Here is a 70,622-nt window from a genome sequence, read left to right on the forward strand (position 1 = left end):
ATGACACCAATTTGAGATGGAGTCAAACCCTTCTTTGCAAACTTGCAAATGTTCTCCTCAACCTAAAAGATCAAATCAAGATCAATGAATATTGTCAAAAAAATAGTAAACTTTTCATATGGACAGAATAATCTAAAGTAGGGTACTTTTTTCAACTCCACATTGCATCAATGTAAACCTATGTTACTCGGATTTGAGAGTGTCAATATAGGTATGTGATATGCTTACTTTTTTAAAAACTTTCCATATATTTGGAGGATCGTACCTTCACATTCATGGCCAAATACGTGTTGAACAAGAGTACTTTCAAGGAAAATAAAGAATCGAATTAACATAATGTAAACCCGGGAAAGAGAGCATTTAGAATGTTAAATGGAAAACTACAAGCAATAGCCTTAGCCTGAGGAAATATCAATTAGTTACTACAAAAACCTCCCATCACTTCAGTGGTCAAATTTATGATCGAAAGTCTAGACAACTTGAGGTTTATTCACAAAATGAACAAGCAGTAACGCCTGAAACTACCAACAAATAAGATCCAAAGACCATTATGATTCCACATTTGAGAAATGTGAAAAACAAAAAATCAAAAAAACAACTAAAAGCGACCTTACTCTAATTCTTCACTTTCCTTGAAGTTCTGCGTCTAATAATACCAATGCCCAACATAGCTTCGGCCATAGATTTTGAATATAGCCATTTCAAAACCACATCCGTATCTAATACCACAGCTAAATCCGAGTAACAAAAGGACTAAATGCACTATCAAACTTAAATAGTAACCATCGGGGAATTGCATCACATCTTACGATATTCTCAATCATGACCAATACTTAATCAATGAAATATCCATTAATCAAAAAATAATAAGGTACGTTTCAACCACTAATCTAAACCAAACAGGTCCTAAAAATCGTATATAAAATTGAAGGCACGATAAAAACCCAAGTGACTCACATCTTGAGAAGAGATCTTCAACCAACTAGGAGGAGTTCTCTTGTAAGGCAAAGCGGATGCGGAAATACCCTTACTGCAAAAGAAAAATTCAAATCAGTGACAAAGCAGATAGAAGAGATTCGACCAACGTAATCATAGGTTTGTTTTCAGAGGATAATGAAATCAAATGTGAGAGGAAAATACAAACCCTCGGCTGTGCATACGACCCATGGTGGCAGAGTTTCGAGCTCGGCTGATTGATTGCTTCTGATAGTGTAATTTGCAATGAGCAAAGAAACCCTAGGATCAAAATTAAGGATGGGGGCTAGGGTTCTTATTCTCCTCTGGTCCTTTGCTAGTGATTTATTGGGCCCTTTTTTCCCCGTTGGTGGTCTAGTTTTCTAGCATTGTTTTTTGTATATATTGGGTCAGGCCTTGCCAGTGAATTTGACAAGGCCGAATTTAGATGCGGTTAAGAAACATTTGGTTTGAAAATAACGGAATAATAGCATGAATAGTTCCTAAACTATAGGGTATATTTGAATATGGTACCTGTACTGTTTTTTTTTTAATAATCTCGTTATAGGTTCTAATCATATATGCTCTTTTTTGACATGATGCCTAGCCCATAGCCCCTCCCCAACTCATAAATTAGAGGATAATGTGCTTTAGCGCTCTCAAATTCACGTCCTCCTACATTGACAACAATGTACATACTAATCGAGCTAAAACTCAACCGACTGATACTTGTACTTTAAAAATGTTGATTGAGTTTGATTCTGTCAGTATGGGCTCCTTTGGATCATTGTTCACTCCAATGTGGTGAGATTGTAAAGGTAAAAAAAATTCAACTGAAACGTAGAACCACTAGTGGATTTCTCACCTCATTGTAATCTAAAATATTAGTGAGAGTTAAAAACTCCAATTCTTATTTTATTATTTATCTTATTTAATGCACATAACATAATTTTAACATATCATTATTTAATATAACTTTTTTTTATAAAAAATAAAATGTTTATAATTTTTATTTATAATTTAGCATAAATATAATTTATATTTATATTTTATTATTTGATTTAAATATAATTTGTAGCGACGTAAAAATTTTGGTTTGGGGTCGCTAATTGTGGCAATTAGTGAAAAAGTTTGAAAACTGAAGTTTGATTTTAAAATAAAGAGGGAGTCGCCACCGATCCTTTTCCTAGGTGTGATCGGACACCTATTAGATTCATTGTTTTTTAAAACAAAAGGAGGGCTGGATTTAGGTCTACGTTAAAAGCCAGAGGAAAATTAGGGTTCGGGAGTCGGTTACGCGCGAGGAAGGTATTAGCACCCTCGCGACGCCCAAAAATTGGTATCTCATAAACATGTGTTGTCTTGATTTTCAAAAATGCGAATTCAATGTAAAGTTTAGTTATGATCTGAAAAAAACGAGAAATTTTAGTTTATCCCGGTTTTTGAGAAGGGTATGCCGTTTTAACACGAGTCAATTGACGTTCACCCAACATAGCGATGAACTCGATGACTTAATGTTAAATCGGTATATTGCCTTGATTATTGAAATTGATTTAAATCATGAATAAGAATATTTTTGAAATAATGCAAAGTAAAATAATATGAAATAAAAATCAATAAGTGAAAGAGCTAGGAATATATTGAAACAAATAATCGAGGTGACAATAATATTAGAAAAGATGAAGGTATAATGTAATAATGGAATTGAACACGAAATGAAAATAATGAATGTATACACGTAATAATAATATTAAGAATGCGTGCGTACGATGACATATGTATATATAGCAATATTAAAAATCCATACAACACGCATAGAACATGTACAGTATATGCATACCTTAGAAATGATAAAAATAATAATAAAACTATTTTGTACACTACACAAATACATACACACATATATATATAAACAATAGTATATACAATATAATATTAGAAATATGTGTACAATAGTGTAAAAGAAAAATATAACTAATAATATTAAAATATATACAATGATAATATATATAAAAGATATATGTATATATAATTATATATTATAATATTAAAATATAATAATACAACATAAAAAAACATGACACAAATAAAGTATAGTATTAAGAACACATATATATAATACATGAAGAATATACATAATACTAAAATATTTAGGTAATATATGCGTATATTGAAAACTAGTAATAATATTACCGAGGTATATACAAATATATCAAGTATATATACGTATTATAAATATATAAATATATAACAAAGCATAAACTAATAAAAATAATAAGAATAATAATAATGATAACATTGGAATATAAAAGAAACAAACATAACATTAATAAAATATTAAAATAAAGTGAAATAAAAATATTAAATATGAAAATATATATAGGTATACACGTACATAATAAAAATATATACTAATACATAATAATAATAATGGTAATACTAATAATACTAATAATATAAAAATAACAAGGATATTTAATAAAGATATAAAAATCAACAAAAAAAGGACTAAAATTGAATTAAAAACAAAGTTGTGGGGCCAATTTGAAATGAAAACAAAGAAAAGGGACTTAATTGTACGCGCGTGAAACGTTGGGGGACCGAAACAACAATTATTCATTTCCATTAAAACGCAGCACATTGGCGGGGACTAAATCGAAAAGCGTGAGAAATTATAGGGCCAAATTGAAAACCATAAAAACTTAATTGTGAAGCATCAGAAAAGCGGAATGACTGCGCGCATAAATATCCCATTCAAACGAAAACACGCGGATCCTCTAGCGGGTCGGGTCAGGTCGGATGGGTCGGGCATGGCCAAAACGACGTCGTTTTGGGGGCTTAAGTGTAGCCCCCAAAACGACGTCGTTTTGGAAAGCTATATAAGGCCTAAAATAACCCAAAAAATCATTTGGGGAGAGGGAAAGAAAAAAAAGAAGAGAGAGGGAAGAGAGAAGGGAGAGAGAAGAGACGGGAATCCGGCCAGGGGCCGGTCACCGGACGGCCACCGGAGGTTCGCCGGCGCCGGCGCCGGCCACCGCGTGCGGTTGCCGGAAAAGGTAAAAAATATTTTTTTTTATTTTTTTTCTATTTTTTTATGCTTAATAGTTTTTATGTTTTGATATTTTTTAGTATTTTTATGTAAAAAAACAAACTCAAAACAGTAAAGAAAAAAAAGAAAAAAAAAGTCACCTTAGGTTTTAGATTTGATTCTCCGATTTGGTGTTAGAGCCCCTGATTGTATAATGGTTCTTGTATTTAATCTGTTAATATTGAAAGAAAATCTTTGTTTTCATAGCAAAAATCCCCTTTTACAAATGTTTATTTCTTAGCTTTATAGCCGACTACAAAACTAGAAAAATATTGTTTATCTTTTGTCCCATTCTGTTTGGTCTGCTTCTGTCTTTGCAGGGTATGGAGGAGCTAGTGGTGGAGGAGGAGCATGCGGCGGCAGATGGTGTCAGACGCGTGGGGGTATGGGGCTGCTATAGTGGAGCAGTGTATGGGGCTAAGTACAAGTGGGGAAGGTTGCGGCTGAGTAGGCTAAGGTTTCTGAAACCCTAAGTCTGGAGTTTGGGCTTCTGGGCCTGGGTCAAGTGTTGGGTTTTGGGTAGTTGGGCTAAGGTTTGGGCTTGTTTTGTTTAATGGGCTTATTGGGTTAGGGGTTTTTGGATTAGGGTAGGTTAGTTATTGGGTTTTGGGGGTGGCCCAAAATTGGCCTGTACATAATTTATAAAATATTTTGATATTCTATTATATACACATTTTAATTTAATATATTTAACAATCATTTTCTATTATTGGTGGTTTTAATCTCATCGTTATAGTAATTAATCTCACTGCCACTACTATTTTTTAATTTTATCGAAACTAAACCTACGTCTATCAAAAGGGAACTAATTAAATTTCGTAGTTGATTATTATCATGTTTACAAAGAAGAGTTCCATCTCAGAAGATACTGATGCTTACTTTGATTGAAGAAGTTCCGTCAGTTGCAATTCATTTTGCATTCAGTGACAATGCGCAACTTACCTTATTTGTCAACAAATTTCGACTTATGTATGTTGGATATGCACTCATTGAAGATTTTGACTGAGATTATAATTGATGAACTTATTCAACCAAGTAAAGTATTTTTCAAAGAGTCCTACTATGATCTATTTAGCATAGTTGAAGAGGTATTGATTTTGAATAAGTTAAAAAGTAAAAGAACATCTCTTTTTATTTTTAATTTTAAATTAAAATTCGATGAATATTTATCATCTAACACCGCAGTGAAGATGTATTAATGTTAAAGAGTTAAAGAAAGAAAAATTGTTCATTTGAGGAACTTATTTAAGTAAATTTCTTTTATCATATTTGTAACCACGCTTTCAATGGGGGGAAATAATTAGTAAGAGTGTTGAATTTTTATAATAGGAGTGAGGATGCAATGACCAATGAGTCTGAGTAATGTTGAGCTTAAATTATCTTTTATATTGTTGAAATTATACTGATTTATTCTTTTGGGTAAAATTTCATAGATGTGAATTTGATTCAAATTATGTACCAAGTTGTAATATTTTTCATATATTTACATTAAGATTTAATCTCTATTTTCATTTTAAGGAATTTAGTTCATATATTTTTCAGATTTAAAAATACAAATTGAATTGTTAATAACGATAAATTTATTCTATTAAATTCATGTTTATTAAAATAGTTTTTTTGTTTTATAGTGGCCAACCAAGTGTTTTTTAAAATTTCAAAATATTCTACTAATGAATTTAAAAAAAAATAGAATTTAATAAGGTTAATAATTCAACTTAAATTTTAAAAATTGTAAAGCGTTACAAATAAAAATTGATGGACTAAATTCTAAATGTGTAAACTGTAAAGTGTTACAAATAAAAATTGATGTACTAAATTCTAAATGTGTAAAAAGTATATAGACTTAAAAGAAAAAATTTTCCAAATCTAAATTTCTTTTAAAAATTAAACCGCAACCCGGCACGGCCATGAACGTGGTATTTGTGTTCAATATTGCCAGGTCTTAATTATCATTCGTATTTGATAATCCCAGGCAGCCCCCACCTTTTCTCCATTTCCATTTTCAATACATTCCACTGTAATTGCTATCTTCGATCATTTAAAAAGGCAACACAAGGAACTGACAATACCTTCCCTCGTTAATGGATCCGATTCTCGCAGCCGCGGCACTTTCAGTCGTTCTCGGGGCTGTGATCGCGTTTGTTTTTTTCAAAAGCTACATTCTGAAGCAAAGATCCAATGTCCAGGCCATTTCGGAGCCCGAGCTTCATCCGGATCCCAAAAAGACGTCAAAGCCTCAGCATGTTCCTAAAAAGTATCATTCGAAGCCTCATTCTCATGCCTCTGACAAGGTGATCTCTCCCCCTCTTTTTTTTTTTTCTTATTGCTCTCTTTGATTTTGCGTTACAAATTTCGAAACTGATCTAATTTATGAAACTTGAAGTTTTATTTATTGATTTTACTTCCATTTATATAAATGTAATCCGAAGAAAAAAGAAACTGAATTTCTTAAGCGATTGGCGGTTAGCACCTTGAGTAAGATCACTAAATTCCAGAGTTAGTTTTGATTTACCTCGAAATTTTGCTATTTTTTGTGATATTGCTAGGGTTTAGTCAGGTATTTTAGTATCTATCTATCTATGAAACAGAAACTGAACGAAGAAATGTTTTTCTAATTGTAATGTAGGATCAAAGCAAGCGTCATCATCCATTGGATTTGAATACTCTTAAAGGTCATGCGGATTCAGTTACAGGGATGTGTTTCTCATCTGATGGTCGTAATTTGGCAACTGGTAACGGTTTTGACCTCTTTTGTTTTGTTTTTCCCCTCTCTCTTTAATAGTAACAAGTTTTGTGTATTTATATTCATGTGATATTTCATTCTTAAATTGGTTTATCATCTCTGCACAGCTTGCGCTGATGGAGTGGTTAGGGTATTTAAGTTGGATGATGCTTCAAGTAAAAGTTTCAAGTAAGGATACGGTGACAATGCAGGCTACTGTGTGTGTATATATATATATATTTAACTTGCCGCTTTATCTTATCTTGTGTGGCTGGTGTGCAGGTTTTTAAGAATCAATGTGCCTCTTGGAGGTCATGCAGTAGCTGTGGCATTTGCTGATGATTCTTCTTCTATAGTTGTTGCATCTCAGACTCTGACGGGGTGTTCCTTGTATATGTATGGAGAGGAAAACCCAAAAAAAGGTAGTACTGACTCCAACCAGCAGTCAAAGCTTCCTCTTCCACAAGTTAAGTGGGAACATCATAAAATCCATGACAAACAAGCAATCCTGACCTTAACTGGAGCTACTGCAAGTTATGGAACTGGAGATGGGAGTACCATTATTGCCTCTTGTTCGGAAGGTTTGTGGTGGCGCTCTATCCATATCATTTAATACATTATTAAATAAACTATGAGAAAAGGTAAAACTGTTAATTTGGATGTAAACATGAGTAACTCTTTGTTATTTCATAGGTACTGATATCTTACTTTGGCATGGGAGAACCGGAAAAGTTTTAGGGCATGTTGACACTAATCAGTTAAAAAATACCATGGCTACAATATCACCAAATGGCCGTTTCCTTGCTGCTGCAGCATTCACAGCTGATGTAAAGGTGGAGATATCTAGATTCCCATTACTTGTGATACAATATCAAGACTATGATCAATATTCGGAAATTCTAAAGTTCATCAATTTAATACTCGAAAATTGAAATTGTATATCAACAAAATTTTGCAGAACTCTTGAACTAAGATTGTGTCATGATGAGCATGATGAGATTTACTTTTTCAGATATGGGAGATTGTATATGCCAAGGACGGTTCAGTCAAGGAGGTTTTGAATGTTATGCAGCTTAAAGGGCACAAGGCATGTAATTCCACCCATAGTCCTAAAGATAATGTGCTATCTTCCAATACGTCCATATTGTTCAATTACATCTTTTCTCTCATGTCACAAGTTGCTAGCATCTCTGTTAAGAGGTTTTCAGAAAAATTATGACTAGAGAACGAATACCAGAGGGTTTGACCTTTATGAAGTCTTTTGTTTAGGGTACTTTTTGATGAAAATTTCTGCTCCTAGTTTGAAATATTTTATTGAAATAGAGACCAATTTAAACTTGATGAACTTTTATTGACTCATGCATCTCTTATCTGTTTCTTCTTCACGGCATATTCAGAAGTAATTGCTTTATGACCTTCCTTCAAATTGCTGCTTGTTTCTAACCTTTTTCATTTTTTGTGTTTCTTTTTCTTAATGTCCAGAGTGCAGTGACTTGGTTATGCTTTTCTCCAAACTCAGAGCAAATTATTACAACATCCAAGGATGGTTCAATAAGAGTTTGGAACATCAATGGTCTGTCCGCACCTCTTTGTCTTTCTCCTACTTATTTCACACACGTGCACATACTGGTTTTGACGATGAGAAAATCAATGTTGATGAAGGTTGTTTTCTTTTCCACCTCTAAACTCTTTCAGTCTTTCCTTCCAAACCTAACACTATAAAAGGATCAGTCAGGGTTGGGCGGTGGAAGGAGAAATCGGTACTAATAACCTCCATAAATTTAAAAGACACGATTGGTGTTTGGAAGAAGAGAAAACTTTTCTTTTGTTTTGAAGTTAACTTACAGATTGTTATGCTAAGATAGACTTAGTTTGGTAACAATTTCTATTTCTTGTAGTGGAGTTATTACTTTGTCCCTGCTGACTGTTGTAAATGCTTTGTTGAAGTTCGATACCATCTTTCTGAGGATCCAAAAACTCTGAAGGTGTTTCCAATACCACTTCATGATTCAAGTGGTTCTGCTCTGCACTATGATCGTCTCAGCTTATCCCCTGATGGAAAGATACTGGCAGCAACCCGTGGTCCAACATTGCAGTGGCTATGTTTGGAAACAGGAAAGGTGTTGGATACTGCTGAGAAAGCCCATGATGGTAAATCCTGAGCTGTAAATTTTTATTTTGTTTTATTGCTTTTGCCTATATCCATACCATTTGATCAAATCTATAGAATGATGCTATGCCCCAAGCATTCAGGTTTTCAGGTTCAAATTATTAAACATCATGCATAGTTTAGGTACTCTGTGCTAATGCACTGACAGTGATTATGACCACAACTAAATATCCCCCTCCCAACCCCGATTATATTTCGTTGTAAAGCCTTTGGACCTTATCTTTTTTCCATGTATGATTGATTGATATGGATTATAAAGTTCTATTTGCATTGACTCGAATTGTATGCTGCAGGTGATATCACATGGATTACATGGTCTCCAAAGACTATGCCACTAGGTAAAACATATTTTGGACTTGTGTCAGTTATCTGTAGTTGCTTGTATATTCTTGCAATCACCATTTTTTTTTTTAATTTCAAATTTTAGGAAATGAACAAGTGGTGATTCTGGCCACGGCAAGTGTCGACAAGAAAGTGAAGTTGTGGGCAGCACCGTCAGTAACTTCGTAGTAGTAATCAAATCTTTACATTGCCTGTCAAGGATTTTCATGAGGCCAGGCACAATGCCATTTAGATATGCTAAACAGTAGTGTCAACAACTTGATGTGAGAGAGAGAACATGGCAGGCTGGAATCACGTTAAACCCCAGAAATATGAAATCTTTCATATGTTTTTTGCTTAAATAGTCTTGTGTTAATGAAATTTTGCTTACTTTAGACAATGACACAAGTGTGAATTTGTTTGGTTATTCCTTTTCTTTTTCCCCCTGAATAGTCTGAACTATGGATTTCCTTGGTTAGAAACAGGATCATACCTAAAGTATTGCCAGCCAATCGGTTCATGTTTATGAATTATAAGCAATTCATTTTCAATTTAACGTTTTTGCATTGGGGATTATAAGGCGTTTAAAGGTGAGTTAAAGCCCGTCCACTCGCCAGCGGTAACAAGCAAAACTGCTGTTGTTTTAGAGGGAAGAAAAAATAGAACGCCCACCGTGGGGCTCGAACCCACGACCACAAGGTTAAGAGCCTTGCGCTCTACCGACTGAGCTAGACGGGCTTGTTGAAACTTCATTCACCATAAAGTTTGTTAAGCGTTTAACAAGCTTTAATTACTTTTTCATTTCTTCTCCTCGAAAGATGTTTATTTATTTGTAACAAAATGCTGACTTCCGCCCGTAAACCACCTTACTAAATCCTTACCTGATACCTTTTATTATACGAACTGAATTGTATCAAATTAATGGTCGTAAAATTAAATAGATTAATTAGTATTTCTACTATTAAATTTTTTTAATAGAATTAAGTGTTTAAAAAAATGACATCAAAATTATTTTATTTTTCCAATTAAACTTTAAAAAAAATTATTTATAAAATTTTAATAAATATTAATTTTGTTAAACACTAAATGAATTTTTCTTAAATAATAAATAGTAACCTCGTTAAATTAATAATAAATAAATTAAATTAGTCCATTTAATAGTATAAAAACTGAATTAATAATATTTTTATAATAAAGGGACCTATAAAGGTACTTCCACCCTTTATATTGTTTTTGGGCCTGTATGGGCCTAAACCCTAACCCATAATACTGATAATATAAAATGCCTGCATTTCTTCTTGGCAAAGCTAGAGTTGTTTTAAATCTGTGAGTAAAGGAGATTAAATTTCTTTAATTTTTTTCTCTTTGTTGACCTAAATCTCTTTTATTTGCTTCTTTCACCATGACCAAGCAGCAGGCTAACTGGTCTCCTTACGACAACAATGGAGGGTACCTTCTTCTTTTCTATAGCAACCAATAAAATATGTTTTTTTTTCTTCTTTTTCGATTGCGTTGTTTATTGAACATTATTGTTGTGTTTTTTTCATGGAAAATTGCAGATCTTGCGTTGCGATCGCTGGAGCTGATTACTGTGTTATCGCCGCCGATACTCGAATGTCAACCGGTTACAATATACTGACCCGAGATTACTCCAAAATATGTAAACTGTATGTTTCTTTAGTCAGTCCCTTTGTTTTTTTAGGTTAACTTGAAATGATTGGAACTGGTAGGAATTTGGAGTAGAAAGTAATAGTTTTTCGGTTGTTTTTAGTTGCAGAAGAAAGAAGAATGAATTTTTTTTTTTGCTGCAATTAACATGTTTATTAAGTTTTAGTCTTGTAAAACTTCCTGGCTAACGTTAAGTATGAGGGATTTGGCAATTGACACTTTATGGAGAGCTTAAGGATTTGGTGAAATTTGCTAAGGTAGATTTTAGAACCAGTGTAAATTGGACTGTAAAGCACGTACAAGTGTTACATTTATGATTATTTCTCAAATCCATGAATTTGTTGGATGTCTATTTAGTAATGAATTTGAAATTCCTAAATAATTTTTATGAATTTGACACATTTGTGTTTTTATACTTATTCAAATATGTATGATATTGAATCTCTACTAATTTATTCTTAATTTATGCATTTCATTGTTATAATTTATATAGCAAATGAAATCCAAATTCAAAAGTACAAATTAATGTTCCCAAATATACCATAAAGAAATTGTTGGTAATATTTAAAGTAGTTTTGACTCTAATGGTTGAAAGGGTCTTGGCACTTGATTCTCTTTCTGGTTAACATAACGGAACAGGAATTGGTGAGTTTTCCGGCTCTTATGTTTGATGGTTGTTTGAGTCATATCATTAGTGTTATGGAACTCTAGAGGAGAGCATTATCAAGTTTTCCATAACCAAATAGTTGAGAAGGTAAAGGAAAAATATATGGCATAGTTTTATTGTTCTCCTCCGTTAGATCAAGATCTTTGGTATTCATTTGGAAGACAGACAGTTAATCCATAGATAATGGGACTTTTGGTGCATCTTAATGTTTTAAAGCAAGTGTTAATGGAGATGGGAAGAGGTGGGAATAATTGACTGTAATGCTTGATTTTATTTATGTTTTCGGTTTTTTTCTTTCCGGGGTTTCTTATTATTGTCTCTTTGACATTGCAGTGCAGATAAATGTGTCATGGCATCCTCAGGATTTCAAGCTGACGTGAGGGCTTTACAAAAGCAACTGGCAGCTAGGCACTTGGTAAGGTTTCACCTTTCAAAGATATGATGTGGTACTTGTTTTGAGCAGAAATGTTGACTTTACGTGAACTTTTAACTTTTAACTGTACTACAATCATTTCAAATGAAAAAGGCATGTAATTTTGATGTAGCATAGACATTTGAAAACCAAATTATGATTATAGTACTTGTAAACTTATGCTGCATCTAATATAATGTATATATAATTTTAATGGCGCTCCCCAAAATACAGATTTATCAGCATCAGCACAACAAGCAAATGAGCTGCCCTGCAATGGCTCAATTGCTTTCCAACACACTTTATTACAAGCGTTTCTTTCCTTACTATTCTTTTAATGTTTTGGGTGGCCTTGATAACGAAGGTACTCTGCTTTGAGCCTCAGTTTTCTACTTTTAACTTTTAAGCCTTTCTTTTTATCTGAATATGAATTAATATTCTTTATCTTAAACCATTAGGAAAGGGTTGTGTCTTCACATATGATGCTGTTGGTTCCTATGAGAAGGTTGGATACAGTTCTCAAGGTTCTGGTTCAACGCTCATCATGCCGTTCTTGGATAACCAACTGAAGTCTCCCAGTCCTCTTCTATTGCCTGCCCAGGTATGCTCCCAATTTTAATTACTTCATGTGATGTTTCATTTATACTTTACATCTTTTTCATCTCAAACCCACGGCCTTGCAGGATGCTGTTACTCCACTTGTGGAAGCTGAAGCTATTGATTTGGTAAAAACTGTTTTTGCATCTGCATCCGAGAGAGATATATACACTGTAAGTTCTAATTCATTTAGTTTCTATAAGCGGTAAACTTAGGAAGGCTATTCTAGTGTGGTGTTGCTCCAACTCTTAATTTTCTTGAAGTATCCGTTTCTAACACTTTTTTTGCCTTGGGTATGGGATGTGACCTTCCAAACACATGGAAAAAGATAGAAATATTGAACATCCAATGTGGGATACATACTTGCATCTGACACTCATACCTGAGTCCAAATAACGAGTTGAGGCCACAGTATTGATTACTACTGTCTCAAAAGCCAAACCAAGTCTGCTTTTAATTTATTCTGTTCCCTTCTATTGCTTCCTTTCGTGTGCTTAGAAGATTTCAGTTAGATCCCTCTTAAGAATACCTTTTGTTGATTTTTGATAAAGGTGCATTAAATTTTGGCTTTTTTTTTGTCATATGATTTGGGCTTAAAGAATGTTTGATTTATAGAGAATCACAAAAGCATTCCATTCTTATTTCATTTTTCTTGAAGTACCCATGTCTAATACAGTTTTTACCTTGGGGCTATGGGGGTATGATCTCAAAGGGCCCTTCAAATATATGTAAAAAGTAGAAAAACTAACATATTCATGTGGAATACATACCCGTACTCAATACTTGCACTCGAAGTTGAGTAAACATGACATGATCCTCCAAAGATCCTTTTGATACATGAAAAGGAAAAAAAAACTTAGACAATACCCATTTTCAACACTCATACCTGAATTCAAGTAACATCTCCCTTTTTTGTTGTTCTAGTCTTGGCTTTTTCTAGATATCATAATGATCTGGGGCATGAAATTTCATTCTCATATTTTCTACATTCTAGTTACTCAGTAATAACAACTTTCTCTCCTCTAGCACTTCTTTTTAAAAAGTTTTTCATGGATGTTTGACAGGGAGACAAACTCGAACTTGTTATCATAAATGCAGCTGGTATCCGCCGGGAATACATGGAACTTAGGAAAGATTGATTAATCTCCATTCTCCAAAATGGGTTACCACCTCTTATAGCTGTGTGAGTACTTGAAATTGATGGAATGACTCTTACAATGTGTCTGATGCTTTTACTGCAACTATTTCCTTGCATTTGGATACTTTAAAATATGCATTGCAGTTGAATTTTATCTTCCGTCTGTTAGACGAAAATAGTCTTTCATGGATGGTATGTTGCATGACTAGTCTTTGGTGTTCTAATTTAACTCCAAAATTATTTCCACTTTTGATTCATCCATCCTATCAGTCTTTTTTGACATATAAAAAAGATGAATTAATCCTTTATTAATTACTTATTTTATTTATTTTTGTTATAAAAGGCTAATAAAAATTTAAGTAGTTATAAAATTGTTTTTAATTATTAAATTAAGTTATAAATGATATCATAGTCTGATATAACATGTATTTAAGTTTATTTCTTAAAAAAAAGGCCATAAATGATAATTATATCTTCTTTTTGCCTCTCTTTTTCTTTTTTAATTATTTTTTTGTAAATACATATTAAATAACTTAATTTTAATTAAATTATATATATTAAGTTTGAGATGAATTAAAGTTTCCTTTTATTTAATTAATATTAATAAAAAAACTAAATAAATTTAATAGATATAATTGAATTAAATATGCGTTTAGAATACTTAATACTACTTGAAGTCAAATATAATTTAATTTTATAACACCTTAATATAATTTTAAAATCAAAGACAAAGGCATAAATTTTGTTAGAGGGAGCAAAGATGTACTAAAAAAATATAATTTTTAAAATGATTAAAATTTATAAGTTTCCCGTCGATCAAGAGTTGGCGTCCTAAAGCTAAAGATTTAAATTTTGAAGAGAGCCTCATTTGATTTTGAATACGGGAGTTCTCCCCTGTTTAATTCATTACTTTAATAGAGGAAAATAAAACGAAAAAATACAGGATAAATAATAACAAATATATTTATGAACATTTAATTTGACAAGTAAAGTTGATTGAAATATAATACGAGGTATCCATGAGAAGTCTTTTTTCCAATTATCATATGCTAGATTCTATACGCAATTTGAATTTGAATCTAGTTTTTGGTGATTTAATTTTAATATATACTATTTTATTAGTAAAAAATTCAAATATAAATTATTAAAATATAATTTAAGATAAATAAAAATGATTATTTTGATAATTTATTTTTTTATTTATTTACTTTAAATTAAATGGGTTGTGGAGTGGACGACAAACATGGTCTCCAAGAGAGTAAAGGCAAAAAGATTATATTTTTTATTTAAAATTTAAAAAGTTTTCCGTTTTAAGGGGTATTAGATAGAGAGACAGTTGAGTACCGAAAATGTGAGATAGATAGGGAGGGAGTGAAGAAAAACACGAACCTACTGCTCCCATCATCTCATCTCCACCCCATGAATCCCCGCAAAACCGAACCCGATCTCTTTCACCACCACCACCCTGATCTCTCCCCACTTCCTCCCCACCACCCTCACATCATCCTTCCTTCTCAATCTCAGCCCTCCATTTCTTCCCCCCAAGTCCTACTCTTCCGTCCTTCTTCCCCCGCCCATTCCTCCTCCGACAACGACGACGTCCCCGCCGATTCCCGTCAAATCTCTTCTCAGCCCCTCGGCTACCACAACATTAGCCCTGAGCATCACATTTCCTCTCAGTTCTACACTTTCAACGCCGACTCCCATTCCCTCATGATCCGCTGCATCCGCGAGCATCGCTTGGCCACTCCCGCTGAGATCCGAGCTGCTACGCCGCGTTCCGTCCTCAAATCGTGGCGGGCCGTGTGGAAGGACCGCAACGAGGACACCGCTTACCTCACCGCTTGGAAGCGGATCCAAGACAAGCTCACCGCGCACGTGGATCACGATTCCGGTAATGAATTCATTTGCTTCAAGAACAATTCTAGTCAATTCGTTTCACATATTAATCAATGGCAAGAAATCGTTATGAGTTTCCACAGCGACGCTGATTTGAAACACTTAGGTCTGAAGGAAACAATTGAGAGGATTAAACAAGTGTGGACTGTAGGTGCTAAGTTCTATGGAATTCCAGAGAGTTACATTAGGGTTTGTGTTGCAGCTTGCCCCGTTTGCAATGCATCCTCCGGGTCTGCTTCCAGGAGTAGTAAACGAAGACGATTTGAGTACACCGAGTCCTTTGACGTGCCTGCAAAGGAGGTGCCTCATAGATTGCAGCAATTGGCTGCGAAGTACAAGGTTGTGCTCTGTATTAGACAGAAATATATTAGGTATAAGCCTTTTATGGCCGAGGTGAAAGATTATGCTTGTCATCGAGCAGGGGAGCCTACAGGAAAGAAGTCAAGAATCTTGAAGAGGGAACCTTATGCCTCTAAGAGGTGCGGTTGTGGATTTAGGATTAGGGCAATAGTGCCAATTGCCAATTACAATGAGAAGGATAAGACTTTTGTCTATCAAGAGGAAGGGATGGCAGTGTTTAAGTTGTATGCAGTGCATTCTGGACATGAGCCTGGGCCACTGGATGGGAATGCAAGGATTATGCATCGTGTTGTCGGACATAAGGGAGGGTTTTTCATGGATCAAGATATTGTTTATGGAGTGAGTGAGGATTTGGATAGTGAGGGTTTTGGATTGATGGGGAAGGAAGATGAAGAGTTGCATCTTGCTATTTTGCGGCAGGTGCAGGAGTTGAGAGCGGAAATTGGGTTGTTAGAGGGGAGGATTGACAAGATTCCCCATCAGTTGTTAGGTTCAGTATCTAGGGAGCTGTTTGATGTTTTGAATAAAGTTAGAAGTTTGGGTGAAGAGGGTCCAAAGTCGATGGAGTTGCTTTCTGACAAGCCTCATTCAGATGACCTGTTGGTAGGGGAGAATGATTTAGCTCACTGGAGTGATCACCATGATCAGATATACGTTGATGGCAAGGATGCAGAATTGATTGAAGACGATGAAGACAGTTTTGGAAGGACGCTTGGTGATGTTGTTCCTTGGGACCAAATGCGGACAGATTGTAGGAGTCCAAAGGATCTGATAAGCGAGCCTTGTAAGACAGATAAGTGGTTGAAATGTGCCGATTTCGACGAGAAGAGCATTCTTGTCTGTGAAGATACTAAACTAACCAAGCCCATGAGACACGATGATGGCATAGTGACAGATGTAGGTCTTGTTGGCCTTCAGGTTGATAGTTTCTACCAAGAAAACCCTAAATGGTATGAATCTCCTTGTGAACTAGATTCAAACACGGATTGTGGTGACAGTGGATTTAGACATGGAGAGATTGTGTCGAATCTTGAAGAGCCAGGTTAACCCACTCTAACATGATCATCAATTTATATTGTCCCTTCGTCCCGTATCCCAGCCAGCACTGGATTGTACATTTATGTATACCGAAATTTGGAGCTTATGACATGCTTTTAGGTGTCTTCTGTTGTGTGTGGTTTCTGTAAAGTATGTAGCCATTTAGGGCTTTACTGCACATACCTATATATATTACTTTTTGTTAACCATGTTGTGAACATCCATGATTTTTAGCTGGGTTCCTCCTAAAAATGGACCCTAGTGACTGAACTGTTGTCATCACCCTCTCTTTTAGATTCTTGTCTATATCATGTTCAAACCTTTTCATCTTCTCCATATTATGACATGAATGTTTCTTTCTATCCTCTTCCATATCATCTGTATCTTTGCTTGAAAGCTCATTAGTCATTACCAATTTATATTGGTTCGTATCACCGACGCTGGTGGTTACTATCATCCCCTTGTGTTATTGTGATTCACACCATTGATTATCTGTGAATGCTTCAGGTTTATCATGCACTCTATAGGAATCTTTGCAGAATGGGTCGAGATTTGATTTAATCAAGGAATCTTGTGTTTTGCTTACCACTCTTGATTTATTTCTTTTTACCTTGCTATACTGAGTAGTTTTCTCTTCTACAAATAATAATATGCTTACTATATCAAAGTTGATCATATAGAATTTAGGATTTTTTTGTGTTGTTGTTAACTACAAAGTGACTGTCAGAACTATGACCTTGTAAATAAGAAGATAATGCACTTCAACGCATTCGAATTTACGTTCTCCTGTCAATCGATTTTTATTTTTAAGCTTTTGCATGATTTCAAACATTAAAAAAAAAATGCCTTTATTTAACATTCACTTCATACAAGTATCCTTAATTAAAAATAAATAAAAATTCTCGTACAAGTATCTGACACTCATGAAGTATCATCTCCATCCTCACAAAAGGTATTATGTGGTTCAACTTCTTTCAAAGCTTTTCCGTACACGAGAGAAGAATGAATACTTCTACAAAAATAAAAAAATCACGGCAACATGGCTCAAGAGGCAGTAAAAGAACTTTTCACTTCCTCTCAATTTCGAAATTGAACAAATTAAATTAGAGTAATTTAATTTTATTAATTTTAAAAATAAACAACTAAGAATAATTAATCACAATCTTAATGTTTTTCATCAATTGTACATAATTTTAATTGATAAAATAATAAACTTAGTCTTAAAGTTTACAAGCTTTATCAATTTTATCTTAAATTAATAAATTTATTCTGTAACACTTGTGTAAATATAGAAGCTGAATTTCTTGAACTTTAAAAAATTAAGACCAAAGTATATGTACATTGAAGGCTAAATTTGTTATTATACTAATTAAAATTGTGTACAAGCGATAGAAGACATTAATGCGGTGATTAATTAGCCTTAATTGCTCACTTTAAAAATTGATATGGACTTAATTACTTCAATTTTTTTGAGAGAGATCAATATGCTCAATCTTAAAATTTAGAGAGACTAGAGTGGTTTTTTTTACCATCAAGATGCCAAAGGATTCCAACAATGAGATAATGAAAAAAGACCTGCAAGAAACTATATTGTAAAAGGGAAAACGCTAATGACATGGTTTTTTCATAAATCTAAAAGTATGCAACAAAGTAACATTTATGCATAGTGCCTAGAAGTTTGCATAAAAAAGACCTTCCGATTCTAGTCGAAACCGGAGCAAAAGCAATGAAGAATCTGATCGTATCATCGCAAATTGCAACCGAATCAAGTGCAGAATCTGTTCCACACCAATCATCAGAAAAAAAGGCAACAAAATACCAGAATATGCATCGCTAGATGTACCTCTTGGAGCAGAGTAGATACCATACATACTACTGCATTTCCATAATTAGAACCACATTACAAAATCAGTTATCGCGGAATTGAAGTTCAAGCACATTTCTTTTACAAAACTAGAGATTCGAGCATACAGTCCAATTAAACAATATACCATCTAAAGAACAAAATGAAGATTATTTGCTCTCATCAGATCAAAGAAAAGGTAATATGCAAAATGCATTGAAAGAAAAGCAAATAAAATGCAGGGATCACTATGATCTAAGAAGGTTGGGTCATCCATGCCAACATAAAGCCATTAAAGAACTCGACCACATTTAAGTAGCAAATGCAAGTTTGCTTTAAACATATTTGCTTTAATCAAAGACACAACTTGGAGGGGAATAATACAAAGTTCCTAGCACTATAAGCAACAATTATGTAGATACACATTTGGTGTAGTATTTTTTCTTGTGTCAAATTAAAGTCATTTCTACATGGACTCACACACGAATCGTAAAAAAGAAGAAAAATTCACAACCTCGATATGTGCTTAAGTTTCAGAAGATGGCTAAAAAAGCTGCCTTACAGCAGTCACTCCCTCGAGCTCAGTAAAAAGTCCAGCAGCAGAGTTAGTATACAGTACGTGTTTACACAATAGGGACTTTCTTGAGGATCAAGACAGCTACTAAAACGGGAACTTTGATCTTTCAGGTTCTGGGGTTAATGACAAAACAGTTTATCTACAATCCGGGACCTTCAAGGGTTGCACCCGAAGATTCAAACCGAAATAACCTTTGCTCCGAAGATTGATTATAACTTAGTTCTCTACATGGTGCAATATTTGAGCAACTAGTCTTTACATTTTGACCCACCTAGATAGACCTGTGACTGAATCACAGTCCTTCCGATTTTGAACCCTGGAACCACTGTGAACCCCACTTTCACCTTAGTTTCCCCGGGCAAGTTATCTCTCTTGCTGACATCCTCCATGTATACCATCGAAAAATCGAGTCCTCTTTCAACTTGAAATATATCCACCACGGGTTCAAATGAAAAGGCCAGCTTATGAAGTGTCCATATGGAACTAGCCATGCAAACAAATGACTCATAGAATTCGCTCAATGACCGCCACGAATTCAGCACTGCTTCATTTCTATCCAAATTGCTGAAAATCGATGACTCCATGGTGGGATGAATAAGGTCTTGATACTTCTTCTCACAAAACCTTGAGAATTCACAGCTTTGGTTCCTACTTAGTAACTCAATGGGGTTGCTGAATATGTGTTCGAGCAATTGCTTCAATGAACAAGTACCCTTATTCCCATTACATAGAGCTTCGTTTTTTATCAAACTGAAACCTTCAGAATCGAAACCTCGAAACATCCCCAAACAAACATATGATAGAAAAGCAAATCTAGTGTGCCCTTTCTTAGCATAATCAATATCAGGATAAATCGAATTAGCAACCAAATCAAGATCCCACCCAGCTTTTCTCATCAAACCAATCAAAATCTTACTGAACTTATGAGTTGCTCTGCAAGCATCATGCAAAACGGAATGAAATACCCTAACAGTTAAAAGAACATCACAAGCTGAATTGAGGTTACCAGATAATATCTTGGACAATTTGGTGTTACCCCATTGAATCTCAGTTAATTTCTTCCTCAAAACCGAGACTTCATTGTCTTTTTCATCAATCTCTTCTTGCAATCGGTTCGAAACCGTTTCCAAACTCCTCAACTTGCTTTGATTCTCTTGCACTTGAGCTTCCAAGCAAGGCCCGAGAGACGACCCGACTTGGAAACTCGGATTCTTCCGCAATTCCCTGTAAAAACGCTTCAAATCGGACAATCTTTGGAGATGAGAAACCAAAGCTCTATCAGCTGCTTTCACGCTTTCCTCCACGAAGGGCACCTGCGAGGTTTGTAACTGAATATAGGAAGCTTCAAAGGAAGAAACAGCAGCAAAAACAGAAGAAACCAAGCATTCAGCGATCTGGGTATCGATAGTTCCACGTTTGGAACCGTTATTCATAGAGGAAGAAGAATTGGGCGGTGGGTCAGGCTTGATGACGACGACTTTTTGGTCGGTGATGAAGTCTTCAGCGGAGTCGAGGAGGGAGAATCCATCGGAGTCTGAAAGGTGGCTGCCGTTGTTGTGATTGTCTTCATCGGCGAAGAACTCGAAAGTTTTGGTCTTGAAAGCCAAAGCGAATTTTTGAAACATTTCAGAGATTTGAGGGGGTTTAATGGGTGTTATTGGAGCTTCATAGCCGTTCATTTCTGTAATACAAATGGCAATGAAAAAGGGAAAGGTTTCTTTTTTAACTTGGTTTTTTCCCTTTGCTCTGCCTCTGGGTTTGTTGATGGAAAGTGGGCAAATGCTTCTTTGCTTTTGGATTTTTGTGCTTTGGATGCCTTCAAAGTAAGGTATGTATGAACTCCAAGCTCTACACAAATCTCATTGTTTTCACAACTGGTATCCTCATTTTTTAATAAAAAAAATCTTATAATTTTAAATTTTTTATAAATTTTGTTTATAATTTTAGTAATTTTTTACTAATTTTAAAATTTTAAAATAACTTAATTAATTTTTTTTAACTTGTTGCTAAGGTCATTTTGATTCTTTAGCCTTCATAGTTTAAAAATTTTCTAATTTACTTTTAATAAAAAAATAGGGGTTAAATTAAATAAATTTATAAAAGTTGAAGATTAAATTTATTATTATACTTTATATATAAATACTAAATTTTACTCAATGTTTTTAATAAAAAAACTAAAATGTAAATCAAAATATAACACTTACTTTTAACTAAGAGAACTTTTTTTTTTGGTAGAAATGAAATAGGTGAAGCCTAAATACAATAAAAGCTAATTACTACTTAATTCCAAAAGAATACTTGAACGATATATTCTTCTAAGAAAATCTTGTTCTAAGACGGTGGTTCTTCAAATATCACTAAATGATCAATATCATTATTAATTATCTTAGTTAAGCGATCCGCTACTTTATTATTTGTTCTATGGATACTCCTGAAATTTACTCTATAATCTTTGAGACATAAATCATTAATCATCTGAACTTCAACAACATTACTAATTGTTGTAAGTCTGATTTGAATAATCTCCATAAGCAAAGCATTGTCACTCTCCGATTCAACTTATCTAATCCCTTTGTCCCAAGCTAGTCTCATACCCATCAACATTATGTAATGTAAGAGTTGAAACAATATTTTTATAGTTTTTAAAAGAATTAAAATAAAATTTGATATTTTTTTAGTATCAAATTATAATTTTATCATGTATAATATTAAAATTTAAGTTAAAGGGGCTAAAACATAATTTTCCCCCTACATATTTTTTGGTTTTCACCTCGTACGAATCTAAATTGATTGGACCTTGAAACTAATGAATTAGAATTGATTCGAATGTGAAATTATTTACACTTTTAAAAAAAATGAGTTAAAAATAATCTGAACCTGAATGATTTATTAATTTAAAAATATATAAAAATATTGAAGGTTAAAAAATAATATTAATACTGTCAAATAAATAAAATTTTTCAACATAATAAATTATAAATAAATATATTTTTAAATAGGACTATAATATAAATAGATAGATTCAATTGCACTAATAAGTGTTAGATGCAATAGTATAAGTTATATTGTAATTTTATAAAAAAACAAAATTCGAATTTGAAGATATATTGTTGAAAGTGACAACTATGAATCTTGAACATAAATTATAAAACGGACATAAAGAAAAATTCAAAAGAAATTGGAAGTAAAATATCTATACTAAATTTTGTGTAAATAAAAAATATTTAATTTTTTTGTCAAAGGGTAAATTATAAAATATCTATACTAAAGTTAATTATTTGCATTAATATTAATTTTTTAATTATTAAATAAATAGCTGATTGAGTCTTAGCTTGATTATCATGAGTACTGTTGCCAATGCAGTAGGACATGAGTTCGAATTCGCTGAAGCGTATTATCTTCCTATTTATGAGTTGGGGAGGGGATATGGGTAATTTTAAGCATTGTGTCGAAAAGAACAAATATGATCAGCACCTATTATTTATTACTAAAGATATAACTATCCATTTGAGTTATTTTGTCTTTGTAAAAAGACATAAAAACTCTTGTAAATAGGAGTCAACTTTTATTTATAAAGCACACTCAAAAAATATATAAAAATAAAGTCTTTATATTCTCCCACCATTTATTATATTTCTAGATTGTTCTATAAATAATTACTATAGAATTTTTTTATAGAAATTTATATTCTTGTTATGCTTTGCACACCAAAATATATATAGGGACAAATAGAACTTTAAAAGAAAGTGACATTGATACACGAATTGAAAGTTTTATTAATTTTTTTATAAATTTATTGTTGTTCCTACACACCATCTTTAGTTTTTTTTTTAATAATCTCATTATAAATTTTAATTATATTTGTTCTTTTTGATATAATGCCTAGAACTACCAATAATACCTCCTTAACCCATAAATAGAAAGATAATACGTTTCAATTAGAGGTGATCATGGGCCGGGCCGGGTTCGGGCCGGGCCAAGATAAAATTTTAGGCCCATCTACTAGGCCCCGGCCCGGCCCGGCCCGGCCCGAAATATCGGCCTAAAATTTTGTCTAAGCCCGGCCCATATTAATTTTTTTTCTTATTTTATTAAATAAAAAAATTAAAAATATAATAAATCAAATATATTTAAAAACATAAAAACAAATATTAAAACAAATAAAAATAATACTAAAACAATTCTTAAAACAATACACAAATTAACAATATAATAAAAAATAGTTATATTAAAAATTTAAAATAATTTAAAAAATAAAAAAAAATATATATTAATATATAATTCGGGCCGGGCCGGGCCCGGACCAAAAAACTCTTACCCGAGGCCCGGCCCGTTTTCTAAACGGGCCTTGTTTTTTTGCCCAAGCCCATTTTTCGGGCCTATATTTTTACCCAAACCCTCCCATTTTTCGAGCGGGCCTTCGGGCCGAGCCGGACCGCCCGGCCCATGATCAGCTCTAGTTTCAATGCACTCGAACCCATATTTTCTTATATTAACAATAATATTCATGCCAATAAAATAAATTCAAAATCATATTTAGTTTTATATTGAAAATTATTAGTTAAAATTTTGATTGAAAAGAAAATTCTTGGAATTATAAGAAAAAATCCATGGAGTATGCTTTATGCCAAAATAACTTACCATGCTTTAATTTCTTTTCAACGTGTTACAAGTCTATGATTCTGATTTTGCTTTTTGGAATTTTCTTAATAGAATACTTTTTGGTCATTTTTTTAAGAACTTGAAATTAAGATGTTACTTTTTATATATATATTTACAATTTTTAAGCTTCCACTTAAGAGGAAAATCGATTTCTCTTAAGCTTCTATAAAAATTAGAATACTTGGGCAAAAACTTTCAGGTAGACTTATTATCTGTTAGATTATCTGTTCTATTAGATCTGAAGGTCTGTTTGAAAAGTGAAAGAATTTGAATAAAAATATATATCAAAGGGTCTGTTTGTTTATATGTAAAAGATTTTACGAAAAATATTTCATAGAAAATAGTTTGCTTAACAAAAAATGACTTAAAGTTAAAGGTAAAATAAGCCTTTTTTTCTGTAAAACGACTTACCCTTTTGAAAAGCGTAAGTCATTTTTTCGGAAAAGAACTCATCTATAGATATTTTTATTTTTATTTTTAAAAACATTTAAAATATTATATTTTTTAATAGTATTAAACATACATATTTAATTATTTATATTTAGTCATATAATAAATTATTAATATAATTTATTAAATAATAAATTATTTAATATTTCAATTTTATTTTAATAATAAATTTTAAATAATATTATTCACATATTATTGGAAATATTTAATATTAATATTTTAATAATAAATATTTATTACAATTATAAATATATTAATAATAAATATTTTGTAGTATAAATGTTAAAATATGTCATAAGTCTATGTACACTTCACAAATTTGTAATTTAACCTTTGTATTTTTATTTTCAAGAATTTAATCTCATTGCGTTTTAAATCTAAAAATCAAGTCCAATTGTCGACATCGTTAATTTTTTTTGTCAATTTTGTTGATGTTTCATTTTTAAATAAAAAATACTTAGTAGTCATGTAATTAAAAAATGACGTTGTAATGAATCTAAATTTAACATAATATTTTTAATATATGCAAAAACAATGTAAAATTTAAAATTATAGATAAAAATAAATTCAATTAAACAATAAAAAAAAGAAAATCTCAAATGTATATTTGTTTAATTGAAAACAACTTTTATAAAATATTTTTAAGAAATCTAGCAAACAACAAAAAATATTTTACACAGATTCATCCAAACACCATAAAATATTAGCTTTTTCAGAAAAGTAAATAATTTTTCAGAAATCATTTTCCGGAAGTCATTTTCAGTGAAACAAACGGAGCTTAAGAAATGAATTTGGACAATAAATAAAGGTTGTTTTCTAAACAAGTTGGGCCTCGAGTAGGATTTTTTGACTTGGGCCCAACTTGAATTGGCCTAAACTTTCTTTCTTTTTTCTCCTACTGTTTTGCTGTTATTTCGTTATTTTATTGTTACTGTATCTCCTTACTAAGTTACATCTCTTTTAGTTACATCTCTTTTAGTGTTATTTAAGTATAAATCTTTTTAATGTATTTTCAATTTGTTGAGAAATATTGTTTTTAATGTTTTTAGTGTATTTGATGTATTATAAATTTTTAATTTATTTTTATATAAAAATAATTAAAAAATTTAATACCGACAGGCTGGGACGAGCTTAAGATTAAAATTTTTAATCTAAATCGGATTTGGACAGAATTTTAAGCTTACTTTTAGACCGGACAAAACCCGAACTTAAAAAATGGACCTAAATCTTTTGCATCGGCCCGATTCATAATCAATTCTACTCTCGTACAGCTACTACAAAATGTTTTTCGAGACACGAATCTTTGGGTTTATCATCGTCAATACAATCTTCTTTCTAAGCTAGTTTAATCACAAAAGTTAAACAATAAAAAATAATAGAGATAATCAATGAAATTAACTAATAGCATAAGATCTGGAGCGAATAGGAAGAAATTCTGTAAATATAAAAGGTTAAATTTATTAAAATATTTAAAATTAAAATTAAATTAATAGAATAAGTGAAAAATGATTTAACGAAGGATGACCAAGATGAAAACAAATGAAATTTTGTGTAGTTTAACTGCTAAAATAGAAACACACTAATATTTAAGTGATTGATTGTACAATTTACCCCAAAATTTATACAACTTAAATAACAATTTACACCTATGTTAACATATCTTTATCATAACAAGTTAGAAAACGAAACCAATTGAACAAAATTTGGTTAAAGTATCTAGGAGCTTTTTTTATTATAGGTATGGACAAAATTGGTTTTGTATTATTAAATAGATTAATTTAGTTTTTTTATTATTAAAAATTTAATTAAATATAAATTGTAATAAAATTAATATTTATTGTATAAAAATATATTGAAAATTGTTATTTTACAATTGTAATTTAATTTTGAACAATATTTTATTTACAGAAGTATAAAAACTTTAAAAATATTAATTATGTTCTATTCAGGTTTGATCTTATTTAATTTTTTTTAATAATAGAATACTTAAATTGATCCATTTAATAGTAGAACTAATTTAATCTCGTCCTTGACTTCTCAACTACATTCACATATTTTCATATGTTTATATAAAATAAAGGGTAAATTCCACTAAAGGTCACTTTAAAATAAGATTTATCCTATTTTGGTCACTTTAATTTTTTTCTCAATTCAATCACTTTAAAGAGTAAACAAAATGCCATGTGTCGTCATTCAATTGACTAATGTGCCACATCAACAATCCGTTTGTGGATTAATAGAATTTTTAACGACACTAACTAGTTTAATTAATTATCTTAATTAGAGTGACTAAATTGAGAGAAAAATTTAGAATGATCAAAATAGAACAAGTCTTATTTTATAGTGACCTTAGGTGAAATTTACCCTGAAGTAAAATAACGTGGAGTGGAATTTATTTCCCTCTCCAAGAATTTAAAATAAGATAAAAATATTGGAATTATAAAATATGGTTGGAGCTGGGACGTAGCCGGGACGCTACTCCCCCGCCGATATGAAATACTAAATTTGTAATGCCTTAATTACCCTCCTCGAATCACAAATATTGCACCTTCACCATTCTACATGTTAGCGTCCACTTTATTGCAGTTAGGCCGTTACTGAGCAAGGGTATTTCAGTACATTGGCTTTCAAACTTGAAATTTGATGAAAAAGAAAAACAGATTAAAAACGCTATCGAAATCTGAAATCCTTTAAATCTTAAAAATAAAAATAAAAAAATCAGCTCAGTTTTCGGCTCTTGGCAGTTACCAGTTTCAGTTTACGTTCATTGTGAATCGTTAATGCAATTAGAGCAAGAGCAACCGTGTTGTGTAGGCTCAGTGAGTCAACCGCTCGACTCGGTTTCTCACTCGGATAATTCACACAGCTGAAAGGGAGATAAAAAATGGAACCTAGCATTTTCGTTATCCGTTTCCTAGATCTGAGTTGGTGAGATTTGACGCGTTGTATTCGACTCGGGAATGGCTTCTGCGGAAGCCGATTCCCGCATTAGCCTATTGGTAGTCCCGGCGCTAGAGAAGATAATAAAAAACGCTTCGTGGCGGAAGCACTCGAAACTGTCTCATGAATGCAAATCGATTCTCAAGACACTCACTTCTCCTTCGCCTCCGCCTCCGCCTTCGTCTCCGTCTCCGTCGGATTCGGAGCCGGAAAACTCGATCCCTGGACCAATCAATGATGGCGGCCAAGTAGAGTATTCACTCGCTGAATCGGAGTCTATTCTCAGTCCTCTGATCAATGCTTGTGCAACCTCTTTCAACAAGATCGTCGATCCCGCCGTTGATTGCATTCAGAAGATAATTGCACACGGGTACCTGCGAGGCGAAGCGGACCCCACAGGAGGCCCCGAGGCTCAGCTGTTATCCAAATTGATTGAATCCGTGTGTAAATGCCATGCTGTAGGTGATGAATCCATTGAATTGCTGGTATTGAAAACGCTTTTAACCGCGGTAACTTCCATCTCATTGCGAATTCACGGTGACTGTTTGTTGCAAACTGTGAGGACTTGTTATGATATATACTTAGGGACCAAAAATGCGGTTAATCAAACGACTGCGAAAGCTACTTTGATTCAAATGTTAGTTGTTGTCTTTAGGAGAATGGAGGCTGATTCTTCAACGGTTCCGGTTCAGCCAATTGTAGTGGCTGAATTGATGGGACCAATTGAGAAATCGGATGCTGATGGATCAATGATTCACTTTGTTCAAGGGTTTATAACTAAAATCATGCAGGACATTGATGGAGTGTTTAATCCAGCGACACCAAGTAAGGTTTCTTTAGGAGGCCATGATGGCGCATTTGACACTACTACTGTTGAAACCACTAATCCTACTGATTTGCTGGATTCTACTGATAAGGATATGTTGGATGCAAAATATTGGGAGATTAGTATGTATAAGACAGCACTGGAAGGGAGGAAAGGAGAGTTGGCGGATGAGGAAGCAGAGAGAGACGATGATTTGGAGGTTCAGATTGGGAATAAGTTAAGGCGGGATGCGTTTTTGGTGTTCAGAGCACTTTGCAAGTTGTCGATGAAGACACCACCTAAAGAGGCTTTGGCGGATCCCCAGTTGTTGAGAGGGAAGATTGTGGCACTGGAATTGTTGAAGATTTTTTTGGAGAATGCTGGAGCTGCTTTTAGAACAAGTGAAAGGTATCTTTCTGTTCCATCTTTGCACATATGTCTCTGCTTTTATTGATTGTTCTAATTTGCATTCCGAGAAGTTTCTTTTTAGGGATTTAGTTCTGCATTTTCTTAACTATTAAGTTCTAAGTGTTGAAGTTTCTTGATATGTCCTAATATAGTTTGCTGAATATGTTTAGTATGTGCTGGAGGATAAATATGTGCTGAATATGGGTTATAGTCACAAACAATACTAAGGTTTAGGCACTTGGGTAATGAGTCTCGAAGCATTGCCAAAACCATTGTAATTAGATTTTGAGAAATCTGAGGTGGCTTTTCCTTATGAGGTGATAAAAGTAAACCTTGGTAGTATAGAATTTTTCTGGATATTTTAAACCATATTGTGTTGTAATCTTCTGGTTGTGTACCCTTTGAACATTTAACAAATTGTTCTGGGTGTTTTAGTGATGTGCCTTTTTATTGACCAATTTAGTTCTAGCCCCTGGTTAATTTGGAAACCGGCGGTGTTTTTACTTGTTTATTTAATAGCACTGTTGCTTCAATTAATATTCTAGCACCAGCTTTAGTTCTTGATTTGTCTAAGAGATTTTATTCTATGTTTATAGTGAGATTTTTAAAAAAAAATTTAAAGATATATTTCATGTTTTAACATGGTTATTACTATTTATTAGTACATATAATATCTTTTTCCTTGATTAAAGTTGACTGTATTTTATTCCTTTTCCACATTTCATTTTTGTTTGCTCATAGTACCTATACTGAATTTGAATTTTCCTACTGGTGAAAATGCTTCTGATGGTACAGGTTTTTAGGAGCCATTAAGCAGTACTTGTGTCTGTCACTGTTGAAGAACAGTGCTTCAACTCTTATAATCGTTTTCCAGCTTTCTTGCTCCATTTTCATTAGTCTGGTGTCGAGGTTTCGAGCTGGCTTGAAAGCCGAGATCGGAGTATTTTTTCCTATGATTGTTCTGAGGGTCTTGGAAAATGTTGCTCAACCTAATTTTCAGCAAAAGATGATAGTTCTCCGTTTTCTGGATAAACTTTGTGTTGATTCACAAATCTTAGTAGATATCTTTATTAACTATGATTGTGATGTCAATTCGTCAAACATATTTGAGAGGTATTCTCCTACCTTTGTAATTTTATCGAACTTGAGAAAATATTTTTGTTAGACTTTAATCACTTTTGTATTTTCCCCATTATTTTCATTATGGTTCTTTCCAGAATGGTCAATGGACTCCTGAAAACAGCTCAAGGTGTTCCTCCTGGTACAGCGACAACACTATTGCCTCCCCAGCAAGCAACCATGAAATTTGAAGCTATGAAATGTCTAGTGGCTATTTTGAAATCAATGGGAGGCTGGATGAACAAACAGTTGCGCATTCCAGATCCTTATTCTACCAAGAGATTTGAAGCAGCTGAGAACAGTCTTGAACCTGGAACTGTCTCCTTGGAAAATGGGAATGGGGATGAGCCTGTTGAAGGGTCAGATTCTCAATCTGAAGCCATTAACGAGTCTTCTGAAATTTTAACAATTGAGCAGCGTCGAGCTTACAAGCTTGAACTTCTGGTATGTCTCCAAATGATGTCTAGTAAACTGATCTGAGGGTATTCATTTTAGTTAATCATGATTCATGAAATCTAACATAAAATTCCTGGCAGGAAGGTATATCTCTTTTTAATCGGAAGCCTGAAAAAGGAATTGAATTTCTAATCAAAGCAAGAAAGGTTGGTAACTCCCCGGAGGAGATAGCGGCTTTTCTTAAAAATACATCTGGTCTGAAGAAAACGTTGATTGGTGATTATCTCGGAGAAAGGGAAGATTTGCCACTGAAAGTGATGCATGCCTATGTTGACTCCTTTGACTTTCAAGGCATGGAGTTTGATGAGGCAATCCGAGCCTTTTTGCCAGGTTTTAGGTTGCCTGGTGAGGCACAAAAGATTGATCGAATCATGGAAAAGTTTGCTGAGCGTTATTGCAAATGTAACCCTAAGGCTTTCATCAGTGCTGATACTGCATATGTCCTCGCTTACTCTGTCATAATGCTCAATACTGATGCTCATAACCCTATGGTTAAGAACAAGGTGCATATACATTACCTGATCTTGTTTCCATTTAGTGCTTGAAAATTGATGTTCTCCCTTTTCCTAAATTGAAACGTGCAGATGTCAGCTGATGATTTCATAAGAAACAATCGTGGCATAGATGATGGAAAAGATTTGCCAGAAGAATACTTAAGCTCATTATTTGAACGGATATCAAGAAATGAGATCAAAATGAAAGATGATGATTTGTCTATGCAACAGAAACAGTCAATGAATTCCAACAGAATTTTAGGTCTGGACAATATCTTGAATATTGTGATACGCAAGAGTGATGAAGACGAGCATATGGAGACCAGTGATGATTTTATCAGGCACATGCAAGAACAATTTAAAGAAAAAGCTCGCAAATCTGAGTATGATCAACTGCCATTTGAGCTTTTATGTTGATGCTTTACTGTAGAGAGATTCCTGTTTGCCTCTATATAGCTGAACCATCTCACTAGGTCTTTCCTCTTTAAAATCTTATGCCTTTATATTTGTTAGAATAAGGTGAAATCCTGGGTACTTTTATCAATTTTTTACATGGCTCACGCTTAATTAATCTGTTAAGATGCTGTAAATATTATATACTATTTTAGATATTTTAACTTTACCTTGTGGTATTTTTAACAGGACGTCCCCCCACCTCCCATCTTTATGTGCACATGTTCCTTGAAATGTGGCATTTAACATTTGAAAAAGAAACTCTGTTGTTGATTGCCATTTGATTTCCATTGTACTGGCAATTTGTAGGTCAGTTTATTATGCAGCCACAGATGTGGTGATTCTGAGATTCATGGTTGAGGCAAGCTGGGCTCCTATGTTGGCTGCGTTCAGTGTGCCTCTTGACCAAAGTGATGATGAAGCAGTAACAGCATTGTGTATTGAAGGCTTCCGCTGTGCAATACATGTCACTGCTGTGATGTCCATGAAGACTCATAGAGATGCATTTCTGACTTCATTAGCTAAGTTTACTTCACTCCACTCTCCAGCAGATATAAGGCAGAAAAATATAGATGCAATCAAGGTTAGCATTTTGGCTTTTTCTGCAGTGAATATTTTGTCAGTAACCCTTCTCTATTTTTATTCTGAAAATTACTATAAAGTGCTTAATTTTTGTGATATTTTTCTCTTTGTCTTCTCTTTTCAAATGCTTGTAATCTTGCAAACTCTGTAATGCTGTATGGTCACATCAGTTATAAAGTGCTTAATTTTTGTGATATTTTTCTCTCTGTCTTCTCTTTTCAAATGCTTGTAATCTTGCAAACTCTGTAATGCTGTATGGTCAGATCAGTTAGAATGCTTTATTTCATTTTAGCCATTGCTGATATTCTGTTATGCGCCTTGGCGTAGGATCTAGTCACAGGTCTAGACGAGAAAGAATTCTTGCTTCGACCTATGGTTACTCAAAAGGCAGATTCGTCCTTGACTGAACCCCCTCTCAAAATAACGTTTCTTTTGATAGAATAATTGCTTACCTCTTGATTTCATATTGACAGCCTTTTATAGACTGTTAATGACAAAGGAAAGAGTCCTAATTGACATAAAATAGAATTCCTAACTTAGAGTTTATGAAGGAAATAAAAACCTAATATAATAGATAAGTAAAACTAAAACTCTTAGTAAAACCTGATATATAATAAATAAATAAAACTAAAAACTCCTATTGCAATTAAAGTGTCCATATCATTACTCCCCTTCTCGGAATTGAGCTTGTCCTCAAGCTCAAATTCAAAATAAACTTCAAAACTTATCCAAAATCATCTATCTCATCATCATCTTGCTTGCCTTCAACATCTGGTATTTCTATCCAAAATAACCTTTTACATTTGTGTCCCATGGAATAAGACTCGTCACAATTATAACACAGCCCTTTAGCCATTCTTTCTGTCATTTCTATCCGTGTCAATCTCTTAATAAATGGTGCAGAATAACCTATTTTGCCGTTGTTCCCTGTTGGTTCTATTGTTTGTCCCCCTCCCTTTGCAATGTTCTGAGTTGTTGGAATGATTGAATTGCTGTCAGTGTTTTGGGAAGTTGACCAATTTAGATTGGTTTGAGATAACATCTTGGAAGAGACTTTTTGTTTACGTTCCAAAGCTCGAGCCATATTCATTGCAACTCCAAGGTTTCCCGGTTGTTGCATCTCAATATCAATTCTAAGTTCCTCTACCAATCCAGCAGTAAAAAGGTTTACTTGTTGTCGAGGTTTAAGATCAGTAGTCCTAGCGAGTAGTGATTGAAATTGGCGTTGATATTCTTCTACCGTCCCAGTTTGTCTCAAGTTTGCAAGTTCCCCCAAGGGGTTATTACTCATAGGTGGCCCAAACCTGATATGACAACACTCTCTGAAGCGTTCCCAATCCAGATTTGCCTCCTCTTCTTTGATTTGATCAAACCATAATTGTGCCTCTCCTAAAAGATGGAATGAAGCTAGGCCGACTTTGTCTTCTTCGTTGGTCCGTTGATTGCCAAAAAAAATTTCGCATCTTTTTAACCATCCTAAAGGATCTCCAACCCCATCATAAGTGGGAAATTCCATCTTAGAGTATCGTGGCACCATGCCCCCATCGTGTTGCGAATCTGAATTTCTTTTCTTGCCTCCACTGCTGCCTTGTTCTTCATTATTTTTTTCTGAATCCCCTTTCGTTATCTTTTGGACCGAAAGAGATAACATCGCCACCTGCTCCTCTAACGCTTGTTGCCTTGTAGCCATTTGTTCCATGAATGCCTCCAACTTGGCTGTCAAAGTTTTTTCGTCACCCATGACAGCTGGCTCCGATACCAAGTTGTTATGCGCCTTGACGTAGGATCTAGTCACAGGTCTAGACGAGAAAGAATTCTTGCTTCGACCTATGGTTACTCAAAAGGCAAATTCGTCCTTGACTGAACCCCCTCTCAAAATAACGTTTCTTTTGATAGAATAATTGCTTACCTCTTGATTTCATATTGACAGCCTTTTATAGACCTTTAATGACAAAGGAAAGAGTCCTAATTGACATAAAATAGAATTCCTAAAACTCTTAGTAAAACCTGATATCAGGGATTTAAATAGCGGTCCGTTACCGAAATAGCGGCCGTTATATAGCGGTAACGGCACCGTCCGAAACCGTTACTGCCGAAACCCGCTATACCCGCAATACACAATAAGTAATGTAAAATTCACGACCGCGATACCCGCAGTGACCGCAATAGCGTCCGTTATGTCCGCGACCGCGACAAACGCGACGCGACCGAAAACGCGACCGCGACCGCAATTTAAATCCCTGCCTGATATATAATAAATAAATAAAACTAAAAACTCCTATTGCAATTAAAGTGTCCATATCATATTCATTGTAATCTTTGGTTTTGAGATGACAATGTATGGTTGACTTACTCAACCTCACCTCAAAAGGAATGTCATTACGGAAAAATTTTCCATACTTTTACTAAAATTGTTTCCCATGTATTTTTGAAGTTATTCTTTAAGTAGAAGCTTTAATAAGTGGCCTTGGGGAACTCATTAGTGAGACCCATTATTTGAACTCTCTGAAAATTTCCATTTGCTTGTGGACCTAACATAGAATTTTCCTTTTACATTGTTAATAGGCAATAGCTACAATTGCAGATGAAGATGGAAATTATTTACAAGAGGCTTGGGAGCATATTTTGACATGTGTGTCACGGTTTGAACATTTGCATCTATTGGGAGAGGGTGCTCCTCCGGATGCCACTTTCTTTTCCTTTTCTCAGAATGAATCAGAAAAATCTAAGCAAGCTAAGTCATCTGGCCTTCCTGTTATAAGGAAGAAGGGTTCAGGAAGAATTCATTATGCTGCTGCTGCTGTGATGAGGGGCTCATATGATAGTGCTGGTATTGGAGGTAATACTGGGGCAATCACATCTGAACAGATGAACAATTTAGTCTCTAATCTCGACATGTTAGAACAAGTTGGAAGCTCTGAAATGAATCGTATATTCACACGTAGTCAAAAATTGAATAGCGAGGCTATAATAGACTTTGTTAAGGCTCTTTGCAAGGTGTCCATGGAGGAATTGAGATCTACATCTGACCCTCGGGTTTTTAGCCTAACAAAATTGTTGAGATAGCGTAAGAATCATTCCACTTCTCTTCCTTTGGCTTAAACTTAATGCATTTTGTTTATGTTTCTTGACTGCTAATTTTCTGATATACTGACAGGCACTATAACATGAACCGGATTCGGCTTGTATGGTCAAGCATCTGGCTTGTACTCTCTGATTTCTTTGTGACCATTGGCTGTTCTGAAAACCTGTCAATTGCGATTTTTGCGATGGACTCTTTACGGCAGCTATCAATGAAATTTTTGGAGCGAGAGGAGTTGGCTAATTACAATTTCCAAAATGAATTTATGAAGCCTTTTGTTATTGCAATGCAGAAGAGTAGTGCTGTTGAAATCCGAGAATTAATCATCAGATGTGTCTCACAAATGGTGTCATCTCGAGTCAATAATGTCAAATCAGGGTGGAAGAGCATGTTCATGGTATTGAATTTTTAATATCTATCACACAATAGATATATATCATAGTTTTGATACCTTAATCTTTGATCTATTTATTATTGAACCGATAAATCTTTCAGGTTTTCACCACTGCAGCTTATGACAACCACAAAAACATTGTACTACTAGCCTTTGAAGTAACAGAAAAGATAATTCGAGACTATTTCCCATACATAACCGAAACTGAAACAACCACATTCACAGATTGTGTGAATTGCCTAATTGCATTCACCAACAATCGATTCAACAAGGATATTAGTCTCAATGCAATTGCTTTTCTGCGATTCTGTGCCACAAAACTTGCTGAAGGGGATCTCAGCTACGCATCTATCAAAACTGATAAGGAATCAGGGAATACTTCTCAATCTTCACCTAGCAAGGGAAAGGACGGAAAACAAGAAAACGGAGAGATGATTGATAAGGATGATCATCTCTATTTTTGGTTACCTTTGTTGGCTGGTAAGGAAAAATGAACCAGTTGTTTCAACGTTACTAGGCATTCGAATTTGCTTTATTTTCAAAATTTTAATAATACTTTTATCTTCTTACTATACAAATGCTTTATGTTCTGAAGTGAACTTACATTACATTTTGCTGTGTAGGTTTATCAAAACTTGGCTTTGACCCTAGACCGGAAATTAGGGAGAGTGCTTTACAAGTGCTGTTTGAAACTTTGAGCAACCATAGTCACCTCTTCTCACTACCATTATGGGAAAAGGTGTTTGAATCTGTCCTTTTTCCAATATTTGAATACGTACGCCATGCTATCGATCCATCAGGTGGTGACCCACCTGAGCAGGGAATTGATAGTGAAATGAGTGAGATTGATCAAGATGCATGGCTCTATGAGACGTGCACCCTGGCACTTCAACTGCTTGTAGATCTTTTCGCGAGTTTTTATAATACTGTCAATCCACTTTTACCGAAGGTACTCTCTTTACTTGTAAGTTTTATCAAGCGTCCTCACCAAAGCCTAGCTGGAATCGGGATTGCTGCATTTGTACGTTTGATGACCAATTCTGGTTATGTTTTCCTCGAGGAGAAGTGGCTGGAAGTAGTTTCTTCAATAAGAGAAGCCGTTAATGCAACACTTCCTGATTTCTCGTACTTCGTTAGTGGGGATATCATGCTTGAAGGCGATGGAAATGTATTGAATGACCAAAGCAATAAGGCTTCCCATGGTTCTGACATGGCTCGTGATGATTCAGAGAGCCTAGGAAAGCAACGTCTTTATGCTTCTTTATCTGATACGAAGTGCCGAGCTGCTATTCAGCTTTTGTTGATTCAGGTCCGATTTCTCATCTTAATATTGAAATATAATCAGAAATCTATCCTCTTAAATCGAATGGAAATTGCTATATGTGTTGTACCCCTATTATGATATTTGAAACTGTCTGAATCTTAAATCTGGTAGTCTCTTAGGATACTTCACTGTCGGAATTTACTTTGTGGATGTAGCTTCTATGCTGATTGGCTCTCTAGCATTGTTTGCATGAACATTCAACTAGATACCAAGGTTTTAAGTTCAAAATGGGGCTAACTTGGAGTTCAACTCTTTTTATCCCGACAGGCAACGATGGAAATTTACAACATCAATCGAACTCGCATATCAGCTAAGAACATCTTAGTCCTTGTTGATGCAATGCATGATGTAGCTTCCCATGCTCACGGGATCAACAACGATACCATATTACGTACCAAGCTTCAAGAGTTTGGTCGGATGACACAAATGCAAGATCCTCCATTATTACGTCTCGAGAACGAATCGTATCAATTTTGCCTTACATTCTTGCACAATCTGATATTAGATAGGCCTCCAAGTTTTGAGGAAGCAGAAATAAAGTCCCATCTTGTTGGTCTTTGCCAAGAGGTTTTACTGTTTTATATCGAAAGCGCATGCTCAGGACAGACTTCCGTAACATCCGCCGATGGCCAAACCCAATGGATGATTCCTTTAGGTTCTGGGAAACGAAAAGAACTGGCCGCACGTGCACCTCTTGTCGTAGTGACTCTACAGACCATATGCAGCCTCGGAGACACTTTGTTCGAGAAGAACTTAGCTAAGTTCTTCCCTCTTCTTTCGAACTTGATAAGTTGTGAACATGGTTCAAATGAAGTCCAGGCAGCTCTTAGTGATATGCTCAACTCCTCAGTTGGTCCACTTTTGCTTCAATCCTGTTGATCTTCGAGATTCGACCGTTATGGTAAATATGTTTCTTTTCCCTTTTTCTTTTTGCCTCTTATTAACTCCATAGTTTTCCTTCTATGTTGCTCCAGCTCTTTTTCTTCAATGAGTTGAGTATCGGTGTCCGACACCCATATCGGGTATAGGGATATGATACTTCAAAGTTTTTTTTAAAAAAAAAGAAAGAAAAAGGAAAGTAAATACACTTGGTGTTGGACACATTCATATTCGACACAGCCTCTTTTGTTTTCTCCTTTAGTTAATAATAATTGATTTTTGAAGAGTTGGCTTCCAATACTCTGCTTTTGAACTGAATAGCTGTTCTTTCGGAAAAGTAGAAAAATAATGGTTAAAATGTTTTATAAGTTCTTATACTTTTCATAAATTTGGAATTTAGTCTTTTTACTTTTATTTTTAAGAATTTAGTCCCTCTATATTTCAGGTTTCAAAATTTAGGTACTACTATTAAAACTATTAAAATTATTTTATTAAATTCAAATTCATTACAACATTTGTTTAGTTACATTGTTATCAAGTGAGCATTTTTTTTATTTTAAAATATCACGCCAATAAATTTAACAATATTAACAATTAAACTTGAATTTTGAAATTTGAAAAATAGAAAGACTAAATTCCTGAAATAAAAGTATAGAGATTAAATTCTAAATTTGTGGAGAATATAGAAATTTATGGCATATTTTAACAAAAAAAAAAAGAGAGTAAAAGACGATAGAAAAGTGAAAAGAAAAAGTTTGCAAATAAAATCGTGCAAATTATCATTTTCCAAGGAATCAATAGAAATTGAAAAAGAGAATGAGTGGTTGGAGTCATGTATATTTTCAATATTGTCTATTATTTTACTCCTAGAGTAGAATGATAAAATAAAATAATTTTCTCTTGATTTTTTCAATCATAAGTGTAAAAAAGAAAGTATTTTTTTTAGGTTTGTTTTCTTTTAATCTTCATATAACAAGTACACGTTCATATAACTACTCTTTTTATTGTCGAAAGAAAAGGTTTTGAAATCCAGATTTTGGCATTTATACTTGGTCTAGCTATGCTCTTAGTACAATAAATTTATGCGAATTTTCTTTTAAAAATAAAATGTCTGTCAATTTTTTTTGGATTAGTAATTATGTGCTTCATTATATAAGAAAAATAAAATTAAAGAATTTTACAACCTATATTTAGAGTTGAAATCTTACAATCCCAATATGAATCTTAGATTCCTTGAATTTGAAGATTGAATCAAGAACTCATGCTGACAACAATTTTTGCTTTTAAATCTTTACCCTGTCTAATTTTTTATTTATTTTTAATTTTGTCATCATTTCTCTCTTTCTAAAAAAATATGTTTAGACACGTTTAAAAAGAGGGATAACACACGTCGAAAATTTTCATTTCCTTTTCCAATGGGGGGATTAATGTACTTTACTTCATTCATTGGAACATTCAATATAAGACTCAAAGATTATTCTGATACTACTTGTAAAATTCTCATTACTCTTTTTTTTCTTTTCTTAAAAAGACTAGCTCTCATTGGGGCATTCAATGTGGAAGCAAACAATAAAAAATTAACAATCATTACTCTCTTCTTAAAAGATATGTTTAATAGGATGTGTAGGAAGTAGTATGGCAGTGGATGAAATAACATTATCACTCACTAGCAACCGAACAAATTACAGTAGTGGATGACAATAACAAGATTACAACCTTAATTTTTGAAGTGGAAAGGATGACAATAAAAGACTTTAATCATTGCTACCTTAGACAATAAACTTAAACAAATGATTTAATTACTACTAAAAATATTATATTAACCTTAGAAAATATAACCAATTTCATTAGGCTAAAGTGATGTAAGAAAATTTCCTAAATACAATTTTTTCAACAAAAAGAAAAACTATTATAAGTACACAATTCATTATCGTTTCATCAATACTTACACACACCAATTAAGAATAGAGGTATTTAAATAATTAACCAAACCAAATTAATATTAACTAAATTAACCAATTTTAAATCCTTTAACCATTAACCAAACTGAAATTTTTTCAAAGAAATTAATCAAACCAAAATATTTCGATTAATTTAGTTAGTTAACCAAAATTTATGTTTTTTTTTGTTAAAACAAGTATAAAACAAATAAAAAAATTGATAATTTTTATTTGACCGTAATAACCGAATTAGTAATCGCCTAATACATATGATATATAATATTATTTATTAAGTTTAGTTAATTCGATTAGTTACTCGGTTTCAAACCGAATTAACCGTTAACCAAAATTCCAAAAAGAGTTTAACCAACCTAAGATCGAATTAGATCGATTCGGTCGGTTAATTCAGTTTTAATCGAAGTTTGAACACCCCTAATTAAGAGAACTCATCAATTTTTATATCATAACAATTTATTTATGTTCCCTGAATATTTAAAGAATACATAATGAGTTAGTCCCCCCAGTTAGCTAATAGAAGTTTGTTTCTTTAAAAAAAGAAAAAGGGGAAAATATTGACTCACTCAACTCAATTGCCTACAAAATTTTTATCCCTCCCCACTTTTTTAACTAACACCAACATACACTAAGCTGAATGAAGAACCTAGTAAACATGATCGTAATAATATCATAAGCCAACCCAGTCTTAAAGAATCTCCCACCTTACCCTCTATACAATGCCAACATTTTGTTGTTTTTCCTATAGCTACATCCACACACTCGAATAATCCGGTTTCGAAAACCCAACACTTCATCTCAAATCATACTTCTATCCTTAGTCGTCTCATTTCAGCTCGAAATATGGGACTTAAATTCAGAGTTCGTCGAGCAAGACTTCTTATGTCTTCTCGAGAACAATCCCGCGATATCCGAACCAGCTCCCAAAGGGCACCTCCACTTATCATGTCCTTTGCGTTTACTTCTGAAATTTCGAAATAAAGGTTCCTTCATGTAATTTTTCTTTTAAGGTTTAAGAGGGTTTAGAATTTAAGGTATACGCTTTTATTGATAGAGAAGAAATCTGACTTACCATGTTGCGCTAAATGACATAGTGCAAGCTCAATGTGTCTCCTAATAGGTGAGGAATCATTGTTAGCGTTTTGCACAATCCATGGAAGCGCACCATCATTGATAAGAACCGATCTCCCACTTTTTATGCCTGGAGTCGTTATAAGATCATGCAAAAGAAAGACAATAGAACTTGAGTTGAGGCCATTTCATGGAAGGTGAGGCCAAGCTAAAAGAGTGAATAAAGATTTGAAAAGAATACATATAGCTTAAATCAGGTTCATCTTCGGGCCACTCTAAAAGATAATTAAAAACTTCACCGGTAAACAATCAAACAATGTCGAGTTAGAGATCAAAGACTTACCATTAGTTGACGCACGGGATTCACATTTGGCGAAGTTGGCAATTCCACGTGCAACTTGGGAAAGAACATCAGGGTGTCCACATCTTGCCATTCCCAGCAAGGCCTTAATTCCACCTTCGGACCTCAGCTTTGTTTGCAACTTATCTGGAAGAAGCATGAGCATGTTAGAGAAGCAGAAAGAGCAGACCCAGATATACCGCTCGGAAAGAATCTATATTATTCGGACTTGAGTGTGCAAATGCGTTCTATTTTTCCAAGTTTCTCTTTGGAAAGTACTAGGAGGGGATATATCCCAATACCAGAATCAGGATATGCATTAGACAAGGGTGTCAGGCACAGATACTTTAAAAAAAGAAGAAAAGAAAAATCGAAAGCAACATAAAAATGAATAACCCTGATTTAATCAAGAAATTCTTCATGCAAAAGCTTTAAGCGCATAATTTACATAGTGCTTGAGATCGATCATGTAACATAATGGTGCCAAAACCCAAATGCATCTCCTTATAGATGCATTCGTTTTACAAATTAGTTGACACTCATCTGATTACTCTCATTTCAAGGATTCATTCCTTTAATCACCAAAGGAAAGGTTATAAAATCCCAACACAAAACTTATTAGCTAAAGAGGTGATACAAAAGGAAATGCGGTATACCATTCCCACATAGGTTAGCTATAGCTCCAGCAACCATGCGTAGAGACTGAGGGTCCTCAGCACGAGATGCAGTCACAGACAATAAATTGATTCCCCCTTGAATCATTATGAGTTCTTGATTGGTTTCTGCATTGCATAAAAGGAAACAATATTAAACTCATGTAATCGGAACTCGGAACTATTCAGTAGCCAAACTCTTAAGCAATAACAGTAACATCGATTAAAAACAAAGAAAAGTTTACACAGAATGAGATGATATTGAAGAACAATTACCATGCATAGCAAGATTGGCAATTGCACCAGCTACGACTCTGCCAATATTTTCATCCTCATAGCTTCTGAGAAGCATCAGCAAGGAAGTAAGACCACCAGCTTCAACAATCCTTTCCTGATTCGCTTCTGTTCAGTACATGGGACATGCACTTTGTTACTCGGAAAACCAAGTTAAACAGTCTTATAACACAAATTTATTTAAGCATTTACAAGAGATAAAGCTTATCATGTGAGAAATAGAGGTTTAATTGTGGATAATCATCCAAGGCACATCAAGTAATAGCATAAAAAATCAAAGCTTTTACTCACCTTCAGCAGCTAGGTTGGCGACCACTTTCACAGCATGAATGCGTACATTGGCATCCTCTGACTCGAGCAAAGCTAAGATCTTTTGCAATCCAACTGGTAAATTGATAGGACAATAAGTAATGCATGCACAGAAGTTTGTTTAACTGATATTATGAAAATACACCTTTTTTATCACCTTGTTCAAATAGTGCAGCAACTGGCGTCTTATGTCCATTTAAAGAGTCCCTAACTTGAGACATTGGAGAATCTAAACCGCCATAAGCATTTGCAGATCCATTTCTTCCAAGACACCTTCTCATCTACGTAGTAAAATAAAAAGGAAACCAGCATAACTTGTTTTTTTATTAATTCATGTGCATGTGTTTGATTTAAGCATGCCGTCACATGAAGAGAATTCAACTTGTTAGAACAATGGCCTTAAAAGCATGATAACTTCCAGGATCCAAATACCTGGTCGGCTTCAAAAGTCAGTTGTAACATTTGACTTCTTAGTATAATCATTTCTTCTTCAAGCTTCTTTTTTTGACGAACCTCATCTGCCAGAGCTTTTTGGAGCTTCAAGATTTCAGAACCACCACCTTCCTAGTTCACCAAAAAATCCACATATATCATTATCCAGAAGCCAACAGAAGCTTAGAGAACTTGATACAAAAGTATTCATGATTCACTAAACAAGCATACCCCTGAATCTGGGCACTGCCCTAGCTGACTCTTAAGTTTGTTGACCTCGTCTTCAGCTTCCTTTCTCATGTGAATTTCTTTCTCTAGTAGCTTTTTGACCTCAGCAACATCCTCAACGATAGAAGAAACTGGCCCCTAAAAATTATGATGAAGAAATATATTATCATAATACATGCACAAGATGGCCAAAAATCCGATGTACAAAGATGCCAATCTCCCCCAAACTCAACCCAACCTGACACAGACAGGTTTGGGGATTTAAATTTGAGGACAGAAAAGAAACGAATTTCCCATCAGTGATAAGGATGGGAATACAGTCCCCACCCTGATATGAATATACTTAATAAAGATGTATTGGTAAAGTTGAAAATATTGCACTATTCCCTGATTACATCATTGAAAATAAATTGCATGCCTGCCATCAAAAAAGGGGCCCGACTGGCGAGCAATGGATTCACATGATAATATTACATGACACACTAGATACAGTTGTTGATGCCAGTACCTCTCCGTTACATTTATCCTTCATGAAGCCATCACACCCATGCTTTTGTTGATTTTCTATCATCTTTTCCTCCAGCTTCTTAACGGATTCCATATATTCCATCTGGCACTTTAGTCGCTCCTTCTGTAAAAGGAAAGCACTAGGAGTTCATTACCACCATATCACACTCTCAAGCACGGAATGTGTTTAAAAGATAACTGAAAATAGAAAACCATGAGGCGTCGGCAAGAATCACCCATTGGGGAGAATGATGAATAACTGGACTAACCTCTAAGGCATCTGCAAAATTTCTCTCAACCTCTGAAACACGGTTTAGTGCTTCTAAGTTTATTCTTTCAACTTCATCATCAAATACTTTCTGTTGCCGTTCGTTTTCTGCAATGAGCTTGTCCAGCTGTATTTCAAGCTTTCTGGACAAACTTTTATAATCAAACTCTTCTTTTATTCTCAACATATTTTCCACCTTCATAGCCTGCAAGAAATGTAGTAATGCAGTGTCAAGTAAAAACATCCTACTTCTACACAATTAGAGACAACAGTACATACAAAATATGAATAAATGAACAGATGAAAGGAAAGTGAATGTCATGAAATGAAATCGAACTACTTGAATAAAAGAGATCAAAGTTAAAGAGACCAGAGTGCAATTACTTAATAACAGGTAAGTTGCATAATAACAGATGATATATTTAAGTGTATATATATATGAACCCATGAAAGATGACAATCTGAGCACTTTTTTCTATAAAAACTCACCCTTTGGCCAAACAGTATTGTACTTGTAGTCTCTCCTCGATGTCGTGGGGAGGGACCAATGGTAACTATTAATGAGGTTCTTGCAGTGCCTACAAATCATAAACCTACCTCATGATAACTTGGAAAACCAGTCAACTTGCTAGAAATAAAATTCCAAAAGAAATACAAGGAAGTACATAAAATTTTAGATCATAAACATATTCACCTAAAAGTACATGGTTCAGGTACAATGAAGCCAAAGCACACTTTGACTTACATGAGGATAAAAGATAACTCACCTCCAAATGAATCTCTAAGCAGCCTCGTAAGTTTTGAATCACGAACTGGCACGTGAGCACTATTCTCTGCTAAAGCATTAATGCACTTTCCCAAAGCACTCAGTGAGAGGTTAATAGACTTGGCTTCCTCCAACATGTGTCCCTCACTTCCTGCCAAAAGTATAGTGAACCAAACTCACTTTAAACCTAAGAACTTGAACTCATAAGAGTACCTCCAGCACTTGGGTAAGTCTACAAAAATATATAGGTGGGAACAGGAAGAAAAATTCTATCTGGCAAAAACATAAATTAACTACAGGCCAAATACAATGCTCAAGCACGTGGGGGAAAACTCTAAAATACAATATGCAATTGACTTGCCACTGGAGGGAAATAAAAGGACCATGATATGCACCTGACTTGTGGACGCGCTCTGAGCCTGCCAAATCTACCAAAACCAGCTTGCTTTTTCGCACAAGAGGCTTTGGAGGTTTGGCAAAGTGAGAAGACTTGTCTGTTTCACTTGGAATAACATCTTCTGCTCCCAAAACCGATCTCTTAACATGTACCTGCACTAACATGGTTGAACACACAATATTTCACCAAAGGATAAAAAAACAGCATAACTAAAGGCAGGACAACAAAAGCTTGATGCATAGAGACTGGGAAGGGGAAGAATGGAAGAGAAGATTAGTCACCATCAAAATAGCATGACTGCGCGATGATTCAGTGTTTAGCTTTGTATTTGCAGCAATTCGGTGAGCCTCTCCTGTCCTTAACAACTCCATAAAGTCCTGCTCGTCCCTGATTTCTACATGAGTTGCCCCTGGTAATGAAACATCTCCAGTTTTGGGATCTTCCACAATGGAAATATTATCATTTGCTGGATCAAGGAGATCCTGGATGGTCTCCATATAAAGCTTCAAGGACACATTGAAAGTAAACTAGTAAAAATTCTTAATGAGAGAACATACAAGCCCACAGGAATTGAAACAGAAAGTTTAATAAAATATCAGATAAAAGTTATAAATCTAATAAGCAATTAATACAAAATAACATGATCACATGGACATTATGGCATCAAAGAATTTTTTTCAATTAATTGAACAATTGAGATTAATAGAATTAAAATCATGCGATTGGCAACCTGCAAATATGAAACAGAAACAGAATCTGTTTCTGGAGAAACATTTGCTAAAATCTCCTCCATTGAGCGGACCATTATTCCACGAGCTGATGTATCTTCCTCACCCAACCGTCCAAGAGTAAAAGTTTTCCCGGTTCCAGTCTGGCCATAAGCCATTACAGTTCCATTATAACCATCCAAAACACTCTACAAAAGCCAAACCAACATCAGTACACAGTCTCATTCATTAAGCCAAATCCATATAAGTGTTTACAGCTTGCTGGGGCTAACTAGAAAGATCTCCGAACAACAAAATGAGCATTTGACTGCATGATTTAATGGCATAATTATAATAGAACATTTAAAAAAACAAAAAAAAAAAAACAAAACAGACCTCTACAACAGGCTTCGCAACAACTTCATAGACACGCTTCTGAGAAGCAAATTCCGTAAGCACCTCATCAAACTCGTATGTTTCTGAATCCCAATTGTTCTTCCTAAGTTTAAGCCTCTTGAGCTACGTTAGAGCAAGAATATATAATTACAAAAATAATTAACGACAAAAACTATATAATAAAACATTATTGAAGCAAATAAAATAAATTATAACCACATAATAAATCACGGTTACTAAAATGAGATTTTAGAGTTTTTTTCACTTACCTCAGGCTGTAGTTCAACACAATCTGCAAAATCTGCATCCGCCACAGATTCTTCCGCGTTACGCGGCCTTAATCTAACAGCTACTCGAACTCTTCCAGGCACTGTAGAGAAAAAGTCAAGCACAATAAAACATAATAATCAGTAAGTAACATAAAAAATACGTTGGCGATCACATTCACGAAACAATTAAAGAAAGCAAAATGAAAAAAAAAAAACCTCCGTCACTTCCTCCAGCGGACTTGGAGGGGCGAAGAGGTGCAGATCCTGGCGAGTGATTCGACGAAGGAGGAATTCTTGATTTGAATGAAGATGATTTGACATTCGATGAATTTGAAGCGGCGAGTGGCCTCATTGCTCCCTTGTGCAAACCCGTACCATTCCTGTAAACATTACACGCCATCACTTTCTTTCCTATTATAATTATTATTATAATTTTGAACTTGTTGCGTTTTCGTTTGTTTGCTTGTTTGGTGTTGGGGAAAATTTTAAGCGGACAGGGAGAAATTTTGAAGTGAAATTTCAAAGTAGAAAAGAAAAGAAAAAGAGTGATGATGGAGGAAGAGAAAGGGACCCACTGTGTTGGGAAATAGTTGGGAAAAAGACAGAGATGGTCTCAGTTTTCATGGGACCCGCCTCTCATCTTTTTAATTTTTATATTTAAAACTAAAATTTACCAAAACTTTCTCCTTTTATATTTATTTACTCTCATTGTTGTTGGAATTTAATTCAGAAATGGTAAACCCACTGTACAGATCCCTATTCTATAATGTGAAGTGCATTTTAGTCCTTATATGTTTTATATGGATTGAAAAGTCTCTCTATGTTAGCAAAATGAGCAACTTAATAAATTTTCTGTAACTATTGAAGAAAACAATTAAATTTGGCCTTTATATAATTTTTTGTCCCTAAACTTGGCAATTAGATCCATTTTAGTATTTGAATTTGATAACTAAATCTATTTGAGTCCCTGAACTTGAATTCTGTCAAGATGTGATGATGTGATGCTCTGAGATTATGTTATGTTATCAAACTTTTATATTTTTCAACTTTAGATATCAAAATGAGCATAGTTTTCAAGTTCAAATGCCAAAAGACTAAAAAGAATACCGATAATAAAATGGACCTAACTGTCACGTTCAAAGATTAAAAATTACATTGCACTTAATTAAACCGTGTGACAAACATAAAATAGCATGTTTATCACCTTATTGTAGTTTAAGTTAGACCAGAGTATTTAGCTGTGAATAAAATATGAAATCAAGTCAAACGAAACGCTACATCATTTAAAAATATCATATTATAAAACGTCAAGTTTTTTTTATAAAAAAAAAACGACCATTATGCTCTCTTTCCTTAAGACATTTTCTTATTTTAAAATTATAGGATCAAAATACACTCTACACTAAAATACAATCTGTATAGAAATTTTACCGTTAGAAACCGAAGCATTATTTTATAGCCAACTAGATTGAGTCTCAGGTCGTGCTTACCTGTCTTTGAATTGAGCAATCCCAAAAATTCATGATCGGAATTAATTTGACAGTCCAAATTTATAGTAAAAAAATATAAAAATATTTAGAAAACTTTTGTAATTAATTTTTATATTCTTATTACTAAAAGATATTAAATTAGCCAGCCAAACAATATCTAGAAATCATATTATTGTTGCCTCGATTGCTAAAAAGATGGAAACATAAAACTGGGGAATTTATAATTTTAAGTCACTTAATTTAACTAATTTTTATATAAGTCATGTATTTAATTTTATTAAATTATATCAATAAATTTGATCGTTTTTAAAAGAAAAAAAATTAATAAGCATGCATCAGCATATTTACAAAGCTCAATATAAAATATTAATTTTGTTTAAAAATTAAATTAGCATTATTTGATGAAATTAGCACAAATAACTAAAATTTCGGAAATATGGTCCGAGATTTATTACTTTAAAAAGTTGGTGATTATTTAAAAAAACTAAAGGATAAACTACACCCAAAGTTATTAATCTATTAGTACATTTATGTTTTGGTCACTCAATTTCAAAAGGTTACAAAACGGTTATTGAACTATTTGAAAGTTTTTATTTAAGTCGTTGAATTATTCAAAAGTTTTTATTTGAGTCACTTGTTGTTAAGTTTTTTTTTTAAATCTGATTAGTGAGCTCTAAGTGACAATTTGACGATTAGTATATATGGTGGTTCTGTACTTATTAATGAGTAAAAGAATATAACTTAACAAGATATTTAGATTTTGGTTTACAGAATTCGTGATATTTTAATTTGTTTTATGAAAAAAATAACTGTAAAAGAGAGAGGAAAAAAGAGCTTTCAATTAGTGCAGATATTATGATCAATAAAGCCCATACAATAATGATTTCAATAATCCGATGATTTAAAATAAAATTTTTAAATAGTTTTGTGACCATTTTATAATTTTTTTAAAATTAATTAACCAAAATATAAATTTATTAATAGTTTAATGACCCTAAGTATAGTTAGTATTATATTTCAAAAATAAAAGTTAATGTTATATTCCAAAAATAAGAAAATAGAAGTTAATGTTACCACTTACCTCTGGCTTTGATTGTAGTACATATAAAGGATGAGGAAAGGTACCAACACTTTTTCCTTTTTATCTCTCTTTTTTAAGAAAAAATGACTTAAGTGAGAATATTTTTTTGTTATTCATTTTAAAAAAAGTTTAAATATGTTAGAAGTAATTGTAGTTTTTCGTATTTTAATATTTAATCTTTATATTTAATTTTAAGAAATTGAATCTCGGTTTTGTTATTTAAAATTTTTTATCTAATTTTGTAATTTTTTTAAATAGAATAACTTTTTTTAGGCTAAATTAAGTAATTAGGTCTTTTTTTTAAATTAGGGAAATAGACCGATTTTGGAGAGAGTGTATGAAAGCATGTGCTTTCTTGCCAACTGTGTAGAAAACGCACCCAGCTGGACATGCTTTCACACACTCTCTCCTAGGGTTAGGATTTTTTAATTTTGTTAGGGTTTGAGTTCTTTAATGTTTAGGGTTATGTTTTTAAAGGTGAAACCGCGAAAGTTTATAGGTAGCTTTGAGAGGCCATTGATGCAATAACACACCTCAGAACACATACATTTCATATGTCATGCTGGGATAAAACCATTACCTCAGAAACTTATCCTATGGAAGTTAGATTTCGGGGTGGCAGTGCTTGATATAGTCACGAGTCAAAGTCTAAGTGAAAGTCTCAATCGGTGGTTGTGATGCGGTCTCGGTTTCGAGTATAACTGGGGGCCAGTTAACGATCATTATGCAGTCATGAGTTCAAGCTTTTTAGATACCCACAAATGATGCCTTATATATACCATACATAAGATTGAAGTCATAATCATAGGGAAAAATGAAAGGCTTTCTGGTGCAATCAACATAATTTTTTTCTCTATTTCCAGGCAATCGGTATCTTTAACCTTTCATTCTTATCCGAAGGCTGACATTAAGGTGGACACAAGAGAGTTCTCAGGCAAAGAGCAGATGTTTTGACAAAAGTAGAGGTCAAACTTAGGTTGGCACGACAACGATTGTAGTTATTAATGGGTTATTTAATAACAGAAATCATTGTCGCCCTAAAAGGAACATCACCTATACTCCACCGAAAGAGTCGCTACCCCCTGAGAGTCCTCTTGCCTCTACGGTGGTGTCAACCTTCTGATAAGAAAGAAGGTTAAAGATGTCGACTACGTGGAAATTGAGAAAAAATTACACCGGTTATAATGAGAAGCCCTATACTTTTCCTTATGGTTATGCCCTTAAACTTCTATATGGCATTTATAAGGCAACATTTTTTGGAGTATGAAAAGTTTGAGCTTGTGGCCACGTAACGACCGTCAACTGGCTCCCCCGTTATACTCTGACCCATGACCGCATAATGGTCGTGGATTAAGACCTTTACATAGACTTCCACCTATGATCGTATAAAACAAAATAACCCCAGAACCTGACTTTCATAGGATAAGTTTTGAAGGTAATGGTACCATCTCGGTAGGATATAGGAAATGTGTGTGTCTCAGAGCGATATCTCATCACTGATAACTCAAAAATACCTTGAACGGGAAATTATATTAGCTATGAAAATTTTTAACACTGAAGCGAGGAAGAAAACGGAGAAAGAGAATTATTGTAAAGTGGAGGGATGGAGGCTAAGAGAGATAGTGTTTTTGGGATGATGGAGTGTAAAGTGGGAGCCCCTTTTTATAGGCACAAGGAAATGGTGAGATTGCAAAGGAAAAAATCTCGTGGTCGAAAATGCGTTGTAGAACTTGCATTTTCATTGAATATCTTTAAAATGTGCTTCAAATCTACAAAAAAATTGTCAAGGTAAAGTAATTTTTTTTCATAAAGTATGAAAAAAAGAGTACATGACTCTGGGAATCTTGGGTAAAATCTAAAAGCACGTTTTGATGCATTGAATGCTCTTTGAAGCATACGTCTAATTTCAATGTGTAACACCCCTCACCCGTATTCGACTTCAGGATAGGGTTCGAGGTATTACCGGGGCTTTATACTTATAACACACTATTTGGGTCGCAAATTTTTGTTCAAATTTAAAACCTTTCAACCATGAATATCTCGTCCCTTATATAGGCCTTCGAGGCCTATAACATACCTAGAGGCAGTGCGGGACAAATTCAGGCACGTTCGATAAACCTTGGGCTCCTCAGAAAAATTTCTTTATCTTAAAGTGTTACACGCCCGTATAGATGGGCCGTTTGGACTCACACGCCCGTGTGACTTGGGACACGCCCATGTCCTTCGGCCGTGTGCAACACTGACTTATCAACACGGCCGTGGCACATGCCCGTGTTGCCTGCTCGTGGACAACACTGTCTTTTAGACACGGCAAGGATACACGCCCGTGTGGCCTACTCGTGTGTGTTTTTTATTTAAAATTTTAAGTACAGGGGACACACGGCCATAGCGCACACCTATGGGAAGGAACCGTGTGTCACATACGGCCTAGACACGCCCATGTATCCGACCATGTGGACCCTTATAGGATGTTTTCCAAGCCTTAAGTCACCCCTTTCTACTTCTTATACCTAGTGGTTTCCAAGTTCGAAGGAAAACATGATTATACACTTGTAATAATCTTGATAAAACTAGTTGTATGGAAACCTCATTCATTAGTTTCATACATGAAAAGTTATTTCCCATTTAGTGTTTATGGGTTTCTATGTCACTTTAATTCGTCCGAAATTGGCTCATTCATGTAACTCATTGCCAATTGGTAACAACCCATCACTTGTAAATAAAACTATACAAAAATTCGTAGGTCATAGCCTACTTCAATTAAGCCAATTTTCATGGCCATATACAAAAAGATAAACATATTTTTACATGCCTTCATTTGGAAAATCAAATGACACATATAACAAAATACTCAAAAATCCTATACATGCCATTGAACAAAATAAAAATGTCTTTATACCAAAGCTTGACTAGTTGATAGTGTGTCAACTCTCCAATCATCTTCCAGTCCTTATGAGTCCTCGAGCTTTGTGAGATAGGAAAAAAGAGAGGAGTAAGCATTTACATGCTTAGTAAGCTCGAATAACAGGAAAGTAAACTTACGAAGTATTTAAGATGCATCCATGATAGATAAGGAAACCAACAATTATTAAATGGTTCCCTATTACATGCACTCAATCAATAAGTTAGTAACATAATCAAGCATCATATAATTTAACTAGATAAGCTCATCATTCAACATCTCATTTACACAAACATCTCATGTTAATTTCATTGAATTTCTAGGAAATCTCGATGGAATACCCATTAACCGTCAATTCATGCGAATGATCATTCCCTATACGCACTCCCGCGAACCTCACATTTTATGGCGGGGTTACCAGTCCAGGCTAAATCCCCCATTTTATGAACTCATAAGGTGATGTCGGGATTACCAGTCTAGGCTAAATCCTTTAATACGACAAACACCCTTAATGAGCTCGAATCTGAATTACCAGTTCAGGCTAAATTCAGACCCTAATCAGATTACTCATCCGGGCTAAATCCATAATGCACACATATTCTTCGGGAGGCTCGACCATTCAAAAGAACACCCGTTCAGGCTAAATCCTTACTGCAACACATGCAGGATCTCGTTACATATATCAATCAGGGTTTATCCATCGAATTCCCTTTTTCAACCTCAACCGATACATTTTTCACATGTTACCATCAAATATGCATTTCTATGATATTTCATGCCAATAATAAATGAAATCATCATGCATTAATAAATCTTACAAATATGCATATTATGGGTTTACTTTAAGTTATCCGAACTTACCTAGTATTTGTTTCGGAGTTGTGTTTCAGTTATTTTGAAACCTTGTGTTTACCTCGATCGACCTCCGGAATTTGTTCCTCGGGGTCTATAACAAAAAAATTATATCACTAATACCCTGCATTATACATCACAAGTCTAATTCTCACCCCCAGTCCAAATGACCGTTTTGCCCCTAACCTTAGATATTTTTACGATTTAGTCCTTAAGCTCGTATAATGAAACACATGCAATTTCTACCTTACCCAAGCCTAGCCAAACACTTTTCGTTCTTATGGAAACCCTCATTTTCCATTATTTTCACACTTCTACCACACATTTTACAACTTTTGCAAAATGGTCCCTACAAGTGTTTTTCATGAAAATCACTTAGGAAAAGATGTTTAACACATATTCATCTTTCATGTTCCACCATAATCCATCAAAATACAAGTGACTCATGCATGGGTAAATTTTTAAACATGAACCTTAGCATGAAATATGGGTAGAAATGGAGAGAGCAAGCTACTGGGATTTTAAAAATACAAATAACATTAAAAACGGAGCTTGTGAGCACTTACTATTGAGCTTGGAAAGATTGAAAACCTTATCTATGGTGACAAGAGAATTTTGGCAGCATGGAGAAGAAGAATGGCTGATCTTGGCTTGAATTTTCCCATTTTATTTCATTAAAAAGCCAAATGACCAAAATGCCCTCATGCCATTTCTTTAAAATTTCATCCATGCAAGCCCATGTTTGTCCAAAAAATTATAAATTGGGAAACTTAGTCTCTAAGACCTTCTAATTCATAACCCAAATCAATTTCATACAAATTGCTTCTAGAATTCAAGCTTTGCAATTTATTCAATTTAGTCACTAATTTCCAATTGAACACCTTACTTAAAGATTTTCTTCATGAAACTTTAACACATGCATATACTCATATTCTAGGCCTCATAATAATCATAAAATAAATATTTTGATGTCGTATTTGTGGTCTCGAAACTACTATTTCGACTAGGCCCTATTTTGAGATGTTACATAGTGATCTGTGAAACGCGTTTTCAAGCACCAATAAGCATTTCATTACCATTATTTAACAAAAGCTTCCTCAGAAACATATTTTAAAACACGCATCTTGTGGGATTGAGAAGGTTCATTATTTAATAGTCATGCATATAGGAATGGGGTACTTTTAAGAACTTCGCCAATGGGAAACTATATTGTATTTATTTAGATTCCTCAAAGTCCAGTGTTCGGACAATAAACATTGTTTAAAAATTTTGACTCGGTTGTAAATTTTTATAAATAGGTAATTCAATATAATTGTATTTTATGAGATTCGAAGTATGTTAAAGGATCCGGTTTAATTATGGCACCCCTTACCTGGACTTGACAATCGGATTGGGTGAGGGTGTTACACTCGACAATGAGTTTGGTCTGGGTAACAAGTCAGATAGTCAAGCCTCGATTTTGGTAGCATCAAGGAAGCGAGACAAAATATGTCGCTATTGTAAGAAGTTAAGCCACATCAAAGCAGATTGTTGCAAACTGTGAAATAAAAAGCTGCAGAGAGCAACAAGGAAGATAAAGCTAGTGCTAATTTGGTTGATGACAAGGGTTATGGTTTCTTGTTGGTACAAGTGAAAGCTCCAACCTTATGTACGAGTGGATCCTGGATTTAAGGTGTTCTTTCCACATGTGTCCCAATAGGACTGATTTTCCACATACAGTTTAGTTGAAGGTGAAGTTGTACGTATGGGGAATGGTTCACCCAATAAGGTAATAGATATTGGTATTGTTCAGATCAGGATGCACGACGGGACAATCAAGACAATATCAGACGTTAGGTATGTACCTGGTTTAAAAAGAAATCTCATCTCATTGGGAAATTTTGACTTGAAAGGTTGTAGAATTAACATCGAGTCAAGCAACATTAATGTATCTCATAGGGCTCTCATTTTGATGAAAGGTAAAAGGATTGATAGTCTTTATGTTCTGGAAAGATCAACGGTGATCGGTGAAACAGAATATTCCTCATATATTAAGGACTCGAAGTCGACTCGTTTGAAGTGGAGACAACTTGGTTATAAGATAAAAAAAGTATAACCATTTCATATAAGAGAGGTTCTTTTCTAGGTGCATATTTTGAAAAGATAAGGCACTGCTTTCGTGCATTTGTGGAAAGTTCAAGAACAACTTCGACTATCTTGCATAGTTCAAGATAGGCCCGTGACGGGCTTTGGAAAAAAAAAGACATTGTGGAAATACAAGTCAAGGTGGAAATTTGTGGAGTATGCCTTGCATTTCGGTCAAAATAAGACAGAAATAGAGAGTGACGTTGCGACAAGAAGCCATGCGATGTTGCAACAACATGATGATGAAAACATGATAGAAGCAGAAATGACGTGGCAACGACACGACCGAGGACGTTGTGACATGTCATGCAATTTTCTCAGTTTTCTTCTCTTGGTTAAACTCTGAATATTTGTTTCAGTTGAACTTTGATCAGTGTAGATTATTTAACCTATAAACAGACCTTTTTTCAACCCTAGAAATATTAGCCCATAACGCATTTAAATATTAGCTTTTATAAACTTTTTGAGAATGTTGTGTTTATGTTTTGAGGGTTCTTATTTTGAGTTCAGGGTTTAGTTTTATCTCCATCTTTTGTACTATTTGTTTTTGTCGTTATAGTGAAATTATCTTTACCTATGATTTTTCCCACTTTGAGGGTTTTTCACGTAAAATATTTGTGTTCAATCTTTTCAATTTCTTCGTTATTTTACTTGTCTATTGCTTAATCGGGTTTATCCCCAACAATAATGAAGTTTTTTTTAGAAAGTTTATTTGTGAAATAAATTACAAAGAAATAATAATAATATTTGCTAATGAGCTTCATAATCATTAAAGTAAATATAAACTAAGAACACGAACTTGCTAAGTTAAAACAATTTAAAACAAATGAGGGTTAAATTAGAAAATTGACTAAAGTTAAGAGACCTATTATGTAAAAATATCAAGAACAAAAAATATTAAAACCATTCTCACGTGAATGGCTAACTTGGGCGGTAGGTTTGCATTTTTAATAAAAAATTAATTTTTTTTTATTTTTTTATTTTTCATTTTTAATAAAAAAATCCATCAAACCTCATCTCCATTACCCAATCTCTCATTGGAATTTTATTAAAAATTTATATTGATATATTAATAATATTATTAAATAATAATTAAAAAATGAAATTAAAATTGCTGCCCACTCTCTCATTGGAATTTTATTAAATATTTATAGTGATATATTAATTTTATTATTAGATAATAATAAAATGAAATTAAAATTGTACCAGGGCAGGACTTCCCCCTTCTCTAACCTTATAAGACCACTTCCCCCTTCTCTCACTCTCAATTTTTTATTTTCAAAGAAAAATACCTAAGTTGATCCTTTAAAATAAATACCAATATATAATATAAATAATACACAAATAAATAATATTTTAGTTAAATTAAAGGGATAAATTAAATTTTTTAATTTCTATTTATCTAATTTTCTAAATTCATGTTTAAACATTAACTTAAAATTATAGATAATATATAATTATTAAAATAAACACAAATCTAAATATATATAATATAGGAATATATATCTCAAAAGATAAAGATAAAGATATTTTAAAATTAAATATTTTGAAAGGATAATTTAATTAAGATATATATTTTTTAAATTATAGAAATTAAATGGATAATAAATAAATTAAACAAATTATTTAAATAACTATATATTATATTTATATATTTTAAATCATAATTTATATAAATGTTAAAACTATTTGACAAGTCTCAAGGTCAAATTAAGCGATTTAATATATACAATTTTAAAGAATCGTATAGATCACAATTAGTTTTTTTATAGTTCAAAGAGGAATATTAGTGAGACTCGAATTTAATAAATAAAATAAAATATGAAAAAAATTAAATTACTATTTTTTAACGTTTAACTTTACTCTCATTTACAATTTTATCTATTTTCTTTAGAATTAAATGAAATAAAGACTATTTTTTTATTTTTATAATAAATGAAACTAGTTTGTTTCTAATTCTATAGCATAGGACTTGCTAGACAATTTAACCACACATAAACATAGGTCAATATTTAGTACACTAATAGTGTATTTTTTTTATTTCACAAGTAATCTTAAAAAATAGACATGTATTTTTTTATTATAAATATTTTATTATACTCTTATAAAATATTTGTTAACTCCCGATTTAACTTATAAAATTTGAAAACTTTAGTGATCTATTCGAAAAAAAAAAGAGAGAGCGGCAAATCTAGTTGAAATTAATTATGAATAATATATATATATATATATAAAAGTATCAAAAATTCTAAATTTATAATATTTAAATTGCAAAATATTGAATGTAAAAATATGTAATATTCAACTTTTCACTATTTATCAATATTCTAATCCTTCAACAGACTTGAAGCTTACATTCATAGTTTCGGACACCTTACCTTTGCATATTAATAGGAAGGTCTAACTATACCTTTAGTACATGTACTCTTTTAACATTTAAAATTTAGTTTTTTTACTTTCATTTCTAAGAATTTAGTCATTTTACTTGTTTCATTTAAGATATAAAGTCCAATTGACAATTATGTTAATGGGATTTTGTTAAATTTTAATTCGTGGCATTTCAATATTCAAATGTCCAATTTAATAATTAAAGTTCAAATGATAACACATATTAAGACTTAACGGAAGTTAGTTAACAACATTACTAATTGAACTTTATTTTTTTAAATCTATCAAGTAGAGGAAATGAATTTCTAAAATTAAAAGTAGTGGGGATAAGTTTCAAAAATTCGAAGAGTATAGGGGCTATGGACATAATTAGATTGAGAAGCTTAAAATATCCTCTAAGTCCCTATACTCTTCACACATTTGGAACTTAGTTTTGTACTTTTTATTTAAAGGAATATAGTCATTCCATTTTTTGAATTTAAAAAATACAAATTCAATTGCTAGCACTATTAAAATTATTTTGTAAATTCAAGTATTACAACGTTATTTTTTTAGTTACATGGATACTGAGTGAGTAACTTTCTTATTTCAAAATGTTCTGCAAGTAAATTTAACAAAAAAAAATTACTAGTGTGTATCACTGGATTTGAATTTTGAAAATTTGGAAAATAAAGAAATTAAACTTTTGGAAATTAAAGTAAATGGACTGAATTGCAGATGTATAAATTATAAAGGGATTTGAAACACTATTTAACCAAATAGAGAAAAAAAAGAGAGAGAGAGAGACAAATTTGTAAAATGAAATAAGCAATAAGATAATAGTGTGCTGTCAATTGACCTAACAAACAAGTGACCACTTTAAGGAAACTCATAAAGTAAATATTTTTGAAGTTGAAAGGTGGAGAATGCATGCTTGTAATTTACTAATGATGGAGCTATCACCACCTTAAAAAACACATATAACAAAAAAAATTATATGGAAAAAGAAATTATTTAATTATTAATTATTGATAAAAATTAGTAAATGTAAATATAAGAAAATTGTTTTGTATTTTTTAAAATTTTAAGCAATTTACCTATTTAACTCTATTAATATAGTATTTTTTAAATAATTTATGAGTTAATGATTGATTAATCATAAAAAAATCAGATTTTTATTTGTAGTTCTAGTCGAGTTATTATATTAATTTTTTAGTTTAATTTACGATTTAACCATTTATACTCATATATGAAATATAAATAAAATTAAATTACACTATTTAATTGGCTAAAATTTTGTTAACGTTAATTAAATTTTAGGTTAAAAATTATAAAGGAAGAATACTTTAAATACCAAAATAAATAAAAAAGTTTAACCAAAATTGAAAAACGAGTATTCTTTAAAACTCAAATCATAATATATATATATTTTACTTTCTCACCCATGCTCGAGGAAGACAAATTACCTAAAATTTTATTTTATATTAATATTCTTATATTATAATTAAATTTAAGTTAAAATGTTTTTATTGTTAAATAGTAATTCAAGTCGAGTAATGTCTAATTTATAAAAACCTTATAAAAACTATTGGTAGGAGCTAAATCTATTAAATTTTGGATAAATAATTTGCTTAATCTCAGATTTAGTACTTGAGCTTTAATAAATCTTTTAATATGATATTTGAACATTCAAAATTTTGATATTGATATTTGAACTTTAAATTTATTTATCAATGTGGTACTGTTAGTAAGGGGGAAGCCATAAAATTTTTTAAGGGTCGAAATTAAATTGTAATTTTTACGATAGTAAAAATATAATTTTACCATTTTAACAGTCTATGTTTTTATAATTTTTAAAATATTAAATCAAATTTTTATCATTTTTAGGGGATTAAAATATAATTTTACATTTACTAATTTAAAATTTTAAAAAATTTAAAGAGTCTAAATGAAAAAATTTTCATTTTAAGGGGCCAAGCTCTTGCCAATTCCCTAATTTTGCCCTTTAACTGTTAGTCGATGAAGTGTCAATACACCTGACCCACTTAAAAAGTGACACATGTTGGTCACTGTGAGTTTTTTTTTCCTCTTTAATTCCACCAGGGACCTGATAATAAATATACCCTCTTCTTTCCTTTTCACTTCTTCCACTCTTTGAATGGTTTTGCTGCAGACATTGCAGAATGGTTTTGTTGAAAAAATGGAAGAAACCACCGTCCACAAAGCCCAAAAAACAATTAATCCACTCATTATACCTCTTAATGAATCAAATTAAACACTAATTCTTAACTCTCCCAGAAATTAATTCTCAAAAATCTCTCCACTTAACTTCTCGAATAACTCTAAACAGTCGATCTTTTTGACACCTACAAAAATCAGGTCATTACAAGAATGAATACCCAGTGCACAGAGGCGGCATCGAGGGAGAGCTGGCAAGGGCCCGGGCATCCTAAAATGAGAAATTACAATTTTAACCCTTTAAATTTTGTACATTTTAACCCCTTAAAATGATAAAATTTTAATTGTCTTTTAAAAAATTATAAAGATATAAATCAATAAAACAATAAAATTATATTTTAAATCTTATAAAAATATATAAGTTAATTTTGATCCTAAAAGTTTCTAGTTTGGTCCTTGTCTAACATAGAGGTGGTATTGATTTGTTTGCTAAATAATTGTTACAAATTAATGATGAAGGTGATATATTTTGGGTTGGTGGTTGCTAGTGGAGGCCAAGATCTCACCATTTGCTTGCTTCTTGCAGTAGTTGTAAGTGAATAAATAAATAAATTTATTATTACAGCAGATGTATAAGAAATGTTCTTCAATTAGTGAAATTATTTAATTAATTTTTTGGTTAAAATATGCTTATAGTCCTCCTACTTTCAAAACTTAGGAATTTAATTCATGTACTTGTATTTTTTAAAAATTTAGTCTTTTTACTTTTTAGATTTCAAAATTTACGGAAGAATGGTGTTGGAGTTTGATGTCTTGGCACTCTTGTGTGAATCATCTGCAACCTCCGGCACTAAATCTTGCATCAACACTAAATCTTGGTAAGGACCAGGGATGGATCCAATATTTTACTTCAAAGGGTGAAATTTTTAAATCCGAACGACATTTTTTTAACATAAAAAAGTGTCAATTCTTCTCGGATTTTTTTTTCTTATCAAACAAATCAATTTAATGTTTTTTAAAAAGTAAGAACGATTTAACTGTAAAAAATTAAAAGAAAAAATCATAGTATATAAAATTAAATATTTCTTTCCAATATGCAAAAGAGAATAACTAATACTATCATTCAGGAGGTTGGGATTGAGAAAACCTGATATCTTGTTCGTGAGCTTGGGAAGATCTAATATTTGATTTTTCTCCACTATTAACAAAAGGTTAAGGAACTGATTGATCATTATTGCTTTTTGTTACCCTTTTTTCGAAAAAAGATTCGGTCTTTTTGTTGACCATTATTTAATCTGAAAAGGAGATTGGGATTGAGAAAACCTGATATCTTGTTCGTGAGCTTGGAAGATCTAATATTTGATTTTTCTCCACTAATAACAAAAGGTTAAAGAACTGATTGATCGTAATTGCTTTCTGTCACCCTTTTTTCGAAAAATGATTCGGTCTTTTTGTTGACCATAATTTAATCTGAAAAACCTGAAGACTATAATAATATATTAAATAACAACATATTGAGGGAAAAAAACAATAAGTCAAATAAATAAAGAACATAATTTATGTAAAAATATTTACTAAGAGGTCTTTTGTGTAAGGAGCCGAGAGGAAAATAATTTGTACTTTTTACTCTGTGCTTGCAGTCTCTGCATCAAACTCCTTTTCTTTTTCTATCAGTAGTATCAGTACCTTATAAGAGGAATATAATTTTTTAGCAAGACATGCAAATCAAAATACAAAAAAATTCATATTGAACCTCTAAGTTTAGTCTTTCGAGGCTCATCATATATTAATATTTGATTATTATTATTAAAGTCATATAATTAAAAATTAAATACTTTGTTAATATAAAGTAAACCTTATGGTTTAAGAGGTAAATGATATGAAATACAATTTGGTTGGAGTGAATGTTATATAATGTGAGCATCAAATTTAAAATACATGATATTTTATATATAAAATTAAAAAATCTGAAAATTCCATGGAAGCAACCGCCCCTGAATCCATCCCTAGTAAGGACGGATTATTTATAAATTTAATAGTGGACCCTTGTATTACATGTGTCTTATTGTTGTTCGAGAGTTGCTAGTTGAGTAATGACCAACCAAATTCACAAATATGAATTAAAGATCCGTTTTTTTACATGTAAAAGGTTTTACGGAAAATGTTTTCTACATTTTCCCGTGTTTGTTTCACAGAAAACAGTTTGGTCAACAAAAAATGACTTACAGATCAACGTAAAATAAGCCATTTTATTTTTTAGAAAAAGTGCAAGTTATTTTCTAAAAAAAAAACCTCATCTAAATGTAATTTTGTTTTTATATAAAAATTATCTTAAATCAAACTTAATATTATTATATTGATAATAAATTTTATTTTTATTTTTAAAATATTTAAAAATATATAATATTACTTATTATAATATTATTAAACACACATATTTAATTATTTATATTTAGTCATATAATAAATAATTAATATAATTTATTATTTTAATAAATTATTTAATATTTTAATTTTATTTTAATAATAAATTTTAAATAATATTCTTCACACATTATTGAAAATATTCAATATTAATATCTTAATAATAAATATTTATTACAGTTATAAATATATTAATAATAAATGTTTTGTAGTATAAAGGTTAAAATATGTTATAAGTCTATGTACTCTTTACAAATTTACAATTTAGTCTCTACACTTTGCAGATTTGAAAATCAAGTCCAATTGTTAACATTGTTAATTTTTTTTTGTCAATTTTGTTAATGTCACATTTTAAAATAAAAAATACTTACTTAGTAGTCATGTAAACTAAAAAATGAGTTGTAATGAACTTGAATTTAACAAAATGTTTTTTATTATATGCAAAAACATTGTAAAATATAAATATATAGATATAAAATTAACTCAATTAAAAAATAAAAAGATAAGAAAATCTCAAATATATATTTGTTTCATTAAAAGTAACTTTTATGAAATATTTTTAAGAAGTCTATCAAACAACAGAAAATATTTTATACAAATTCATTTAAACACCAGAAAATATTAATTTTTAAAAAAAAAATAAGTTATTTTCTAAATATTATTTTTCCAAAGATATTTTGAGTTAAACAAAAGAATCCTAATAATATGTATGGAAGAGAGGATAGTGTCTTAAGGTTAATCTACATCATTCGATTTTCGTTGAGTCGGCTAATGCGCCAACTATATTCGGCGAGAACCGTTTGACAAAATGTTACTTCCAAATAAAGCGTCAAAATTGTCATTTAGGGGTTTCCAAGAATTTTTAATGTTAGACCCAACGTAAAATTATTTTCATATATTCATATCACATTTATATATATAATAATCATATTTATATAACTATTAACGTGTATTTTTCTCCTATACCAAGACCAAATACAGAAACAGCATAATATATGTTCGACTGACATGTTATTAGATTTTGAGATGTTTATATTGCATCATTTATTTGCTTTTTGTTGCGTTGTATTTGTTGTGTTTAAAAAAAAAATCATATTAATACAGTTTTAAGTTTTCTTTTAAGACACTTTTGATCAACGTTAATATAATAATAAATTTAATTCTTAATTGTTTACAAATTGTATAATTTAATCCTAGTAATAAAGTAAACTTCTATGCTTGAATTTAATTATAAATATTAATATTAATATCAATATAATTTTGAGAAATAAAAAAAAAAATCAGCACCACGGCCTTACACCTCTACATCAATTACTTTGTTCCCATTATTCAAGAGCAACTTAAAACCTTGTGTTATCACTTCAGAGTTCAAATTCTGGTGTTAAACATTCCCTCGCCAGATTATAATAATTGTACAAAAAAAATAAAAAAAATAGCAGCCATGGTTGTCATTTGTTTTCCTTGGAACATTGGATGAACTTACAACTCAACAAAGGAGTAAATTTATCAATTTTTTATTTGGCAAAGGAAGCAGAGAAGGAAGAAGATTTAGTTCAGCAAAGTATATATATTATTAATTGTGAATAACAATGGAGAAAAACATGAGGCATATATAACTAGAGAAATCCCACTATGCCTAGTTGATATATATATATGCATATAACTGGTTATGTATCTTCAAGAATCTCTCTGTGAACATGCATGCAAGAGGTGCTGCAATACTTGTAATTATACCTGTGAAAGGGCACTTTTCCAGCCAATGATGTATTACAACATGAGCAGCTAATATCACCTGGACCTGATAATCCACTTTTTGATTGTAAACTAGTAGTTGATCCTACTGTCATGCTACTGCCTTGAGCATCACGGCTGTGGGTGGTGGCAGCTGCTGCTTCAGCAATCCTCCTCTCAGCAGCGGCGGCTCTCTTTTCCCTCTCAAGAGCCTGTGCTCTCTTTAGTTCCTCCTGTTCAGTAACACAGCAGGAGGGGGGAAATGTAAGAAAAGTCTTAACATTGCTTAATTTGAGGGGATTTAAAGTGAAAAATAACAGAAGAAAAACTAAATATTCAACAGAGAAGGCACTGTTAAAATCAATAATTTAATCCCACCTCTTTAGAGATTCGCGATATACCAACTGATTGGGATTGCCATCCCTTTGAAACCGAGGCTACAGTGGCCTGATTTTGTGAAACTGCTATGGTTTTCTGGGACTGGGCAGCCTCAGCCTGCATATCAATATGGGAATTCAAACCAAGTGTGTCAACATTCCTAATAAGCATCAAGAAATTCATTGTGACGAAGCTTTACGACATAATTTCAAGAAGATACCAAATTCCATTCCCATGGATGGACACATAGTTCAGTACAGATACGCAGACATGCACATTCTCTTGAACATAAAAGGCAATTTCAAAGTCATCTCTGATCTCCAATATCAAACAGGAAATTGAACTAAAAGGGCATATATATGATGAACACGTGTTTTATTATAGTTTTACTCAATGTTGGATCCAAGATAAGAGCAATTTTTCTTCTTTTGATCATATATTCTTTAAATTTTCTGGGAGGGGTGTTGAGCATGAAATTTTGGGGCAGTAATTAATAGGGAATATTTACCTGAGCTTTCTTTTCCCTGGCTCTACGCAATTTCTTTAGTTCCTTTGCTCTCGCTTTCCTCTTAGACTCTTTCTCTGCCTGATACATCCATATACGGAGAAAGTCATCAGAACTCAGAAGTCAATATGGAATATAAAAACACTGCATAAACGACTTAATTTACCCAAGGATGGCAACAACCCAAGTTATTAAATGATGAGATGTTCCACAGTCGAGAAGGAAAGAAATATTGAAAGAATAATAAATTCTATGGAGACTGATGAAATAATTCCCATTCTTTGATGGAGTGCATGTGCATTGGTGAATGAGAGAGAAAAGAGGTAGCATACCATGGTAATACTAAAGCAAAATCTGGCAGCATTAAACATATTAATCAAAGAAAATATGCTTCTATTGACTTTGAATAGTTCATGATTGATCTCATGATCGATCGCTATGCAAAGACACTTATTGTTTATAGGAAGAAAGAATATCTCATGACTTATGGTTATGCAAAGATTTTTACCTTTTATATGAAGAAAATATTAAACAATACTCAGCCTGCTTAATCCATAGCTACTTAGATAACCTTAACTATTTATAGCGTACTATAATGCATAATCTGAGGTTAAGCAAATCAACTGCCAATAAGATTCTTGGTGAATGCTCTGATATAAGATCAAGGAAGATAGATAAAAATACCTGCTTGGCTGCTTGAGATTCCTCCATTTCTTTAGTTAAGGCGCTAGGAACTTTAGCAGCATTCCAATCCCACTTCTCAAGGTTTGAAGCCATGAACCGTCTAAAAGTATTCCTGACTTCCTTCTCATTGGCCAGCATATATGGGGTTCGCCCTCTTTGGTCTTTAATACAGGGATCTAAACCCTGCTCCAGGAGTTCCAGAACTTTTTGACCATCTCCGGATTGAGCTGCTTCATGCAAAGGTGTTGAAGTACAAACAACTTCGCTATCACTCTCGCTTGATATAGTATCAGATTTTACATTGATTGAAGGACTTTTAGAAGAATCCCTACAATTCAAGTTATTCCCTAGTTCCTCTTTGCAAGGGTCTAGGTGGTTGCCATTATCATTGGTGCTACTACTTAACAACATGTCTTCTTTGGTGCTAGGTGGAATTTCTTTCTCCTCCACTTCATAAGAAACTTGTGTGAGTTGGCTATATATACGCTTGACCTCCTTTAAGGTGGGCCTACGAACAGTTAATGGAACATTTCGAATGGCACAAAACTGGTGACTGAAACAAGGTTTATCCCCATTGAAAAGCACGTTTCGATTGCTTGAAGGAGCATGAATGAAAACGCAAGATGATGCATCAAAATAAGACTTCCAAGAAGCAAGCAACTCTTGAATTTCCTAAACATTAACATCACAGGTACCAGTCAACATTTGTGGAGTTCAAAGCTTTTTCACTAGAACACTGCTAGGTATCAGGATGGTAACATAACATAAAGGATCTAATGGCAAAAACAAAATGTCATTACCTTCTTCAACGCAAGTTCATTATGCCGCCGGAGTGCAGCTCCAGCAGAATGTGCAGCCTTCCCAGTTGCATCTTTGGATGACTGTTTCTTACCAGCCTTGGCCCTCACCACATATCTACAAGACAGCAAACAGGATTATCACCTTAACACCTATATCCCATGATGAAGTACAATGTTTGCTACATTCACTACTACTATCATTCGAACAATAACAAATATATAAATGCAGACCTGTGAAACGTTTTGTGAGCCACCACGGTGTTACCATGAAACACACATCCAGCAAAGTGGCCACCACTTGAAAGCAGCACAATCCTGAAACTTGTACTATCTTTAGGCTCTTGAATCAAAGTTCTCAATCTCTCAATAACCTCATTTTCTCTCAAGCACAAAGGATTATCATTCCACGCATCTTTATCATTCTCATATGAAACACTTTCAGACTCATTTAAAATCAAAGATTTCCAAACTGAAACTCTCTCTCCCGTTTGAAGAAGAATAAACAATTTCTGCCTAATATTTTCAATCAATCCCTTGGAGGCATCATTACGAGGATAAGATCCCTTATCAGCTTCATCCTCAGACCCTGAAATACTCGAGACATCATAGTCTTTGAAAGAATCCGTAGTCAACTCATCAAAATCTTCCTCCTTTACAATATCCTTACCAGCAATGCTTAGTTTTACCTATAATCAGATAAAACGAAAAAATACCCATAGCTTCGATTCCTATGTAGATTTCAGAGGTAAGTAGAAATAAAGAAAATTCAAAAGGAAAAGGTGAGAAAATTTACGTTGAAACGATGAATGTCGGATTTGAAGTGGGAGCGCTGGTCCTGGAGAGAGTCAAACTCAGCCTTGCAGGTGTTGCAAGTCCATCTAGGAAAAAAGACGCCGGTTTTGGTGCTCTTTTCTTCCCTGTCATCGGTGCTATGAGGGTTTTCTGAAGAATAGTTTTCGGAGATTGAGAGGGGCTCGAAGACTGAAGTTAAAGAAGGACAAAGCAAACGACACGAATCGAAGAAGTTGACAGGGAGGTCGAATATCGAACGGTGCCGGTTTTCCGGAGAAGTGGCGGCGGCTGCGGCGGAGGAGGAGGATGGAAGATGTTCGCTCGCCATGGCTGTGGACTGGGTTGAGCCCTTTGGTTTTGGTTTGCTTTGCTGCTGCGAAACGAAACGATACCTCGCAATCGTAAACCTTTAGATTAAAATATATGCATAATAACAAATTAAGTCCTTAAATTTTATATTTTTATCTTTGGACTTTATTCTTTTTCTTAAGCAAAATTTGAACTCCATTTTCTCAAAGAGTTGAATTTAACAATAATTTTTCAAAAAAATATTATTTTTTAACAAAATGTTCACATGACTGTTCGACAATACACGTGTACTTTTATAAACTTTTATATTTTTAAAATTAAAATTTATTTTATTTTTAAAATTTTTTTTATAAATTTTAAATTATTTATTAATGTGATATATAAGGAAAATAGTGTCATGTTAGTGCGAAATATACAATGTAAGTTAGCATGCTAACATTATTAAAAAAATTAATGTTTTAGTCCGTATTTTTATTAAAAGAAAAGTAAGTTGACTTATTTAAAAAAAATTGACGAGAATTTGATATGTTGAAAGTTGTTAAACAGTCCTTAATGACTTGATTTTTTTTCTTTTACTTTTTAATCCAATAAAATGTTGTTCAAAAATTTTCAATATATACATTAAAAAGTCGATGTTTTCCAATGAAAGAAATGCCAACTTATATAATAAGTTACAGAAAACAATCTATATACATAAGGCTGTAAATAAACCGAGCTTGAACGAACAAACATCTGTTCATGTTTATTTGTGTTTTTTGAGAATTTCAAAATTTTGTTAATGTTCATTTATTTAAAATTATGTGTGTTCATGTTCGTTTGTTTAATGTTCACAAACATGTTTATTTAACTTAACCGAATATGTTCATAACAATGTTAATAAATAATAAATAAACTAACAATAAATAAATACATACACACATATATTGGTTAGATATAAAATAGTCAAATATAAATATAAATATTATATTATAAATGAAAAAATACAAACCAAGATAATTTTATTAATATATACTAATGGAATTTTTATAAGAAAATATCATTAATAAATAAACGAGCCAAAAAATAAGTTTTTAAACGAACTTGCTCGTGAACATAAATGAACCGAACACACCTCTTTTTGTATTTGTTCGTTTACTAAACGAACATAAAATTTTTGTTCATACTCGTTTATTTAGCTTAATAAATGAACATAAACGAACGTTATATGAACTGTTCGTGAACAGTTCATCAAACATTCTGTTTATTTACACCCATTTACACCCCTACATTCAAGTTAAGTTATAAATTGACTTTGCATTTGAAAAGTGTAAGTGGCACTATCAATCTCCCTCTTTTGTATTTTTAACCAAAATACAATATTAATGTTCAAGCAAAGTAAATGTGATATTCTACACAAGACTCCCTCTTAATCTGACCAGCCATGTAGCATAACTATGAAATCAATCATTAATGCAAATGAGTAAATAAGCAGTAAAAATAGAAGAACATAGTAAGGTAGTAGACTTGATCATGAGTTGAGTTGGGCCGGATTGATGCAAAATTTTAGGCCTATTTTTTAGACTTGGGCTCGACCCGAAAAATAGATGTAAAATTCTACCTAAACCTGATTTAGATTAAAAATGTTAAACCCAAGCCTGACCCAACCCACTCGTATTAATTTTTTTATATAAAAAAATTATTAAAAAATATAATACATCAAATACACTGGAAACATTAAAATAAATATTTTCCAACAAATTGAAAATACGTTAAAAAGTTTTTATACTTAAAAAACACTAATATAGTTGCAATTTAGCAACTAAAACAGTAACAAAATTAATAATAAAACACAAGTTATACAATCCAAATAATAACAACGAAATTGTAGCAATATAAATCAAAGCGACAACAAAACAACAACAGAAAAGAAAGTATAGACTGATTTAAGATGGGCCAGGCCAAAAATCTTACCCGGGACTCAGCCCGTTTAGAAAACAAGTCTTATTTTTTATTCAAATCTATTTTTCGAGCCTATATTTTTGTCCAAACCCTTCCACTGTTTGGGTGGGCCTTTGAGCCTTTGTAGGTAGTCTGATCAAGTCTATAACATAGTAATATACCAGAAGAAGAAAAACCAAAAGTATAAGCATCACTAGCAGAAAATGTATCATGTAACGACCTAGTTTCTAATGGTGTCAAAAAAGGCAATTTCACGATCCTATTTCCGTAAATCGAGTCTGTAAATATTTAATAGAGATATTTATAGAGTTGTTGTGTTTATGAATTAAAATTTGATTAAGTGATTTAACCAAAATTGTGAGAAATATTAGCTTAGAGACTAAATTATAAAAGTTTAATCGCTATAGATTTTTAATTAGATTAAGGCTTGGGACTTAAATAGCAATTAACCAAAGGTCTAAAATAGCAATTAGACCATATTCAAATAAGGATTAGTGGACGGTATGATGACATTGGTTTAATTAAGTAAAATAAGATTACTTATAATTAGAATATGATTAATTAAAGTTAATTTAATTTTAATCCAACTACAAAAGAACATTTTCAGCGGAAGGAGAGATAAATTCATCTCCTCCAACTAACTACTAAGACTAAGAAGTTTAACTCCATTTTCAAGTTTTGAAGCTTTTGGTCCTTAAATGCAAGTAAGTCTCTAGTCATTTTTCTTCAATTTTTATAGATTTTTTTTATTTTAGAAGTTTGATTAAGCTAATCCAAGAATCAATTTGATCAATTGGTGAAGTTTTGATGAGATACCATTGTTGATAACTGAATAATTTATGTGTTAAATCAATAGAAATTAAGCTTAATTAAAAAAAATGACTATGTTGTAAAGCTTTTTTGATAATTTTGTACATTAGGGACCAAATTAAATAAAATGTAAAATTGTTATAAAATTTCGGTAGTAATAAAAAATATAACGTCCCTAATGAATATATGTGAACTTAGATTTTAATCCGAAGGTCAAAATTGAAAGTTATGCTTGTCTCGGGTTTAAGAACTAAATTGATTAATTGTAAAATATGTGTGACTTTGTAATTGATTGTGGTTTGAACGAGAATTTGATATTATGTGTAGGGCCCAATTTTAGCCCAGGGCCCAATAAACAACAATCCAAAATACAAAGTCCATTTACAGCCAATTAAAACCCAAATACCAACCCTCAAACCCAATTCAATCAAACCCCAAATGAACCTAAAACTTAGACCCAAAATTGTATCGGCCTAAATGGCCCAAAGATCAAATGATTCTCAGGAACCCTAGGGTTCCATTGCACCGCAGCCAAGTTAGCCTCCAGGCGCCGCACGTCGTGCTCATCTCCGAGTCGTGCGCTACTCCACCATGCCATGTCCGCACCACGCCTCCATGATCTTCGCTCCACACCTACAAGCACGCAGTAAATAGTTGTATTTAGGCTATATAAAGCCATTCTCAACAGTGTAAAGAGGAGGTTTTTTTTTGTTTACGAATATAGACACGAAATTAAAAGGTTAAGAACCGAAAGAGATTTCGAAAAGGTTGTTCACTTTGCTTTCATTTATTTATTTCTTTTTCCTTTACTTGTTTTTTTTAAAAAAAAAGAAATAAATGAAAATAGGGTAAAAATCTTACCTTTCTTTGCTTTCGCGCCGTCGTGGGGAAGATCGAGGCCGCCATCTCCGATGAAAGGTGGCATTTTTGGAGTCAGGGTTTAGAAAGGCCAAAAATGGCTAATTTTTTTATCTCTGGCCACCGTGGACGGTGGCCCCGTTGCCGGCGACCGGTGGCCGTTACAATGGTCCGGCGCCGGAGCTTTGGATTGGATGGGAATGGCTTGAGAGGTTTTGTGGGGAAAGGTTTTGTTTTTTTTTTTAGATTGAAGAAGGGAAATGAGGTTTTTGACCAAAAAATTGGTTTTTATAGTGTCCCCATAT

At 32.9% G+C, this 70,622-nt stretch overlaps 8 protein-coding genes and 1 non-coding gene across 10 annotated transcripts in view; 4 read left to right on the forward strand and 5 right to left on the reverse strand.

Moving 5' to 3' along the window:
• LOC107930448 (40S ribosomal protein S13) overlaps positions 1-1,326 on the reverse strand; it is a 2,221-nt gene extending 895 nt beyond the window's left edge. The window contains exons 1-3 of the mRNA XM_016862120.2: positions 1,145-1,326; positions 958-1,030; positions 1-62 (exon numbers count right to left, since the gene is read on the reverse strand). The exon at positions 1-62 is cut by the window's left edge and continues 77 nt beyond it. Coding sequence (XP_016717609.2) covers positions 1-62; positions 958-1,030; positions 1,145-1,167 — 158 coding nt within the window. The 5' untranslated portion in view covers positions 1,168-1,326. The remainder of the gene's footprint in view (positions 63-957; positions 1,031-1,144) is intronic.
• Positions 1,327-5,949: 4,623 nt separating this feature from the next.
• On the forward strand, positions 5,950-9,767 carry LOC107930455 (transducin beta-like protein 2). The gene is made up of 10 exons (XM_016862128.2): positions 5,950-6,333; positions 6,669-6,774; positions 6,893-6,953; positions 7,047-7,345; positions 7,458-7,597; positions 7,777-7,851; positions 8,247-8,337; positions 8,712-8,915; positions 9,228-9,272; positions 9,362-9,767. Exons 1-10 carry the CDS (start codon positions 6,124-6,126, stop codon positions 9,442-9,444), a joined length of 1,314 nt encoding a protein of 437 aa, XP_016717617.2. The 5' UTR covers positions 5,950-6,123; the 3' UTR covers positions 9,445-9,767.
• Positions 9,768-9,920: 153 nt separating this feature from the next.
• On the reverse strand, positions 9,921-9,993 carry TRNAK-CUU (transfer RNA lysine (anticodon CUU)). The gene has a single exon. It is a non-coding gene; the product is annotated as a tRNA-Lys (tRNA).
• A 530-nt stretch (positions 9,994-10,523) lies between these two features.
• Positions 10,524-13,891, forward strand: LOC107930449 (proteasome subunit beta type-1). The gene is made up of 7 exons (XM_016862121.2): positions 10,524-10,704; positions 10,815-10,922; positions 11,924-12,005; positions 12,237-12,366; positions 12,461-12,603; positions 12,686-12,772; positions 13,664-13,891. The coding sequence occupies exons 1-7, from the start codon at positions 10,658-10,660 to the stop codon at positions 13,736-13,738; spliced, it is 672 nt and encodes a 223-aa protein (XP_016717610.2). The 5' UTR covers positions 10,524-10,657; the 3' UTR covers positions 13,739-13,891.
• Positions 13,892-14,975: 1,084 nt separating this feature from the next.
• LOC107930509 (uncharacterized) lies at positions 14,976-17,394 on the forward strand. The gene has a single exon (XM_016862178.2). The coding sequence runs from the start codon at positions 15,157-15,159 to the stop codon at positions 17,041-17,043; it is 1,887 nt and encodes a 628-aa protein (XP_016717667.2). The 5' UTR covers positions 14,976-15,156; the 3' UTR covers positions 17,044-17,394.
• Positions 17,395-19,187: 1,793 nt separating this feature from the next.
• On the reverse strand, positions 19,188-21,313 carry LOC107930520 (protein GRAVITROPIC IN THE LIGHT 1). The gene has a single exon (XM_016862191.2). It carries the CDS (start codon positions 21,131-21,133, stop codon positions 19,703-19,705), a length of 1,431 nt encoding a protein of 476 aa, XP_016717680.2. The 5' UTR covers positions 21,134-21,313; the 3' UTR covers positions 19,188-19,702.
• A 5,934-nt stretch (positions 21,314-27,247) lies between these two features.
• LOC107930491 (brefeldin A-inhibited guanine nucleotide-exchange protein 2) lies at positions 27,248-37,786 on the forward strand. The gene is made up of 11 exons (XM_041075663.1): positions 27,248-28,719; positions 29,515-29,832; positions 29,937-30,282; positions 30,375-30,797; positions 30,879-31,171; positions 31,551-31,824; positions 34,389-34,885; positions 34,975-35,302; positions 35,401-35,779; positions 35,923-36,608; positions 36,891-37,786. The coding sequence occupies exons 1-11, from the start codon at positions 27,527-27,529 to the stop codon at positions 37,500-37,502; spliced, it is 5,349 nt and encodes a 1,782-aa protein (XP_040931597.1). The 5' UTR covers positions 27,248-27,526; the 3' UTR covers positions 37,503-37,786.
• Positions 37,787-39,895: 2,109 nt separating this feature from the next.
• On the reverse strand, positions 39,896-46,645 carry LOC107930492 (kinesin-like protein KIN-UB). Of its 2 annotated transcripts, none has more exons than XM_041075660.1 (19): positions 46,311-46,645; positions 46,095-46,195; positions 45,826-45,948; positions 45,453-45,638; positions 45,004-45,225; positions 44,721-44,874; positions 44,327-44,476; positions 44,049-44,137; positions 43,561-43,764; positions 43,293-43,415; positions 42,788-42,922; positions 42,557-42,688; positions 42,282-42,405; positions 42,107-42,199; positions 41,798-41,923; positions 41,525-41,650; positions 40,872-41,015; positions 40,530-40,658; positions 39,896-40,421 (listed from the first exon to the last, which is right to left on the reverse strand). In XM_041075660.1, the coding sequence occupies exons 1-19, from the start codon at positions 46,492-46,494 to the stop codon at positions 40,261-40,263; spliced, it is 2,706 nt and encodes a 901-aa protein (XP_040931594.1). In that variant the 5' UTR covers positions 46,495-46,645; the 3' UTR covers positions 39,896-40,260. The 2 variants fall into 2 exon arrangements, with proteins under 2 accessions (XP_040931594.1, XP_040931595.1); XM_041075661.1 differs by having other exon boundaries at positions 45,453-45,593; positions 46,311-46,610.
• Positions 46,646-63,010: 16,365 nt separating this feature from the next.
• On the reverse strand, positions 63,011-66,845 carry LOC107930478 (ankyrin repeat and zinc finger domain-containing protein 1). Its single transcript, XM_016862146.2, has 7 exons — positions 66,404-66,845; positions 65,842-66,296; positions 65,611-65,725; positions 64,811-65,482; positions 64,130-64,207; positions 63,622-63,738; positions 63,011-63,476 (listed from the first exon to the last, which is right to left on the reverse strand). Exons 1-7 carry the CDS (start codon positions 66,728-66,730, stop codon positions 63,180-63,182), a joined length of 2,061 nt encoding a protein of 686 aa, XP_016717635.2. The 5' UTR covers positions 66,731-66,845; the 3' UTR covers positions 63,011-63,179.
• Between the last annotated feature and the right edge of the window lie 3,777 nt (positions 66,846-70,622).

Source organism: Gossypium hirsutum, chromosome A08 (assembly GCF_007990345.1).
Source record: "Gossypium hirsutum isolate 1008001.06 chromosome A08, Gossypium_hirsutum_v2.1, whole genome shotgun sequence".
In the NCBI taxonomy this organism is placed as follows: Eukaryota; Viridiplantae; Streptophyta; class Magnoliopsida; order Malvales; family Malvaceae; genus Gossypium; species Gossypium hirsutum.

What these genes read in the sequence shown, in the direction of transcription:
- LOC107930491 (XM_041075663.1), top strand. Translation starts at nt 27,527, where the DNA reads ATGGCTTCTGCGGAAGCCGATTCCCGCATTAGCCTATTGGTAGTCCCG. An exon ending in AGCCTAACAAAATTGTTGAG is followed by an intron (nt 34,886 to 34,974) that starts ATAGCGTAAGAA and finishes TTTCTGATATAC; the next exon opens with TGACAGGCACTATAACATGA. An exon ending in TTCAGCTTTTGTTGATTCAG is followed by an intron (nt 36,609 to 36,890) that starts GTCCGATTTCTC and finishes TTATCCCGACAG; the next exon opens with GCAACGATGGAAATTTACAA.
- LOC107930478 (XM_016862146.2), bottom strand. Translation starts at nt 66,730, where the DNA reads ATGGCGAGCGAACATCTTCCATCCTCCTCCTCCGCCGCAGCCGCCGCC. An exon ending in CCGACATTCATCGTTTCAAC is followed by an intron (nt 66,297 to 66,403) that starts GTAAATTTTCTC and finishes ATCTGATTATAG; the next exon opens with GTAAAACTAAGCATTGCTGG. An exon ending in AATCTCAAGCAGCCAAGCAG is followed by an intron (nt 64,208 to 64,810) that starts GTATTTTTATCT and finishes TGGATGTATCAG; the next exon opens with GCAGAGAAAGAGTCTAAGAG.
- LOC107930520 (XM_016862191.2), bottom strand. Translation starts at nt 21,133, where the DNA reads ATGAACGGCTATGAAGCTCCAATAACACCCATTAAACCCCCTCAAATC.
- LOC107930509 (XM_016862178.2), top strand. Translation starts at nt 15,157, where the DNA reads ATGAATCCCCGCAAAACCGAACCCGATCTCTTTCACCACCACCACCCT.
- LOC107930492 (XM_041075660.1), bottom strand. Translation starts at nt 46,494, where the DNA reads ATGGCGTGTAATGTTTACAGGAATGGTACGGGTTTGCACAAGGGAGCA. An exon ending in GTGTTGAACTACAGCCTGAG is followed by an intron (nt 45,949 to 46,094) that starts GTAAGTGAAAAA and finishes GCTCTAACGTAG; the next exon opens with CTCAAGAGGCTTAAACTTAG. An exon ending in TTTCTGTTTCATATTTGCAG is followed by an intron (nt 45,226 to 45,452) that starts GTTGCCAATCGC and finishes GTGTCCTTGAAG; the next exon opens with CTTTATATGGAGACCATCCA.
- LOC107930455 (XM_016862128.2), top strand. Translation starts at nt 6,124, where the DNA reads ATGGATCCGATTCTCGCAGCCGCGGCACTTTCAGTCGTTCTCGGGGCT. An exon ending in TATTGCCTCTTGTTCGGAAG is followed by an intron (nt 7,346 to 7,457) that starts GTTTGTGGTGGC and finishes GTTATTTCATAG; the next exon opens with GTACTGATATCTTACTTTGG. An exon ending in CATTCACAGCTGATGTAAAG is followed by an intron (nt 7,598 to 7,776) that starts GTGGAGATATCT and finishes TTACTTTTTCAG; the next exon opens with ATATGGGAGATTGTATATGC.
- LOC107930449 (XM_016862121.2), top strand. Translation starts at nt 10,658, where the DNA reads ATGACCAAGCAGCAGGCTAACTGGTCTCCTTACGACAACAATGGAGG. An exon ending in CCTTACGACAACAATGGAGG is followed by an intron (nt 10,705 to 10,814) that starts GTACCTTCTTCT and finishes GGAAAATTGCAG; the next exon opens with ATCTTGCGTTGCGATCGCTG. An exon ending in CTCTTCTATTGCCTGCCCAG is followed by an intron (nt 12,604 to 12,685) that starts GTATGCTCCCAA and finishes ACGGCCTTGCAG; the next exon opens with GATGCTGTTACTCCACTTGT.